Source organism: Chaetodon auriga, chromosome 3 (assembly GCF_051107435.1).
Source record: "Chaetodon auriga isolate fChaAug3 chromosome 3, fChaAug3.hap1, whole genome shotgun sequence".
Taxonomy (NCBI): Eukaryota; Metazoa; Chordata; class Actinopteri; order Chaetodontiformes; family Chaetodontidae; genus Chaetodon; species Chaetodon auriga.
In genome coordinates, this window is record NC_135076.1 from 21,844,194 (window position 1) to 21,909,082 (window position 64,889).

At 43.4% G+C, this 64,889-nt stretch overlaps 2 protein-coding genes across 3 annotated transcripts in view; both read left to right on the top strand.

The window, feature by feature from the left end:
* Nucleotides 1–2,483, top strand: part of org (oogenesis-related gene) — a 4,988-nt gene extending 2,505 nt beyond the window's left edge. The window contains exon 6 of the mRNA XM_076725884.1: nt 2,403–2,483. Coding sequence (XP_076581999.1) covers nt 2,403–2,483 — 81 coding nt within the window. The remainder of the gene's footprint in view (nt 1–2,402) is intronic.
* Nucleotides 2,484–22,752: 20,269 nt separating this feature from the next.
* lingo3a (leucine rich repeat and Ig domain containing 3a) lies at nt 22,753–58,770 on the top strand. 2 transcript variants are annotated; one of them, XM_076726932.1, is made up of 3 exons: nt 22,781–23,291; nt 27,049–27,170; nt 53,775–58,770. In XM_076726932.1, exon 3 carries the CDS (start codon nt 53,836–53,838, stop codon nt 55,666–55,668), a length of 1,833 nt encoding a protein of 610 aa, XP_076583047.1. In that variant the 5' UTR covers nt 22,781–23,291; nt 27,049–27,170; nt 53,775–53,835; the 3' UTR covers nt 55,669–58,770. The 2 variants fall into 2 exon arrangements, with proteins under 2 accessions (XP_076583046.1, XP_076583047.1); XM_076726931.1 differs by lacking the exon at nt 27,049–27,170 and having other exon boundaries at nt 22,753–23,291.
* The last annotated feature ends 6,119 nt before the right edge of the window (nt 58,771–64,889 follow it).

Sequence of the window (64,889 nt, forward strand, 5' to 3'; positions counted from 1 at the left end):
CCAGAGGATGAAGTTAATCCTTTATGATGCTCCTGTCACAGTTTGTGAAGTTAACATAAATTAAAAACTGCCATATAAATTGTTACATTCACCAGAGGATTTCTCTGGCGCCACCTTCAGGCCAAACTAGCTTTATTTGTTCCAGCAGAAAGTAACTTCGGTCATTTTGAGCAAAGACTATGAATCCACTGAACAAATGCTTCACTCTGTTTTTGTGTAGCTGCTCAAGTTCCACCTTTTGTCACTTGTGAGTGACTCATAATGGATGAAACTCTTCATGTATGACCTGCACATTTATGTTTTTTGTGCTATTTCTGACTTCAAGCATGTGACTTGTTTGACCCGAGTTCATCCAAGCAGAAAATGAGTGTTATCACAGCGCTCACCGTCCCAGTGGCTCCCTGCTGCAGGTGAGGGGGAAGCTAATGCTGCTGCTGCCATGTGGCTCTTATGACCGACATGAGGAGAGGATGTCGAGTGTAATTTCATGCTGCCCACACGTACCTCTTCTGTCCATCTGCACACACACGTGGTTTCTGTGCAGTGCTGAGGGTGAGCTGTGTTTAAGGCAGTAGGTGGCAGGTTACTGTAAAGAGCCTCTTGAAAACAGCTGAAGCAGTACTCGTCCTTGTTCGACAATCAGCTCCCACGCCGTAGATGAGACGCTGCCGCTGGCTCCTCCTCTGCTGACATTGATGGTGGAGTGGAGCAGATCGCAGTTAGAAATCAGCTAATGCTGGTCTTTTGTTTCTCTTCGTTTTTTCAGTTGATCTGTTTTAGATGCAAATTGTAGACTGGGGGGGCTGAGTGATGTTGTGTTGAGCGGATATTATCCAGGAAGTCTGAAGGGGAACTCCTGATTTTATGCATGAAGGTCAGTTTACTTGTCATGAGGAGGACACAGCCTGTGAAAACACTTGTATAATGTTTTCTGTGGCTCAGGAGGAGCTTCAACACTTCTCTGAGAATAACCCCAAATACACAATCGTAGTTAGACACATTTAACACAGAAAACCTGCATTTCAGACTTTACACTTTGAAAGACGTGGGTGTCTAAAGGCCAACAACAAGAAGCCGTTGAGTTGCATTATGAACCCACACAAGGGACGAAAGGGACATCTGGGCCTTTGCTGCCTTTTTGTGCAAGTTTGACTTTCTCTTTTAATGTTGTGCATTGAAAGTTTAAGTGCAATACTAAACGACTGGAACACCCCCTTTAAGACAAGTCTTTGGTATCTAACATGTGAAACAACACTCACAGTATGAGCCATATAAATACATGCACAGCATAAAAGTGCAAAATGTTCTTCAAAATAAGAATGCAGCATTTTTAAAATGTGAAAACTGTTATTCAGCCTGTTAAAATCCCGCTGAAATTAAGATCCGATTCTTAAGGAAGACCCGACTGTATGTTAAATAATGCACGATACTGGAGAGCAAAAATGTAAATTAGAATCTAAAAACATGAAACAAGGAAAAAAAACAAACAGGTATCACTCAGTTGAAGCGAGTGCTTTGAGAAGCAGGAGATTGAAGAACGTGTTCCTAACGTGGCCTGAGGCTCCCACACTGTGCTACAACCAAACAGCTCTTTGATAATTGCTGCTTTCTGAATCTTCTATGTTTTGTTTACACTTCAGAGAGGCGTTACGGTAATTTGTCAGGACTTCTATGGCAGCGTTAAGCAAATATCCTGTTACATTCAGTGTTGTGTGTCTGTGGCTGCTGTTCTTGGTTAATTCAATTGTATGTTGTGATAATGAGCGAGAACATTAGCGTCATTAATGTAATGCTTTCTGTCTGAATTGCTGGCGTGTCTGTTGCGAACACTGCTAAATTGCATCCTGTGGTGAAGTGAAAGTAGCTAAAATGATGCCAGGAAACAGAAAGCCTCAGCACCTCTGACAATCAACGTTTAAACGGCTCACATTATGAGCTTGATTAAACTGTTTGTTTGCTGTGGGGCTATCGTGCTGCGTGCTGTCTGTGTTCACTCGTCCGCTCCAGGGAACGAAACGAGCAGCTGCAACCCGCCAAACACAAGGTAAACGTTGTCTGTGGCAGGTGAAAAATTCTGGTCGCCTGCCACCCTGGCAGACAGGCCTGTTATAATATTAATAAATATTGTTAAAAAGCCATTCTGATGATGATATAGTCCATGTTTGTTCTGTCAGAGACCAGAGTTCACAGTGTTAAAACAGATTACAGACAGAAGAAATGTTCAGGGACCTGCCACAGGTAAGAAACTTCATTTCAGCCCCTGAGCGGGCAACCCTGTAGAAATGGGAAGTAGTTCAGTTGTTGACTCCAGGATCCAGCTGCCTTCAATTAATTCCTGAAAACACTTGAAGTTGTTTTGACACGAAACTTTGTGACTTCCTTTTTTTGTCATTTCCTCGCAGATGTTTTTCACCTCCAGACGCTCGGGTGCGAAGGCAGCCGCCGCCTCAGCGAAGCAGGAGATCGCACAGTGGCATGAATAAAATGCTGTGTGTGTGTGTGTGTGTGTGTGTGTGTGTGTGTGTGTGTGTGTGTGTGTGTGTGAGTGTGAGACAGATAATTTCTCACACTGTGGGGATAAAACACCCCATAACAGACATCATTGAATTGAAGGGTGAGGCCTTGGGCTAAGGTTAAGGTTAAGGTTAAGGTTAAGGTTAAGCTCGTAGTGGTTATGGTTGGGGTGAGTCCATGTAATGTCCTCTGAAGTGATGGAAACACCACTCTGTGTGTGTGTGTGTGTGTGTGTGTGTGTGTGTGTGTGTGTGTGTGTGTGTGTGTGTGACTGAGTGAGTGAGTGAGTGAGTGTGCGAGAGCTGGATGCAGAACAGGAACTGGTGGTCTCTGGGGGTTCTCATGGCTGTCTGAACGTTTGAAGGGTAGACTGCTCAGCGGAGGCAGCCATAGAGAGCGTCGACCTCTATCTCTGGTGTTTGTAGCCAGCTGGAGACCGCTTTTAAACCAGGAGCTCTGTCTTTGCCTTTCAACTGCAAGGTGAAAGCAGCGTCTGGAAGGGGCCTATGAATTTCATGCACAGTCCCGGGCGTGCTGTAGAACAAACGCCGCCTCGGCTGGCGCGGCGAGCGTAGTGGTGGTCTTGCTGCTCTGTAACGGATGGCTGCATGCAGAGTGATTTGTGGAGGTGATCGGTTTTAGACGCTTTCATGTTATATCACAGCTTTTCTTTTTATTATTAGATTTTATCTGATTCGTGTAACTGTTGTGTTCCTGCAGCACAGATTGTTCTAAAAGCTCGACACGCTGTAGAGCCACTTTCGGTGACATCGACTTATTGTCACCTTGAATGAATGGCAGCAGGTGCCGGCTGCTCCCCAGGCCCTCGGTCCGACCTGCAGGCTATTATCCGCTGCATTACAATGTGACTTTGTAATGTCAGCCAACAAAAGCGTTCAGACTCGCTCCCCTGCCTCTTACTCTTCCACTGTAACCTCCTTCACCGCCCCTCTGCACCCACCTGAACACGGTCGAGCAGCGAGTTTTGCTCTACCTGCAGCCTAATGACCAGCTGTCCCCGTGGATTTCAAGAGCATCCATCATCTTCAGAGAAGTGGAGCAGGAAAACAGGCATGAAAAATGAAGCAGACAGGTGGAGCCTTCAGTTGCTCGTCCACTGAGGACGGCGAGGCCTCTCAAAAAGTTTCAGAGTAACCTGCACACAAGTCAGATTTCATGTAATCGATGTTGATCTAAGCGCTGTGGAGTGAGTGGAGGACCAACTGCTGGTGGATGAGCAGCTCGTACCTCAGGGCACTGCCTCTCTAAATCACGTCAAGTTTTCAGAACAAGACGGAATCGAGTAAATTTGTTCTGGAGATAATTTGATGCGGCAGCGATTTTCATTTCCTTAATGTTGGTGTTATCCCCTCAAATAGTCTAACACGATAATCTGATGCCCTGAACTGTCACAGGCCAGCTTATCCTCAGAGTCCCCCCGAGCTGCCGGCCAGCGTCACCTCAGCTTCTCATCTGGATGAGTGTGTTTTTCGTCTCACTGGGCTCCTTGATCAATCCAGCGGGATTTAAAGGCTTTGCTGCTGCCTCTGATTGTGATTGTCCTTGTCTGTCCGAAGGTCGATGACACATCTGGCTCACGGCAAAGGGCCCTCAAAGTGTGCGAAGCCGGCCCCTGCTGACACCGGTCCGGTAAGCATTCACGCATTTATGATGCTATTCTGAGACACGGCCCAGAGTCTGGTCCACAGTGAGAGTCCTCAGACAGCTCGTAAACCTTTCTCCACAGCCAAATTCAAGCTGAAATATGTAACATTGGGCACATTGTTGCCCTCTGGTGGTGCTGAGGAGGACTGCCTGCAGTGTCTGTGAATGAGCCATCGCAGAACTCGGATGATGTTTTAGGTTTTAGTAAAGTGTGATCGTGCTGTTACCTGGTTGAACACCTCACATGTCTGATGTGTCAGTCATATGATTTGTAATCAATGAAGTCAAACAGTTTAGTCATCAGGATAGCTCTGCTAGTCTTAACCATGCACTCCCAGCCGTGTTTGATCCTCCACCATAGAGATGCACATTGAGTATTTTTGGTATTTAAGTGCAGATTGGTACTAGAGAATTACTTGAAGCTTATTGGTTAAGCGCTCAACTTTAACTCTTGAAGTGAGTCTTTCATTTAAAACAAACAGATCAAGTCGGCTGACTCGCCTTCTCTTGATCTGTTGGTGTCTTCATCATGAGAACATTTGCTTATATTTCATGAAGTCTCATCAAAATCTTTGTGATTAGATGTGAAATGAAAATGGTTTAAAGATAGAGGTGCTCCATATGTGGTAGGTATACAAATATAAACGCAGTATTAACAGTAACAAAGTACTGATAAATCTATTAAGATAATAAGGTAATTTAATATATGCAGCCTAAATATGCATTCATCTGCCCTGTGAAGCGCTTTGAAATATAAAAATGCACAACATGTCACAAGTAAGAGTGTGGTAAAGTCTCAAAGTCAAAGCCTGAAAAGTATCAAATCTTCTATAAAGGCAAAAAAAAATCCAAGTGTCAGCACCTCAAACCTGTTCTGACAGAAGGTGCAGCTCTTGAATAAAGACACTTTGGCACTTTCCACCTCGTGTTATCTTCAACCGCGGCAGAGGTCGTGCCTGCATACGTGCTCCGAGCTTCTAAATTTACATCCGTCAGCAGGTTTTAATCCCAAACAATCGCTTCACCGCTCCGTTTTGCTGAGTAACATATCGCACTTTCAAGAAGAGGTAAGAGACTTCAGCTGGAAACCAGGTTACACTCAGATGTTCCGGCTTCGTTTCAGAATGATAAAAACAGTTTTTATGTTTGGAGCAGTGAAGCAAGCAGACCCCCCTTCGGCCATATGCGCCATAGTTACGTGCAGTGTCTGCAGTGCGAGTGGCTTCGCTCTCAGTCAACCGTATCAGTGGCCTTTTCTGGCTTCATGAAACCGACACAAGCGGTTTATATTCCCAGAGTGATGGTGGGAAAGCAGCTGTTTGCTCTGACCCTGCCGACAGGGCGTCCACCTGCTCACATGTTATGTAGACAGATGATTTTAACTGTCACTTGTAGCTTGATTTACAAGACTGCCATGATCTGCCCAAACCAGCAATAGCAAGATATGCGTATCTAATAACATGAGCAGCAGTCAGCCGCCATTCAAATGTACTGCTGTTCAGAACAAGATGCATAAATGCAAACTTGAGGCAGCAGTGGAAGACGTATTCAGACGAGCTGGTTATGTAAAAGTCGCAAAATCAAAGGGCAAGAATTCTCATTAGAATAAAAAGTCCAAAGTAACATGAAAATACATTAAGTATCAAAGTCTGTGGAGCCATTATGCAGAGCGGATCCTGTTCTATTCTTTATTTATCACTGATTTGACTCCCGATGCATTAATGTGGCATTTTAATGTTGCAGCTGGTCCAGACACATTCAAAGTACTTATCGTGCTGCTCGGCACTTTAATACATATTCTATAAAGTGGTCCTACATTTTGTATGTAACAGCTTTAAGTCGCTGCACATCCGTAGTCCACCCACACAGGAGTTTTCAGTTACGCTGCCATATCAGAGCTCGTCTCAGGACTGCGTGAGCTTCAGCGAACGGCTTGATTGACATCGTCTTACAATACATTTTGGTGATTTTGTTGTAATCTTTGGGACAACTCTGTTACTGTTCTTCTTCAGCAGAAATAATAGCTGTGACGGTCAGCTGTGCAACTGCGTTACTACGATCCATATTTATGTTTATTGTCAGGCTGTGACCTCTAGTGGCCACAAAGGAGGAAGTCAGGTGACTTGGTATAATGCCTGCGGAGGAGGTGTGGTGGGTGGAGGGGTCAAACAAACACAGGAGAACAGTTCAAAAGTCAACGTTGAATTATCATGAGTTATGTAACAACAACGTTTTTTTAACCCAAGCCATGATTTGAACCTAGACGTTATAGTAATTCTTAAATATATGTTAATTATAGTACACGTGTGTCTGTGTATGAACTAATAAAAAGGTCATCTCATAGACAATCCAACAGTCTGCTCTCCTGGTTCGCTGGAATACTTGAATCTTGAATGCTGCATCAATCCTGTAGTTGACGTTATTGACTGTTATCAAAGCCGCATATGAATTGATCAAGAGAATAATCCGATTATTTCATATTAAAAACAATTATTAGTTGCAGCCAGTGACAGGAGTGAAGCTTACTCATTAATGCATTGGAGGTAATACTAATCTAATGATGTAATAATATGACAGTCAGCAGCCATTTTTCTGTACTGGGTACTTTTGATACTTCCTCCAACACTGCTGAAATGTAAATGTAGAAGTATACAGTAACATGAAATGAAAATACGGAACTACAAATTGTATTTAAGCATAGTACTCGAGTAAATGTACCTCGTTACTTACAAAGGAAATACTTCATACTGTTGATAAGTGGGAGAGCAGCTACAATCAAAAAGGATTCGACATGAAAACCTGTTGTTTTGAGGACTGACTCAAAGGAAAGGCTTCCTTTGGGGGCGTGTGACGCTTCCTGTAGAGTTCAGTCTTACCTCTAAGCCTCCTGGGACCGCCTTGGAGGAACATGCTTCATTCAGGGACGTGGAGAATAATGTTCATCTGCTCTTTCCTCTGATGTTTAAATCAGTTTGACGGCGACCTCTCTTTCTGTAACTCATAAAGTCCAGCGTGTGGACCAGCTGGGTCTTTGATGTGATTTTTGGATTGTGATGTTACAGCCACACTTGTAATGTATTTTACTCTTCATCGCACCGGAATATTTTTAGGCCATCAACAGCTTGAGATGCTCCCAAATCCCCCACTTTCCTGTTCCCCCTGAACACTGTCTGTGGCTGCAAAGAGACTAATACGCTCCAATTACCAGCTGTCCAATTAACCCATATTTTTTTGCTGTTTCTTGTTCTGGTGGTGAAACCATCTCTGCTACACGTTTGTACTGGTGATGCTGGCTGCAGAATGTAGGACAGCTACATAAAAGAATGGGGGGCTGCGATGGTAAAGACTGCTGTTGGGGGGAGGCTGAGCATCCACTGCAGAGGATTTTGCTGGAGCTTCAGCTTTCCCGGCTTATGAAAATAGTGTTTATTTTGCAGTTAGAAAACCGGATGTATCTCGCAGAAATCATACGCACCGTGTCGCTCTGTGTCTCCGAGACGCAGAGGCTGTTTCAGCATGTTGTTCTCTGTGGTTCGCTGTCTGCCGTCGTTTTGTTTGTCATTATGTTTTTCCCCGCAGCTCTCTGTAGTCCTGCGCTTTTTGAGAATGTGCCAGACACAGCTGAGTGACAGTAGTGATAACATGCAGTGTGAATGTTAAGCTTCCTCTTAGTCACGGGGAAACCTTGCACACACACACACACACACACACACACACACACACACACACACACACAGAGTCGTGTTTCCATCATGTCAGAGGACATTAACCGAACCCTCACCTTAAACTTAACCTTAACTCTTCACCTTCAGTTCAATGATTTGCATTATGGGGGACTTGAGTTCTGTCCCCATAAGGAAGGCGAGTCCCCACAATGTGACTGTGTAATCAGATTTATGTCCTTACAATGTGTGTAGTACACACACACACACACACACACACACACACACACACTCACACACACAGCGAGAGATGGAGAGTCAAATCCTAAACCTGCACCTTTGATGTGCCCACTGGCACTAATGAGATTTGTCATCTTTTCTGACAGAATAACTGCAGTGCTTGTTCAGTGTTTGTGTGTTTCTACACACACACACACACACACACACACACACACACACACACAGGTACGTGCTCCCTGGCTGCAGTCTGAGTGACTGTAGCTTGTTGGACGGCTTCCTATCAGTGATTCAGCTCATTTCAAATATGAATTTCCCTCGTGGCTGCAGAGCAAACAATGACACAGGACTTCATTTTCGCGATAGGACGGCCTTGATTTTCAGTCGGATGGATAGATGGTGATGCAGTGACAGAAAGGTGCGGCCGTGTGCACGTTTGTGGCCGCGTGCTATCGATTTACGTGGTATATTAATGTTTCCCTCAGACCTCCCCAGGCTCCTGTTGCTGTGGATGATATCTGTGATTGGTGGGACAAGAGGAAATTAAACCAGCAGGTAACACCTCGTAGCCTCAACAGCACTTCAAGGTTGAGACAAGTCACAGTGCCTTAGACCACAGAAAATAACATTTCCACACTGCACCTGCTTTTGTGACATATTTCTTTGGAAACTTTACTGTCTGGAGACACTGTCAGCGTTTAATAGGTTTTCATTCCGCCTCACCTTGGCTGTCTGACTACTGGTTATTGGCCACAGTGAGTTTATACCGCCGACCCCTCAAAAGGTTTTTCAGCTGTATGATTGATTTAACTGTGAAAGGCCATGAAGGGCAATAGCCCATTTGGCCTCTTCATCGCCTGTGCACCCACACTGATGGAGCTTTAGAAAAAGAGCCTCAGTATTTATTATTTGAAATTGAAATGAGCGCAGACGTGAGGCATGACACTCAATAAGACCAAAGCATCCAGAGTGAGCAAGAGGTGTGTTAGGTGGAGAGTGTGTGCTTTTAAAAACTGGCTCATCCAGAGAGAGAGAGGGAGATGCGGTGGTTGTGGAGTGGCGTCAGAGTAGCTTTGCAGCATTAATAGCAGGAACAGAACCTGGCAACTGTAGATGTGCTGCTTGGCTTCAGCCTCCTTACATAACATAAAAGGCATGAAGAGAGTAGCCAGAGGCATGCGAGCAGGACTGATGAACCGCCGGGCAGGGAGCGCCCCTCTGATACCTGGAGGCACCAACACAGGCTGTTTGACAGGGCTAAAAATAAGGAGATGAGAACAAGGTGCCGAGTGAGTGGAGTGCAATGGGAACACCTTTTTCAGTTTCCATCTCTGTGAAATGTATTTAGGGACCAAGAGTTGCCTTTTGTGTGGCTTTAATAGTAGCTGGAAATAATCTCAACCCAAGTCAGCTCCAGTTGACTCATCAAGAGTTTAGTTTGTCACAACGCCCCGCTGTGTTGCCTCCTATTTTACCTTTAGTGATTGCGTAACTTCTGATTTATAAGGCCGGACTTCCCATCTTTTTCCACTCTGTAATCCCCGCACCCCCCCTCCCTGTACGCTCTCTATCTCTCCCCCTCGCTTCCTGACATTTGTAATGATGTTTATGTGAACTGTGTGCATTGCAGCGCTCAGCTTAACTCAACTGGCCACCCATCCTAATCGGCTCTCCTGGCCTGAACACTAACAAGCTTAAAGCAAAACGGAACAGCGGTCAGCAAGAAAAATGAGCCAGTCACGGATATTTTCGCCCTGCGGTTGACCATCGCTGCTATAACGTGTGTGTGGTATACAAATGAGAAAGCGCTTGTACTCCATTGTGTGTTTGTGTATGCTTTTCTCTATTGCACAAGACATGCTGCGTAGCTATATATACGAATCAGCTGCAGCAGTGTGCTATGTAACTTATGAGTGCGGCATCAGAGGCCAAAGGGAGAACATGATCTCTCAGCTCGCTTAAAGTCATTTCAAAAATCCCATTTCTGAAATGTACAGTACACTTACAGATAACATTTTTTCTTCCACTTCAGCAAAGCCAGAGCATGGAAAATGTCTCCTTTTGTGTCCATCTAATTGGTTTTTATAGTATCTACACTGGTTCATTCGCGTGTATCATCTGCAGTGATTTGGATTCCTCTTGTCGTAGCTGTTAAAACCGGCTGGAAACCACAGAAAAGAGAAACATAACCCCAGAGCTTTCTAATCCACCCACTATCCTCTGCTCTGCCTCGATCTGCATACGATGTGGGAGGCTATTGTGTGAACTCACTGATCTGATGCCACATTAAATATGGGCAACACACACACACACACACACACACACACACACACACACACACATAAGCACTTATCATTTAATAAAGGTGCCAGAACTATAATCAAGTCCCCAAATGGAGTGTGCAGGAAGAGATTGTATTGCATGTTTTTGCACAACGCACAATATGTTGTGACTGCCTGCAGTGTATTGTTCTCTGGGTATGCCCGCATTAAAATGTTTCCTAACAAACAGGAACTAAAAAGCCCTTGTTGTTATTGCACATGTGAGGCAAACGTGGCCAGAAGCTGAAGAAACTCTGGGGACGCTGATGTTCTGTAATGTAGTTTGGGAACCGTGTTTCTGCTAGCTTTTATTTCGATACAGCATGCTCTTCTCAATAAGCTCAGATGGATCTGAAGGGAAGCTCAGGGGAGTCTTTATGAGCAATTGTTGCCTGCAGCAGCGTGAACACTCCACGTTAATGTCCGATTTTGGATGTGCATTTATGCATCACGCTTGACCTCACTGATGCAAATGTGAGCCACAAAAATGCCGAGAGGAAAGACCAAATCTGTGACAAAAATACTGCTTTTCTCCCAAACTTTTCCCCTTTCATAGCAACTCGGATGATTTCTAACTTACTGCTCAATATCGCTATGACCAAGCTCCCATAATCCCCTCTGACACGTTCCACAGGCTGCATATTTTACATCCGACTTGAAGTTATTTTTGTCTTGGCTAAGAGGTTGCACAGAGTGACATCACGTCACATCTGCAGCTGAATTTCTGGAAAAGGAAACGCAGATGCACAAGCCTGAAAAGATGCAGGATTTTCTCCATAATAATAAGTTTTCATCATGATGCACTTTGAATTTCATACGCCGGATCTGTATATTTTTGTTGGCTTATCCGTCCTCCTGCTGGCATTAAGCAGTTTAAAGTCTCTCTCTCTCTTTGGGTGCTTTTTTTGTAGCAAAGGTGGCAATGAGCTGCAGCAGAGCGGGGCTCAGTAATCCTGCCCTCTGTGCCTTCCAGCCACATACTCCTTATTTACTCCTGACAGCTTCAAATTGAAACTGTGATCACATTTTCCACACCGTTCCTCAGCCATGTTCACTTTTAGAGTCGACCAACCTCACACAGTGAAGTGAGTTTTTTTCCTCTCCTCTTGTTTCTCCTCCTGTCTCTCTCTCTCTCTCTCTCTGGATATCTCTCTCTTTGCCCAAGGCCTGCTGCCTTTCGGGATTCATCAATTGCTGACCCTGACATTGTTCTTGTTTTCTATGAGTCTCTCTCTCTGTGGAATGGACAGTCCATTTGTTAAGATGTGAGGGGAAAAAAAGACAAAGTGGATTTGAGATTGGATTAGGAGAACAGAGAAGGGGAAGAGGTGGATTAATCAAGGCCAGTGTGTTTGTCAGGGTGACAGCTACAGACGCTTCTGTCATTACCGTCTGATAAGATGGGAGCAAAGGCGAGTAAATACGGACTGTTTGTCTGAACTCTCCCTCTGAAGAAGTTCTTTTTTGTACTTAAGCGATACAGATTTATCCTAAGATTGCCTCAAGGAAGAGTTGTATGCATTTGTTTAAGAGTTATTGCATAAAAATCTGCAGACGCTGTCTCCGTTCACCCTTTTAAATGTTTAAATGTTAGATTTCCTGGCACGGCTGAACATAATTTAACTTGCAGATATTGTGAGGCTCCGGTGTTGACAGTAAGAGTGGATAATACATTAAATCTATAGACTGGAACAGATGGCTCTGTCTGAACACATGCACAAACACAGTCACGCACAGTTAAAGAGCACCAACATCTAAATCCAAAAATGAACAAAAAAGTAATCAATATCTCCCTCCAACTTGTTTACTTACTCTTAAGTGCACAACAGATTGTCTCAGTACACTCCAGACACACACATTTCAAGCTTAAGCTCACGCACTCCCCAAATGTCACTGTGTCTGTTCACATCCTCGCTCTTAAAAGGAGGACAGAGAGTCCACCTTTAGCCTGCAGCCGGAGCGCATGCACAGGTTGGCCGTGACTGCCAGGCGCTTTGTTTGAGTCCTGGCTTCGTGCCCAGACTTGCTCTGTCGTGATGTTGTGGGCAGCAGATCGAGCGCTTGGCTGCACTTCCTCATTTGCAACCCCAGTGGCACCCAGGCCAGCAAAGAGAGATGAACACGGGAGCATGTGCTAGGGCCCAAATGGACAGCCAGTTATTGTTCGCAATGACTTTATCAGTAACTGACAAAAAAATCCTTAAAATGAGTGTGAAGTGAAGTGTTTCCTAAAGATCAGATGGGGATGCAGTTGAACAGGGGAGGCAGACTCGACAATGACAAAGTCCCAGTCTCATATTTAAACTGGAAATAACGTTGTGAGCTACACGAACGAGAATTCAGCTTCTTCGTTTGCATGATTTTGAGCTGTAAAATATATATTTGCTTGACATATCACTTGACAGCAGGTGAGATGGATACAGAGGCTGTCGGGGGGATGGAAACAGCGAGTGTGATTACAAAGTGTGTGTTTAACTGAAATGGTGGGGGTGTAAATCTCGGTGGATGGCCTGTATGCCCTGTGTATCCACCAGAGCAGATGGTGCAAATAATACATGTTTGAATTCGTGTTGGCAGAGGCCAAACATGTCATTTTCACACAATTTAATAAAAGTAACAGAATTATATGTGGACTTATAGGAGCAGTATACTTGTAGGAAGCAAATTAGACCTTTGGAAAAACATGGATCTATAGCTAGTACTTCATTTGCATGTAATGTAAAGGCTGCTTTCCCCTGCCAGCTTCAATTTTTAACATTCAGTCACTGCAGGTAGCGAGACCCATACACTGCACTGCTAGAAGTCCCATTTAGCAGGTTGTCAAGCTTGTAGCTTTAATAATGGCAGAGGCTCGTGTTGCCGCGGGCAAAATAAATGTTGTGTCATGCATACGCTACAAAATGTGCATGTCAAATAAAGAACGAAGCAATTAACGGTAACTCCCGGTGACTATACCTCATTTAAACCTAATGAGAATTTGTCGTCGTCTCCCCTGTGTGTAAGCAACACGCCGTCCTCTCTCCAGGCAGCCGTGCTTTGTGGATTCAAGAGCTCCAAATCTTTGTGTGATTAAAATGAACCCTCCACCCTTTTGATTTAACGCGATCCTCAGCTTCATGTAGCTCGGAAACAAACATCCAGCTGAGCATTGTTGGGGAGATAAAGCAGATAAAGTATCTTGCTTGTTTACAGTCGTTCATAGCTGTGCAATAATCGGAGACATTTTTAATACGAATAAAGGCCACGGCTGTCTGTTCAGTGTGTGTGTGCGTGTGTGTGTGGGTGTGTGTGTGCGCATGCGGGTCATACGTGCATGTGTGCGTATGCGTGTGAGCCAGAGAGACACAAGGATGATGATGACCTGGAGCCTCCAGTCTGTTAAAGCCCTGGACAAATAGTTTCTGACATGACAGTGACATTGTGCGATTAAATGTAATTTCCTTTGCTCTTTACGCTGTTTCTTCTGTTGCATCCATGATCTTAACGTCCCCGCAGCTCACTGCACCTTGTTTATGCCTCCTCCATTGCAGCCGCTCGCCTCGCTCTCCTCATTTCTGCCAACCTCAGCTCTACTGAGGCATGAATCCATGACTGATTTTCACCTGCACCTTCATTTGCTGCCTCAGCTTGTTTGGGGCTAAAAGCTTCATATGATGGATAATCTCAGCTGTTGTGTATTATCCTTTAGCTGTGGACGCGTGCTGTTTACTATTTCATTTCATTTATGTTTCCATCACCCAGTCCAACCCTTTTTTTTTTCCATCTTTAGAATGATAACAGATATTCAGCTCTGCGTCTCCCTCCTTTCTCAAACACCATAGTTTATCTCTCGCTCTCTCTAACACACACACACACACACACACACACACACACACCTACATTTGGTTTAAAATTAAACATCAATCTAACTTTATGACTGTGTTATAAATAATTGCTGTGATTTAATTAGCTAACCTAGCTGGGGAATTTACTCTCATCTACAGGGTTAGGTTTCATCCCGAAGCCTTGACTTAATTAATGAATTCATACTCCGCCTGAGCCAAAGTCATATACTATGAACAGCATCCACACACACCTCCTACTTTCGCATTGCCAGGCGAAATCAATTATTTAACATTTCATTGAAGCTGCCTGCGTGGCTCCGGATCTGTCGAGCTCAGCTCACTGTCCCGCTGTCAGCTACACAGACTTATGCACTTATGGAGGAAAAAAAAACATTAAGCACTATATTTGTATGTTTGTGTTTAATCAGATGTGTGTCTCTCTTGGTTCCTCTCCCTGCTGTCGCCGTGGGTGTATTTTATGCCCTGTGTGTGTCCCTGACATTGGCAGGAAGCTGCCGGGGTTATTCATGTGACGCAGTGATGTGTGCAGAGTTGGGGAGATATTCCACATCCCTTTTGGGAGGCATTGACCCTCAACACTAAAGGCTTGGGCCGTCTCTCAAGTGCAGCACCAACCTCTCACTCTACTCGGACTGACATTGACCCAGAAACACGCAGTTTGCAGCCAGCTTTATTTCACTTCTGTGTGTTTTTGTGTGTGTGTTTTTGTGTGTGTGTGTGTGTATTTGGGCTGGTCAGATTTCATCCTTGAAGGACATTATTTTTTTCCTTCCCTGCAGGCTTGACTGTAGCTGTGACAAGTGATGTGATGGACAGAAAATCTGAAACAACAGAAAGCGGGTTAGACAGATGCTTACTCAGTGTATTACTACATCTGTCACTAAAAAAGGTGTGTCACTAATTGAGTTTTGGCTCGTCATGGTTCACGAGCTCCAATCAAATGAAGCAGCAGAGAAGCCGCCTCAGAGGTGCGTTGGCACGGCTTCCAGCAGAGATGGAGGTTTCATATGAGGATACAGAGTAAATGCAGGTTTGCAGGGTTGCCAACGCTACATTGCTTTAATATCTGTGGCAGAGGTGAGAAGAAAGTGGTTAGATAATTGAGTTGCATAACATTATTTTAGTGTTCTAAGTGCAGTCTGAAATCAGTTATTTTTTCACTTGAGTAGATTGCTGATAAAGTATTGCATTGAACTGCTTTTGGAGAAGAGAGCAGACCTACGGTTATATTGTTCTACTCTATCTCAGTTATGGAGATATTCCGTTTAAGCTTGCACTGATCGTCTTTTCCATCACAATTAAAACTTTAAGAAAGTTTTTTAATAAAGAAAAGATGGCCTTCACTGAATTGCAGATGTGATCGGTTGATAGGTGTCAAGATTATCACGGCCCGCGAGCCAAACTGGTCAATTTTGAGTGACCACGTGGAAGTGAGTGCTCTTCAGAAGTGCAGTTTGTATTCATAGACTTTGGTTCTTTTTCTGTCGCAGTAATATTCAAGACAAGTGAAACATACATACATACATACATACATACAGAACATAATGTTCTATGACTTTCTCTAATCCCAGTTTGATTGCACACAACAGTCAATTGTTTGTATTCATTGCCCTGTTTGAATGTCAAGTTTTCATTTTTTGTTTCATATATTTGTCACTAAACCTGTTGTGTGTATCTAACTCTGTAAAAATGCATTCAAAAGTTCATCTGAAGCTCATGGATTTAGCCAAATCAAGTCGCCAACATTGCCCTGGCTCACGTTTATTGCCAGTATTTAGTCCTATAAACCTGTAATGTGATCACCAGGCAGTATTTGTTCTCTTGCAAGTTATGAAGGGATTGCTTCAGGGCCAATATGGACATGAGGAATGACTGCAGTGAGAAATAACTCTTGAAGATGTGATTATTAAAAGAACCGCTCCTCTAAGGCCTAATAATCATGCTGGATTCATTCACGGCTTCATAAAACCATTGCAAAACTCATTTTCTGCATTGGCCTGTGATCTTTCTTCTGGTAAATCACAAACACCAACTGTTGATGTGCGCTACTTCCCTCCGAGATCCACTCGGCAAAACTCTGCTTTACAGCAAAGCGCCGGACTTAAGGTCAAAACTCCACAGGGCGCCTTTTAAGATGATGTTCAGACTCTGCAGCTCGGAAAGTGTTTTTCTCTGCCGGTCTGTTTAATCATCTGGCTAATCCCAGCAGAAACAGTAAAGCTGCATACCTTTCTTGTTCTGGCAGCAGTGATTTGCAGAGCGGGCTGACATAATGCAAGAAGTCAGAAGCTGCTCGAGGCCTGCAGCCACCCCAGTCTCTGGTTCCTGTTTATGTAAACACTGTTGTAAGAAAAGAAAGTGTGTAATTGCACACATACACAGTCCCCCAGTTGTCTCTGTATTTACTTGAGCAAATATGGTCTCCAGCCCACATCCAAATGAAACTCTGTGTGTGTGTGTGTGTGTGTGTGTTTAGTCTCCAGAGTTCCTCCAAGCTGTCTCCTCTCTTCCTCCTTGCTGCTTCCCTCAGAGCCCCCTTGGGTGCTGCTTAGCCTCCCCTTTTGGTCTCTCCCGTCTTTATTTACTTCATCCTTCCCTCACTCCCCACAGATCAGTCTTCTGGGCGAAGCGGACGTCTCCTCCTCCTCCTCCTCCCCCTCCTTCCACTCTCTGCTCGCACATTTCTCCTCTCCCTTTGGGTCCTTGGGCTCCCTGTAGACATCCTTCCCCTCCATCCTTTTCCATTTCCCTCTCCTCCACTCTCCACTCTCCGTCCTCGACTCTCCACTAATCCAGTCCCTTGCCTTCTCATACACTCTGTTTTTCTTCCTGCTTCGGCTGAGCTCTGGTGAGTCACCAACCTTTGCCCAAGCCTGCGGGTGTGGGACTGTCCAGCCTACACGCACACAATGATATGTCACGCAAACACTGAAGAACCAGCAGATTACTCATCCTGCCTCTGCCTGGCTACAGCATGGAAATCCTCACTTCAAGTCATCACATCATATTAAGAGGAAAAGTTGAAAAAGCCTGTTCACACACATCACCTACAGAAAGCCGTGTAATTGAGGAGACATCGCAGTGGCGTGGCCTCCCAGATTAAAGTTAAATTTAGCAGAGGCATTGATGAAACATTTGTTTGGAGCCACCAGATCTGATTGCACTGTGTTTCTGGCTTGTACATAAAATTTCTTTCATGTCTCATCAGGCTCTGGCTTGTATTCTGCTGAATCCTGCCTCACGCGTTACACAGGCACCATTGTCTCTTAATTTCTCTGTATGTCAGATTAATCGCACTGCAGATAGCACAGAGGAGAAATCAGCAGCTCACAACACCAGCAGAGACACACGCTTTTTGTGCCTGTTTGCGTGTGTTTGTGTGTGCATTCACGCTTTTGTGGTGTGATGGATGAACTTGCTGCCTGAATATGTCTGCACTGTGAGTGCAGTACATGTGCCACCTCGGAGGCCAAAGCAGGAAGACGAGCTGAGCAGCAACGATTACTCACACAGCCTTCTGCACAGCTGCAATGAAGATCTAACACTCAGCTTAGATGCCTACTCACTCACTCACTCACACACACTCATTCACACACACACACACACGCAGCTTCTGCAAGTAGTGCCGTTGCTCTTCTCACAGCTGCGGCGGGGGCTTGGCTGCCTGTCTGACCAGTCCAACAGCAGCCAAAGGCCAGATGGGCTCAGCACGGCACTCACTGTAAGGCTGCAGGATACACTCCTGAACACACACTGGTTTGCATGTAAAGCAGGTGTGATACACATGGATGCACAAAAATGTAATGCCTCATGCACACACATTTGCTATCTTATGTGCTATAATATAACATCATGTAATGTTATTCCTGTATGTTTATGTTTCTAGTGTGTAAAGCACATTTATTTGTATAGCACATTTTGAAAAGTGCTATACAGATAAACTTTATTATTATTGTTTTATTGTAATATGCAGTCCAAGTATTAACTCAGTGTATTTTTTGTACTACATGTTGTTACCCGCTGAGTGAGAACATGACTCTATAACAGGAGGCCGTTCTATAATCTTTGTTAATCTTTGTGTTGGCTGTCTTGGTCAGTCGGTCCACCACTTTGGTTCAGATGGAAATATCTCAACAACCAGAGGATGGACTGCCATCAGATTTTGTACAGTCCTTCATGGTTCCTCGATGATGAGTCACAACGGCTTTAGTGAGCCACTGATTTTACCTGCAGCTCCACCATAAGGTTGACATTTGTGGTTTGGCTTGTGACCTTTCACTTTAAAATGTCACAAGCCAAAAAGGTTGGGAGCTCCTGCACTAAACACTGGTGTATCTTAATGTTTCCTCCAGCATGACTGACAAAAAAAGAAAAAAAATCCATTGGATCCCAATTACAAAATGATATTCAAGTGTCCATGCTGTTTTCTCTGTTATCCGAATGCTCTCAAACTTAACCCACTCACCCCTTCTGGCAGAATTACTTTTCAAGAAATGTAAAGTAGGCGTGTGCCACATCCCACTGCTGTGCTTCTCTTTGTCCTCCATTCACTAAAATCTGCCCCTTTCTTCGTTTTCATGCATTTTATTTTGAGCGAGTGGGTGTGAATTAACGGGCAAAACTGCTTTGAGTTGCTCAGGGTCATTAGCTTGTTTATTATTTGTATGAGTGGGTGTGACTTGGAGACATGAAACTGGCAGAAGGGTTAGTTGAGTCTTTGCTAATGGCCCTCAGTCAAGGTGAGCTGTGGTCGTGGATGTTTAAAGCTCAGGGTGGTAATGCTGTAGTAAATGTGTGGAGCTCATAGTGTTTGTGTGTCTGAGTGTGTTGATATGGACAGAGTGTTCAAACGGCTTGATGGTCATTTCTGAGGCTGTGAATATCCTGTTAAATGTCTGTTGATAATTGCCTGCTGTTCCCGCTGTTTCTTCTTGCTGATGCACTTTTCCTTCTTATGAGACCCACTTTAAAAGGCTCTTGCAAGTTTTTTTATTTGAGCTGACACATACTGTGCCGCTGATTGGTATTCAGCTTAATATGACTCACTTTCGTCGCGGCCTTTGTGATTTTAATTCACTGTAGTCGATGCCTGAAGTGGTGAGACACCAGTTGCAAACACTACAAGATTAATGTTGTAAGGGGAAGATGTTTTCCGAACAGTACAAACTCCTCTGGACTCAAAAATAAGCATTTTATCAAGACAGCAGTGTCCTCCTGCAAAGATGACGGTTCATATTACCATTCCAGTCATACAGTATATATGTTTTGTCGGCCAGTGTACACAGCAGCACAGCACAGACATTTTTTGTTTTTTCAGAATATTTTTCTCTGCTGTGGACTCAAAGTAGCAAAGATAACAAATTAACAAGCATTACATCCGAACCGTACTTACATAAAGGTACTAAACTGCCTGAGTACCACAGCATATGAATCCCAAGACCATGACTGTGATTTTTTGTTTTTGGTAACTCAGCCTCTCACGCCCACACGCAGAAAGCGAGGGTAAGCAGCACTTTCAATTTGACAAATGACTATAAAGTCCTAGAGTTGATGTACAGCCTTTTCAACCTGCACAGTAGACAGGTACATTGCCCTCATGTTTTATGTATAATGTATTTATCAACACCCACCCCCTCAATACTTCTGCAGAAACACTTCAAAATATTCATCCAGAGAAGCCCCTGGGACCCAGAATGGACTTGATTTCACTGCTGCCCTCAGGTATGAAGCATGGATGTCAGCATGCCGATTATTACGGTGCTGTGGTGTTATTGTAAAGCTGCTACAGAGTTTTTTACCTTAAGCCAGCCAAGGAAATGATTGAGGGAATAATGACATTCATGAAGGTCAATGTGCTACAGGCTGTTGCAGTACAGCAGTTTAGGCTAAAAAACACAACAACCAGTGGCAATATTCAGATTTTGTAATAAAAATTCACCCATGTATTTTCTCCATTTTAGTTTTCTACTCTTGGAGAGTGACAGTGTTTGCGTTCAGAGACCACACATGCTCAGAGACTGCAGCACAGGAGAGCTCCGTTGTGGCGTTTGAGGACAGCAACGCAGACTGCAGATAGGATGAAACGTGGCACAGCCTCCATTTTCACCTGGATATGACACTCCTGCACTGCCTCGGGCTCCGATTTATGCTCTGTTAAAAAGTGGCAGTGAAATGTAAAAGATGTGTGAGGATGCCTGAAGGAAGAGTGCAAGTCTTCCCCTCCTTGTCGGCGTCTGTGCCCATTAAAGAGTAAAATGGGAGTCCTTGCACTTTAGTTAAGAATGAATGGAGTTGGAAAAGTGTCCAGTCTGCTGAAAAGTATAAATATATCTGTACATCTTTTCAGTTCAGACCAACCCACTGTGAAATGGAAATGTGATTATGTTGACTGTGCTAAGATTAATATACTCTATGTTTTCTACATTAATGTTTCACTGAGATAGAGATTTAAAGGGCAAAGGCTTCTACGAAATACAATCCAGCCATCAGCACTTTATAATGGTTTCAACCACCTGGCGCAGCTCACCACCACCCTCTCTCCAGTATCACTGTAGTGAGCAGCTGTTGCTCAGTTGGTAGTAGACTAATGGGCTGGTGATTGGCTGTAAAGTTGGTGGTTTGATTTTCGGTTCCCATTTGTGTCCTGGAGCAAGACACTGAAACCTGAATTGCTCCCCACGAATGAGTATATATAGTGTAGATTCCAAAGGGTCTGACAAATGAATGTAATGTAATGTTGATATCAGTCTGTCCATGTATATTGGGAATATGTGTTTTGGGGAAACTAAACTGGACCAGGCACATTGAGGAGAAAGTGGGTTCACTGATGCGATCTAACAGTGGAGCAACATTGTAGAGTGTGTTTTTAAAAGTAATTTCAATGTTTTGTTAGTGTAACTGAGATGAACAAGACCCTTTTCAAGGCAGACATTTTGACTCAGAGCGGGAAAAGAACAGGTGGAAATAATAACATTGACGAGTCCCAGCAAGCCATGACAGCAAGACAGCATACACAATAATAGCCCTGGAGCTACTACTACTGTCCTACTGTGACATTTCTGTTCCCTGCACCACATGCATGTGTTGTTGTGTTTGCAATCAGTGGAAACATGTTCAGTTTAGCCTCCGAGTGTATCAAAACAAGAACAACAAAGCACCATGTTCCCCATTTGATCTGGAGTTCAAGATAAGATAAAATATGAAGATAAAATAACACATGGTTAATCCCCCATCGGGGAAAATGTGGGTGTTACAGGCAGCAGCAATAGTATCAGGAATTTAAAAAAAGACATTGAAGGGTATGTATGTATATAGAAATTCTATACAAAAAAAAAAAGGGGGGGGGGGGGGGGGGCACAAGATATTGCATGGATGTAAGGGTAAGATGATGAAACAGAATCACACAGTAGTGCAAAAACGGCCCTCAGTGAGGGGCCAAAATGAAAGAAACATATTTAAAAAAAAAGAATGACCGTACTAATACAACTACAGTAAAAACATAACATTAAGATGCACAACAAACTGGATTTCATGTGACAGGAGTTGCTTGTAATCTTTAGCACCTTTCAGCTCATTGTTGCGGTTGAAGGACACACAACTTTACTATTTTGGTTCACAGCAGGCAACTGCTGCCCAACACCAAGCAGCAGACAGTCAGTGCTAGTAACTAGCTGTTGAAGGAAGTGGGGCCTTTAGCTGCTAACTAGCATTTATCCATTATGTTTAAGCTAACTGTCAGTCATTTATCCATAACTTTTACCCATCTCAACCATAAGTACCCAGATTTTTCCCCCAGGAGCCCAAAACAGAGCTAAAAGGAGAGTAAATATTGAGGTCAAAACACAGCTTGACTTGAATGTTAATGGTGCTCCCTCTGTTGAATGTACATGCAACAGCTAGCTAATATTTCACCACTTCAGCTCCATAAGGTGATATTATGTCACTGTTGTGTTTATAGCTTGTTGTGCTGCCCATAAGTGGCCCAATGAATGTATGTTTAAAACCAATAAATTATGGAGTCATTTAATAAAAAATTAAACATCAGTTAGCTTCAGCAACAGCATATGCCAAACATGTTAGCATCTGATTGGCTGAAGAGAGAGGGGGCGGGGATTAGTGAGTGTATATCAAAAATACAAAATACAAAGAGACTTTTGAAAAACACATTTTTAAATTAAACTTGCTATTAAAAAACAAGAATAAATAAATGGAGAGAAAAAGAAAATAAAAATGGTGAAACTAACGTTTCATAATAGTTTTTGTTTAAAAACAAAAAAAAAGCTGAATTATTACCAAATCTGTTAGTGCATGTATATCTATGTTTATTCGTATATTTATTTTACATTTATTTCATACATTTTGTCCACACATGGATTTCCATTTAGGCTGTCCCTGTAGAGTATCGTGAGGAAATGCCCACTGCCTGAACGCTAAAGTGAGCTGAATTTTCAAATAGAGACTCATCTTCCGTTTTCCCCCACAGGACTTGAATGCAGCACTGAGCAGCCCGAGTACGAGAGAGAGAAAGAGAGCGTCAACAGCGCAGATGAGCCCCAATGAACAGCAGCCGGGTCCTCTTTCACACACACACAGTACGCTCCACATCCCACACACACAAATGCCAAGACACTCATACACATGCAATCCAATAACGAGAGCACCATCAGTCCGAGCTGCCTGCCGCTTCCGGTGGCAGCCCTCACCGTTTCTCCGAGACACAAAGCTGGGAGTCCGCTGGGAGAGGAGCTCCTGCTGCCCTTATAGCGCGAAAGACAGGAGAGCGGAGGGACTTCATCTGGGAGGAGGTAGATAATTCAGCAGCAGTGCTGGGGAAGAGACTGAGAGGAGGGAAGGTGAGTGAATGCATTCCAGTCCAGCTGCTGTTGCTGCTGCTGCTGCTGGAGGAGGAAGAGGAGGACGAGGAAGCTCAGTGTCTGGAGAGGCTTGAGGAGCAACATTATCCTGCACAGACACAGGCGGCCAGAAGTGATCAGAGCACCTCCAGGCTTGCAGATGTGGATGGAGCGCTGTGCAAGTTCTAGTCCTGGGTGAGCCAACTTCCCATCACACACACACACACACACACACTCATCTGGTGGTCCATTTGATCTGCTATCTGACACTTTAACACATCAAGCCGTGGTCTGCAAAAAGACCTCATGCACATGGTGTTTGTTTTTTGTGTTCCTTTCCCTTGATGTCTTTCGTCCAGTCTGCTTTTGTCAAGGTTCACCGAAACAGACGACCTGATGAGCGACACCTGTTTATCCCCTTAGCCTCCTCTCACACTGTTATGGTGCAGTCCGGGCTGATCGATTTGCTCTCTAACTCAGATGGACATCGGGTCTCATTATCTCTCACGTTGGCTGTGCCTTTTCTATTGTCATCCTTGAGATGGTGGGCTTGCGTACCCATGCAAGCACAGCCACTCTGTGTTTGTGTGTGTGTGTGTGTGTATGTGTGCATCTTTGGTTACCAGTTCTCAATTAGGTTTTAATGATCTAAACGTGGGGCAGAAAGGGGAAGGCAGCCTTTGATCGATCCCTGCAGTCATCTCAGCGTGAGAGGCTCTGTGCCTGTCGTCGGTGTGACACATCTAAGCCTCTGCCTGTGTTTGCTCAGCCCTCTCCCAGCTCTGTTCCTGCCTTTATTGTGGCTCTGTTCAGTTCTTAGTGCAGTTCCAGAAATGCCCTGTTTTTTATTAGTAAGGTCTGAATACAGTTTTACTTTAATCTTGCTGTTTGTCTGTCAGGAACTGTGGTTTGCCGCTGTCCCGGTAATCCTTGCACACATTACATACATTAGAAACGCATGTAACAAACTGTGAATTGTAGTGTTTCTTGCTGTGCATTTGATGATGGCTTTTTCTTCTTTTCAAGCCATTTAGTGCCTTTATTAGAAAGTTAACAGGAGAGAAATGGCAGGAAGCGAGGGGGAGTGTAATGGGGAGTGACACGCAACAAAGGTCCCTGGCTGGACTCAAACTGGGACATTACAATTCAGCTCATGAGTCACAGGCAGCACTTAATGCATTTGCTCGTGGGACACTCACATATTTTCACTAATGTCACTGCTTTCCTCAACTGGTTGGTCAGTGTTGAGCCAGTCACAGCAATGCAGAAATCCACAGACCTGGTGAATTCTGCGTCTTTTCGCTTTGAAGTGAGGGTAATTAAAATCCTAACTTTTCACCATTGTCATTGTGTTGCCCATTAAATTAAACATTTCAGACTTTTATCACATGAAAGGGTTAGGTGGTGTGGTAGAATAAGTTAAATTCAAACACAAAAAATTGGATGTGTGTACCTCATGGGGACTGGATCTAGATGTATTTCTTGGGCAGATGCAGCTCTGGAGGCAGTCCACTAATTGCAGGGTTTGTCATACGATCCCTGACTCCTTTTGTCCTGCTGAAGTGTCCTACAGCAACTGAATCCCAAATTGTTTGTGATGGCCAGCAGGGCAGCCGTTGTAAATGAAAAGCACACTGTTAATTGCTTTGTCCAACAATGTAGAACAGTGCTATAGACATGCTCATTATCATCAGATGATCAGCGTGGAACTGTATATTTCTTGTCTTTCACCACGTGTCATTCTGGTCTCGTGGATTCCTACCTTGCACTCGAGAGCCACAGTGACTGTTGCTGTCTAAAAATCAAGCAAAAACCCGCATTGAAGTGAATGCAATTATACAACAGCACTTAATGGTACCCAGGGTGCCACTTAGCCTCCCTATTTGGCAGATTTATGTGTCAGTAATGAAATGTCTGCTGACAGGTCTATGTGGCCCTCAGAGTGCATTGTTGAATCAGGCTTGTTAGTCTTGTCCATTACTGCGCCTACACTTACCTCCTCATTTTGATCCTTTCTGTTGCACATAAAGCTGTCAGCCGTGCTCAATAGTGACATTACCTCAGCTTAACACTGCCAATGCCCAGACTCATTGTTTCCAACTCTGGACTGTTTATGGGGGCAGTAAAGCAGAGATGCATCCGGTGTCAGCAAGATGAGGGCATTGCTGCTCTTACGGAGAGGACAGTGCGGAGCGAGGAGGGAGGTAAAGACGGAGGTATTAAGTGGTGGAGGAGAAGGAGAGATTGCCTCTGTGAGAAGCTGTCAGATACCTGCAGGCACGCTGACATGTCAGCTGTCGTGGTTAGGATGTCCAGCTGGAACGATCACGGGCCTGTGTGTGCTGGCCGTCCTCCCGCTCACTGACTACTGTAATGCCATTATGGACGTTCAGATGTGGCTGTAACCTTAATGCAGAGCTTAGAGAGCATCTGGGCCTTACAAGTTATTTATTTACAAACATGATTGCTTCATTTGCGGTGGCGACTGAGGCTGGCTGACCTCGTTGCCTTATAGCATTGCCTTTTTTAGCCTTTGCTTGTCAGACAAGGCGACACAGGCCTCGTCATCAGTCAGTCAGTCATGTTGGAAATGTGTTAATTTGGATTGATTTTGAAGGGGATTTTATCTAAAATTTAAAAATATATTTAAAAGCAAATTTTAGAATATTTTTTTATACAATTGAACTGTCAATGCTTAGGTCAGTTTAATTTTGCTTTCACATTACTACCAGTTTTATGCAGTGCTATCAGTCCATTAGCCTACTTTAAGAACTATGAACCATTTACCCATCAATTTAAACTAATTATTTCAGCCATTTATCTATTGCTTTCAGCTAACTATTTAAGCTAACTGCCTGCCGTTTATCCATTGCTTTTAGCCAGTTATTTTAGCCATTTATCCATTGCTTTTAGCTCTTTAAGCTAACTCTGTCTACCATTTATTCATTGCTTTCAGTTAACTAATTAAGCTAACTGTCTGCCATTTATCTATTACGTTTAGCTAATTATTTCAACCATTTAGTCATTACTTTTAGCTATTTGAACCGTTTATCCATTGCTTACTCATACTTACTAATTATTTCAACCATTTACTCATTGGTTTTAGCTGTTTTAACAATTTATCCATTGCTTTTAGCTGACTGTTGCTCTGCTCGCTTGCTAACTAGTTTTCAACATGTGGTGTTCAGGGATTATAGCAAACTCAAATTGTGGACACATACGTTTTTAATCTCGTCATAATTTCTATTTAAATCCAATTAACTGAGCTCCACGGTCCTGTAGACCCTGTGGTACAAGTATCCCTCATTTGCAGCCACTGCGTTAGAGAACAATCAGCATGACATTAAAATGGGTCTCAATCTGTAAAAGACGCTCAGTATTACTTAGTGAAATTATACTATGGTATGGTTTTCCATGGTTTAAGCAGGTCCTAATGAAAGAGTTTTTTTAATCTGAAATCATGCCATTGACCTATGGAAACTAGGCTGAGGCTCCAGACAATTAATAAGACAGTGCAGTTATGAAGTGCTGCACACTGCAGTTTGTCATCGTAGTGCCATTTATTTAGATGCCTCTAATGGAACTGCTAGTAACCACAGGGCTTTTGTTTTGTTTTTTGAAACCCACAGGATCAAAGCCAAAGCAATACATCAACCCAGTGCAATAAGAGCAATGAAAGTGCTCTGATGTTGAGGAGTCAGTATGTCTTCACAAATGTGTTTTTGCCTTTTGAGGATGATGCAATTTATGCCAGTGCCCTCTCAGAAAATATATTTGTCTATAATTTTAAACTATATTAGCTTACATAAATGCCTTGTCGCAGAGCCTGTTTATATTGCACGGCAGAATACACACACTGCCATAGTGCTTCAGTATCATCCAACACACCAGGATGGCGACACTTTTCTAATCTGATTTCTAATCTGTATTTTTGCTGTTCACTCTTTCTCAGTGTTTGCAGAAGTCCCGGCTAAACAATATTGGCCCATTTAAGCCGATGATAGGTCCTGTGTGCTTTTACTGGATCGGCTCAGGAGGACTGAAGCCACGGCCCAGCTCAGATACAGCGGAGGGGTGAGAAAAAGAGTTTTTGCTCTTTAGGTGCTGCATATTTTATGTTTTCTGAGGTCTCTCGATGAAAGAATGTGTGATGAGATGGCTGTAGCATTACATAACAACTAAAAGGGAAGCCAAGGAATCTCATGAGTGTAGGTAGGCAATGCTTACACACTAAAGAGGAGTTCAGAGGCTGCACTACAGCTTTTTCTTCTTGCATTAAGTCATTTTGTTTGCCCAGTGGTCCTCAGGAGGGAGTGATTTCCAACAATGTGAAGCAGCAGACACCGTACTGTTTAGGTTCATTTAAGCTTATGCCAGCTGATCAACAATTAAGACCTTTGGTGTGGGGGAGCTTATGTTTCAAGTCATGTGACTTTGAGAGAAATCGTGAGCAAAGTGTCTCCAGCACTGAGTTGTGTTATGGGATGAAGTGCAGGGTATTTGAGGAGTTTATACACTTGTCTCTCTCTCCGGCTCATTTCATTTTATGTATTTCCATTGCTGCTGGCAGCTTGAAGTGCTGCGACTGGCCAGCCATAAAACAATATTCTCCAGTATGGATCGACCATCATGACTGAGATTGCGGGAGAAAATGGAGTTCAAGGCTCCTGCCTGCGCTCTCATCAGGAATGCGCCGTCCCTACCAGCATAAGGCATGCTGTAAACAGGAGTCCAAGGATTACACACTGCACTGTTAGTGGTGACACAGGTTGTTGACTGAGTGCTTTTGACTGAAGTGGGCTACAGTTTTTCATGAATAATCTCCCTCAATCAACACAAACACGGCAAGACAGTAAAATACCCATCCTCTCCTTCTGGCAGCTCACAGGAGACTCACGACTGTTGTTGCACAGGTTACCCAGTTATTGTTACACTCATAACTACCCCCCATAAAACAACACACAGTAGGAACTAAAATTTCTCTGAAACAAGGGGACATGAGTAAGTCACTTAAATGTTACACATAAATAATAACACTTAATGCTTAAATTGCTGTAAATGACACTGAAATGATAAATAATGAAGTAATAAAAATAAAATTGAATTTATCACAGTATGTTATACTTGTCAATCGCACAACATAAATGAGAAAGTTAACTAAACAAAAACAAATCTGTCATTATCTATGGCCGGGGGTCCCACATTTTTTCAACTCACAGACCCAAAAGAGAAATTTGGTGTCACCAAGGGACTCTCCTACATTCAAAACAGTGTTGAATAAATGCACTTTTCTGCCTGATCCACACTGTAATAATTTCCGTCACGTCAGCAGTCACGGCTAACACTGACGCTAATGTTACTAGCAACATGCTAGTCATTAGCTAACAGACAAAAGAAACAAACATGTGATTGACTGACTTTTCCGCTGTCCTAACAGTGTCTCATAAAAGTCTCTTCTGACTATGGTCAGGTATAGAACAATTATTGCAATAATAAAAAGAATAATTGATGCCGCTTATTACCAATTTCTGCTTGATGTTAAGTGTTAAAACAAATGCCTCCAATGCTGAAACAGTCCTCAAAAAACACTGTAAAAACATATTCTTGAAAGCCATGTTAATGACTCAACACGGGAAAGGTCCTGCCATGTCACAGCTGTGCATTCCAAGCTTAAGATACAGGCAGGGTTCATGCAGTGGCATTGCGAGCAGTGATCATCTATTGAACAGCAATCTAGAGGCAGAAGATAACCAGTGGGACGGGCGTTTGTACTGCAGTGTCTCCATTACATGCAGCCTGTCAGCTTTGATGAACCCTGCAGCATCCAGCGTTCTCTCCACCAAAGCACGACATAAACATTTACCACAACAACACTTGATCCACAGTGAAGTTGTCCTCAGTCAAAGCATTGCAGCTGCATCAGGAGGATAAAATGATCCATTTGGATAAAACCTTACCTCTCTTCAGTACTTTAAATAGTACAAACAGTTGCCACTGAAGGGCATCTGAGTGTTTAAGAGCTATTTGTCTCCTCCTGAATACTGTTGGGATTTTTTGAGTTTTGCTGCTCTCTGAACGCACTTTGTTTTACAAATGTCCTTTGATCTAGTCTAACTATTATCTGCATGTACATTTTGTCAACAACAAGAAGCCGTTGCCAGTTTCTCTAAATGCTTCAACAGAATATCACTTGTGGATAAAATTGTAAATTTATTGGAGCCTTCAATGCTTTCTCTACTTTGTACAAACCAAGTGATAGATTCCAGAGATATTATTACTTTATGCTTGAATGCGTATCGGCCCTTCCAGCTCTGTTAATAACCGCATTTGTAGCAGCTGAGCCAGGCAGGCATGGCTTACTGTATTTTGAAGTGCTCTGAAGAACCAGCTGTGTCCTGTGGGTTGACTCAAATTACACACATCTTTCATACCATCTCTCCACGGGCCCCGCGCACAAGATAGCTCTTTAATCAGCTCTTTAATTATGTAATTTTGACAAAGATTGGATTAACATATGACATGCAGTGTGCACTTACAACACACACATTCAACATTTTCCATTTTTTTCTGCGCCTCTGCCCTGAAACATCCACAGGCCTTTGTGGCATTTAAGAAAAAAAACAAAAAAAAAAACCATCCTGTGATTGGCACACCTGATCATCTCACCAGCCTCTCCTAATGCCTGATGATCAAAAGTAGCATATTTCTGTCATGATGTCCCCTCAGTCCTGAACCTGCTAATGACTCCGACTCTAATGAGAGTTTTACGTGTGGTTGTGGTCAGATGCACTTAACTCTGTGCAGGGGTATTAAGCACTGGATTAATTAATCATTCTTCAAATGGGTCCTGTCATGCACTACAGTTAACAGTGTGTTCGACTCAGCTGATCTCTGAAGCATTCAGTCGGCCGTTCGCGGGGTGATGATGATGCTTTCAGATCAAGATTAATGCGATTAGTTGTGCACGCAAGCTCTACATGCACGTCCTTGTTTTTGTTTATGCTCTCAAGTATTGTCTGCTTCCCTCACTCTTCCTCCACTCTCATTAAGAAATTGGTCTTTGAACCTCATGAACCTATTTTAAATGTCCCAGTGAGCCGTCGGTATAAATGAAGATTAAAGATTCATGCCTCTTTGCATCTTCATATCAGTCCATGACCCCAACGCTCCTCTCTCTCTCCTCGCTGTGGATCGCACTGTCAGAGCTAAAGCAGACTTTTATCTTCTTTTCAGCCATTGAACATAAATCAGATAATCGGTTGATCACATTATTTTGCTGAAGTGGAAATCAGTAGGACTGCGAACTGCTCAGTGAGGCTGTTCACTCCGTTTGACTTTTTGACTTGTCTTTGACTCTTGTCTTCTTGCTTTTGAAAGCGTGCACGTGTGCTTGGCTGCTTGTGTGCTTCCTGGAAGAAGAGAGGCATGAAACAAGAGGGTGAGAGCTGGGATTTAAACCCTGTCCACCTGTCATTCCAAGTCTGGGAGCTTCTCTATTTAAAGGAGTGCTTCCCCAGTTTGGGAAACATGCTTAATTGTTAGCTGGCGGAGAGTTAGATGAGAAGATCAATACCACTCTGATGTCTGTACGGTAAATATGAAGCTACAGCCAGCAGCTGGTCGATCTCAGAACCCATCAGTTATTGTGGGACAACAATTTAGCCTCTGGGGGCCACGGCCAATATTTCAGGACTTCTGGTGTAGCCAGCAGGTATCTGGATAACAGATATCTTGGTCAAGACTTCCTCTTCCGTGCCCCGGTCATTGTTTGCAGTCTGATTACCATTAGTGCTTTTTGTCCAGACAACATTTTGGCCAATGTCTATATATAGTTATCTGCATATGAATGCAGAAAAAAATGCTAATTAAAAGCTAAAACGATAGCCGATGGGTTTCGAGATTACAATAGTTGCGCCTCTTTTGCTCTTCACGTGGGCTGTTTACCTGCGTGCAGCCAAAGCCTGCTCATACATGATCGGGCAATGCTACTCGGACCACAAATGCAATCCAGAACGCTTTCAATATCAAAATCCTGCCAACATATTCTGCATTCATAGGCAGATTTCTGTTTATAGAAATTAGCAGCTGGCTAGCTTAGCTTCGCGCAAAGACTAGAAACAGGGAAATAGCTGGCCTGGCTCTGTCCAAAAGTAAGAAACTCTGACTCCTTGCACCTAGAAGTGTTATAAGTGTTATGTGTCAGACTATTTCTTCTGTGTTCAGGCTACTTTTATGCAGCGTTTCCTTGTTTTCTCTGTCCTCTGCAACACCAGCTGACCAGCTGACATGAAGCTTCCCAACTAATATTAGCTAACACCTACCTGCTAAATGCATGTAAGAGATAATTTGCATCATCATTTGTGACTTTGATCACCAGAGGGATTTCATTTTATTCCTCCTTAATATACGTCTTAATAATGTGGAGGCCGCGCCGAGGTCAGACATGTCCTGTTGTACTGACTGTGTTCATTAGTGCTTTTTAGCTTGTAGCTTGAAGGTGTTAAGACCATCTGCCCGCTGACAAAAAGTGTAACACATTACTTCATTATGGAGATGTTAATTTGAGCCGGGCTGCTATTTTGAAGTGACCTTTTAGTTTGATGAGATACAGAAGTGTTTTCACTCTGGATATATCACTTTGTAGAATATGTGACAAAATTGAACTTGCCATCTTTGGATACTGATTACAATGAAAGATGATGTTGCTCATGATCTTAATTAGAGCATGCCTCATTAATAACACCAGTCCAGTTTGAATAGGCGGTCAGCGTTTCAGTGATATGATAATAAATGAAATTGAGTAGCGTGTTTTTGGTCGTACGCTGCAGGACTGAAACCATCAGGCCTTTTTGTTTTGCATGCGTGCGTTTGTGCATGTACCATGTGAGAAGCCAGTCAGTGTTTCCATGCAGCCCCAGAGAGGCGACACATTTTTAAGGCAAATGCCTTTTTCCAGCCCGTTGTTTGAAAAGAATAGCAAAGCCTGCAAGAAAAATCTCCCCTGTGCTTTGTTTCTGCATCATTTGAACTAATAAATCTGCAGCTGTATGTGTCCATATGTAACCGTGACAGATGGGTGTGATGAGATTGTGCTTAACAGACTGTGGTTCCTCTTCCTCCCTCGCCTTCTTCCTCTGCCTCTCCTTCTTTTTGGGAATATACGGATTTCGGTTTGCCTGTCAGAAGTGTTGGATCAGAAGTAGTCTGCTGAGGATTTTGGCTTTGAACTGACTCACATCTGTGGCGAGTTTCTGTTCTGTTGTTTGGGGCATTATAGAGGCTATACTCTGCTCGTAAAATGGCTGGAACACTCGGTCCATTTTTATATGTGGAGGCGGGTTTCATGCTGCGTCTGACAAGTGTAGGGTTATGTCAGTATAGATCACGATCTGTGGGTCTATGTGTCTATGAATATCTCTGCATGCCACTGCGCACATGCATATGTACATGTCTCTGTCTATTTACTGCCCTCCTGTCACATTCCCTCAGTCTGACAGGTGTACATCCTGATCTGTGCTGTTTGTCTCACTTTGAGGTGAAGAGGACAAGCCACTTCTGGACATCAGGGGAACGCTATGAATTTATCAAGGGAGCCAGTAAAGACGCAGCGAGACAGCATTGAATAGGGCTGACGCTCCACTTGTCTTCACGAGCCTGTCATTGGTTCTGGATGAATTATTCATGTTTTTTGATTCCTTCTCTTAGAAAAACATTGATCACAGAATCAGGGATCGGCCCGTCTACGACGACAGACGGCCTGTGTGACAGCACGAAGCGAGAGCCCGCCTCATCTCTTTCAAAGACAACCCTGCCTGCTCTCCTCTCCCTCTGTCCCATACAGTGTACACCCCTCGCTTTCTTTCAAAGAATTTTCTTCTTACCCTCCTGCTGCCTCTCGCTTTTGTCTCACGTTGAAGTGTCTCATCAGAGCTACTTTCAGTGGATCTCTCGGCTGTCTCGGTGTGGGGAAGGCGGCGTCTGCGTGTCAAAGTAAACAGTTTCAAAAGAGCCCGTGAATAATTTGTACGTCAGGATGTAGCTGCGGTTGTGTCTGTTTGCATGGACGAGGTTTTTTTTTTTTTTCTGGTGTGGTGCAGTGTGTATTCCTATCTCCATCCAGCATGCTGTTTCATCCCCGTACATCCAATGCTGAGTTCCTGTGTGATGTCAGAACAGATCTATGTTTAATGTGCAGGGAGGGCCCAATTACTCTGCGCCCACAGCTCTACCTAGAGAAGTAAAAGACGACCTTTTGCATGCCAAGACAAAGAGCCATGATGTCGTGACCCGCGTCAGACTTGGTTGGTGAGATGGCGATTCCCTTCAAGGACACTGATTGCTCATCCCCTACTCTGGTATTGTGGACATTTGTTGGTTGCCTTGAGAGCTATTTGAGGCTCCTGTCTTGGTTTCTCCTTTATTTCAGAGACTAAATATTTGACTCTATGAAGAGCACAGGGTGCATGAAGACCCCTCCTCTTTGGTGCCTCTTCATCCCTCTTTTCCTCTTCCTTTAGGGAGAGCAGCTGAGTCACCATCTCCTCCCTCTCTTCATCCTCAATCTGCTCCTTGCTCCTCCTTCCTCCACCTTCCTTCTGTTTTCTCTCACTAAGCCTTCGTCACGGGAGCTGACAACCTGCATCATTTGCCACGGCTCACTTTTAACCCCCCGCAGAGCCTCAGCTGGCGGCGTGTATGTGTGTCAGTTTTTGCGTTTAGCATAATTTATGTGTGCATATTTGTGTTCTTTTTAGTCAGCTTGCGTGTCCCCTATTAGGCTCTCCTATTAGTCAGAGCTGTAGCATGGACAGCAGCAGCAGCAGCAGCAGCAGCACACTCGTTGATGGAATCTCTCTTGAGTTGAGATTTACGCCAGAAAGATAAGAGAGTGTTGCTGTCAACCACCCATCCGAGGACACACACACACACACACACACGGTTACAGTCTATGTTCCTCTGAAGTGCCTCACTTTCGACAAATCCATTTCCAAGGCTCCCTTCGTTCCGTGGCTCTGTCAAAATGTATAATCCCTCATCACCTTCCCTAAGCCATCTCACATCTCTGCTTTCTGTTTTCATCTGTCATTCTTCTTTGCTTCTATTTATAATTTTTTTTTTTTTGTGCGTAGTCCCGTGTTTTCGTGTGTCTAATAAGTGTTTGAAGGCACTCCTGTTTTTCTTGTTTTGTTGACTCTTTTGTTTATTTCATTATTTTTTTGACATGGTCAGCAGCTTCGCGCACGCTCCTCTTCTCTGACACGTTTTCCTCTCTTCAAACAGTTGACTTCTTTTAACAAGCAGCTCATTGTTGCATTAGCTAATCTCTCAGAAGACGTGGCACAGATACGGGATCTACTACTTCTCCTACTTCAGCTCAGAGCTACAAACAGGCGCTGCTTTCCAGACAAACATCGCCTCATTACTTAAACGGCACAAAAAGGAAAATAGGGGAGAAGGAGTATAAGTGTGAATTAACAAATGAACGATTATCTGCACAGATTTCACGCAGCCATTTCTGTGAACGCAGGGCACTGAATGTGATATTGACGTTTGAAGATTAATCAACAATTAGCTGCTGCAAGGTGCCGTGAGACTCTTTCTGTGTCTGTGTGCCGTGAGAGCAGAGTCAGTGCCAGCGTTGTTGCTTGAGATTCCTATAATTGCCTCAGAATTCTTCCTGTAATTAACACTCTAGGATAATTACGCCAGAATCCCAGACCTCGCTATTCTCACATTATTTGGCTCAGTGCGGCGGGAAGGAAAACACGCACATGAGTATGGAGACGCACCCAGTGTGTTGATGGGATTAGATTACTGCTCTTTTCATTGATGTGCAGGCTGTAAATCCTGTACAAAATGGTGTGATTCCACTTCGCTGTTTCCGTTTGTCCCGCTGGTTTGCTTCTTACAAACGTGGTCACATTTTAGCCGAGGCTGTTTTCGACAGTCGGCCGTCCCCAATTCACAGCCCGCTGTCTTGGCTGCGGCGAGATTAAAGCTGAATGGACGAGAGATGGGAAGTGGACCGGGCAGTGTGGCAGTTCCCAAAGGCACAGGATTAGAGGGTGGGACAGTGAAGTAGGCCATACAAACAGGCTCAGCTGAAATATGGACTACAGACCATAACATAGACAGAGCTGGATGGCCCAGTACATTTCATCAGCATGTCATTATGCTGTAATCCCAGGCCAGCCACCGTGCAGGCTGCATGTGTGTCAGACAGGGATAGCTGTTGGTCAGGGACACTTGTGGATATTGCTGTTTTCACTTTGATGCAGAATCACAAGACTTTGATCACAGATGTGGCCTATTTTATCAGAAATTGTCTTTTGGTGCAAGATTGCTTTGTGTTGGATGTGAGGTTCAAAAGTGAAGAGTCTAATTTAACTTTTGTCTGCATTTTAGCTGCGAGGAGGCTAGATGTTCTAAAATCAGGCTGGCAGTCTGCATTTTATTTTCAGGCCTTGATTGATGCTGTTTGTATTCATTATAGCAAAAAGAAGACAGGAGACAGGAGACAGACGTGTCTCCGTATGGAGTTGTGTGGACTTGGTTTGAAGCTTTGTTGCCACGTTTTAATTGTCTTTGAAAGAGGAAAATTGACAAGACCTTTCAGATAGTGCTCCTCAAACTTAATGGCCTTTTCTGAGGAGTGAGAGATGGCAAAATATTCAAAACAGCCTTTTTGTTTTTGCCATTTTTGCCATTTGAATTAGGGTAATTGGATGATCTTCCACAGTGTATTATAATATACAATGTACGATACAGAAATCACCCAAATTGGCTGGAAACTGATAAACTGATGCGCCAGATGGTTTGTTACACAGAACCATCTGGGAAGTCATCCGTGGAAACTGTTTGGAAAGGGGCAGGCACTTTTCAAAAATACTTGGCAGATGATAGGATAAACCATCTGTCTATCACTGTCTAACACAAGCTAACTTCAACCAATCAGATCAGAGAATCATATGACTAAGTAGGAGAGTGAAACTCTTGCTGAAGCCAGTTGGGAGAAGAGCGAAAAACATGTTTTCCATGGAGAAAAGCCTTTGGTGTCATTCTTTGCTCCTCTTTCAATGAAGAAATACTCTCCAGTTCTGATGTAACTGATGCTCTGGCAGCATCTACGCTAACCTCTTTAGGAGCCGCCATTATTGCTTTCGAATGGTAACAACACCCACCCTTAGCTGCCATAGGTCCTTGTAGGATGCTGATTGGTCTAAATGCCAGTGGTTTGACCACAGATGCATAACTTGAAGCCTGGAAAGATGTGTTGTGTGACCTCGTGGGATCTTGTGATCTCGCATCCAGCTGTCTCGCCCTGTAATGAAACCTGAGACTGAGAATCTGAGCCCGTATGTGAAAACAGATGTTAGTTTTGAGCAGGTGAGAGATGGAGGGTGACTACCCTTTCTGCTACTGCAGAAGGAGTTTAATGAGACCAACTACGTGAAATGACATGATACACATTAACAACACAGCACCATGATTCCTCGCCTCACACTGAAAAGGATCAGCCGGTGCAGTTCAGATTCAGATGAAGATGAAGATTAGCGGGGCGAAGGAGAGGTCAGAAATGCCAGCCAGCATCATGTTACAGCAGAGAGGGACAGAAAAAGCCAGCCTCAGATTTCAAATGTATGCAAATGATGGCCTTTAATGCCTTATTTCACATTATGTGACTTCAGCCTCATGACTAAGTGACACAAAATGTCATTAGCACATCTGCAAGGAGCTGACGAAGCACATGTTTCAGTGAGCTCTAACAAGTCAGGAGGTAACATACTGTATCTGTATATTTATCTTCACTTTTCCTGTCTACCAGCCTCCAATCTCCTCCATCTCTACCACAGTGACCCTCTCTCTTATTCCACTTGGTTATTAAAGGAATAGTTCATGCTAATGCCAGCAACTGCTTAGCCTAGCTAGCACAAGGAATGGAAACCATGTAAAACACCCAATTGTGATTTTACAGAGGGGTTTTTGTGCCAGACTAATTCTTGGCTCAAGTGCACTAACTTCCTCGAGGTGACAAGAAGACTCCAGGACGCTACTGGTCCCAGCCAAAAACAGTCTAACACATAACCCCCTAAAACCAGAATGTGTCATTTTTACAGTTCTTTTTTTTTCCAACATATTAAAAAAAACAAGCTATAACGTGCTAATTAGGGAGCTTAGAGCTGCTGGTAGGTAGATTCTGTTGTCTTTGGATTGAACTAGAGTAGTCGTTTCTCCTTGTTTGCAGTTTTTTGTGAAGATACACTAACCAGCTGCTTCTTTTAGCTTCTTATTTAATTTGCTTACATAGGGGAGTTGTCATCCCTCTCAGCTAATTGCAAGTGAATTTGGGTATTTCGCAAAATGTCAAACTGTTTCTTTAAATGTGAAGCCTGACTGATGTACCACATCTCACTTGATCTCCTCCTCCTTGGGCGCCTTCCTCCTGACCTTTAGGTCACTCTGGTGTGATAGCTGTGGGTGGCCACTCTGACGCAGGGCCAGCCAGCAGCCCTGACAACCAAAGTCACCTCCACGGCGTACAGTATGTGTTGTCACCAGACAAGCTGTGCGTGTTGCAGCATCGACATTTCTGTGAACTTGTGTGCTTGTGAACATGTGCTTTGAAGGTGAAAAGCCTCTGCAGACTCTCCTTAGATGTGTCCATTTTTTTTGTGTGTGTAAAGTTTTGAATTCTTTGGCAAACTTGTTAAACCTTCAGGAGTCACTTCTCAGAAAGTTGTCTGTTCCAGTCGAGCTGAGCTTAGTGAGTGCGATCTGTGAGCTGTCTCTCTGTCATCATCAATCGTCTTGAATGACTGTAGCTGTCCTCCAGAACTGTCAGTATCAACCTGCTGAAGGCATCGTGTGTCCCGTGAGTCAGTTACATATTCAGCTTCAGTTTTGTTCACGCTTCAAATCTGATTTGATGTGTGATGATTGAATTCATTTGTTTCTTTGAATGTGTCACAAATGCAGCTACAAAGTGACATTTCTTGGTTATTGTTGCGATAAACTCATACTGTCCAGATGGGTTTACAAGCATAAAATGATTAAGTGGCTATACATCATATTTTTACCATAACTGCAGATCAAATGACTCATGTGTGATGTGAAAGGAGTCTCTCATAGTGACAAACCCACAGATTCATAGTTCTCACTCCCTCCTCCTCCTTCCCCTGAGTTTGACGGAGCCTTTTAGCTTCTGTTAGCTTGTTGCTTTGATTTTCCGGCCTGCAACTTTAATGTTTAGATTCACTGTCACTATTCTCTTGTGCCAGAGAAGCAGCACACAAAAATCCCTAAAATCCCTAAAAACAGCACAGACAAAGGTAGTGACTAGTTACTGAACAAAGGTTAGCATTTAGCATTAGCATTTAGCAGCTAAAGTGCAATATATTTTACTCAGGAGCTGGTAGAGAGCAAAAAGCAGAGCTAAAATGAGAGTGAAATTTGCACTTACATCTATCAGATGGCCAGAAACAAGACTTAAACAGTGATGATATGGAAATAATGTGTTCTCCGCGGCCAAAAAATCTTTTATTGCAGGTTTGAGCTTCACAAAGTTATCCCCATGTTTTCCATTTGGTTTGGTGAATGCACTTGCTAGAGGACTTTGCACTCCGGGTAAAAGCTTAAATGGCTCCAATTGGAGAAAAAGCGGCGTGTCAGTCATAAAAGCCTTTGTTAGCGATGCTTGGACACTGTCTAATTAGGCTTTTGACAGTTCATGTTTGACTGACAGTGGCTCAGTCAGCTAATCTGCTCTTGAGCATTGCGGATGGACAGCTGTAGGATCTAATATGATGTGAAATACGCAGACTGCCAGCGATCTGCTCCGTCTGTCTTCCTGCTTATAACAAGTGCAGATCTCACCTGGGACCTGCGGCAGTACTGAGGCCGATCTGCCCGATTCCATCAGTGCCTTTCAAAGATGTCTCTTCCTGGTTTATTACACGGACAGAACTTTCTCCACCTCACTGCTGTCGAGTGATGAATTATGAATAGATGTGAATCCAGCAGCACCTCCGGTCAGGCCTGAGGATTACTTTCAATTTGCACACCGCTCCCCTCGCTCCCTCGAAGACTCGCACCACTAGTCAGACTTCTTTCTCCAGGGACCTCGAGGGCAGTATTAGATTGCTGCCTGAAACTCTAACCCTGCAAATCATGTAAAAAGTTTGAGGAATTAATCTCCACGGATGCTCAATGCACCACATATACACAATGAAAGCTCCTGTTGCTCCCCCAGTGTCTGACTCCTACACGAGGGCCATCGCCTCTTACGCGTAGATACCATTTCTCACTTTCCTCTGGAAGGATTAAGGAAGGCACAGTGCATGCGTGACCCCTCTCAGATACTCGTTGACTTCAGATAACTGGTTGTAATTGGCCTGGTTGATGAGCAGGCAGCAGGCAGTGAAAGGGAAGCAGAAAGGACAGGGATCCTTTTAATGAAGCCAATGAGAAGGACATGGAGAGCCTGCAGGCTTCAAGAAGGATTAGAGCAGGCTCTGGCAGATTTAGGCTTATGATGCCTAACCTTGAGGGGCTGGAAAAGGGCAAGTGTTGGAGTCAGAATATAGAATGAAAGTTTCCATCTTTTACTGATATGCAATACTGTTTTTATCCTCTGATATAGCTTAATCTTAAGCATGCTCTCTGTCCAGAGATGTTGGTAAACAAAAGGATTTTTCTAAAGGTCAGTGTCCCCATACACTAACCTTTTAATACACAGCTCACACACAGATTGAGAGCAGTGTGTGTCCGTCTTAATATGCGTGCCTGTCTCTCTCTTTCTGTATCTCTGTGCACTCATCCGTTCTCATGTGTAAATTGGAACACAGAAATCTGTGTGTGTGTGTGATGATGTGAAGCGTGTGATGTGTGATGCCGGCCTAATATGTCCCATCTCTGCCTCTCTGGATGTGGCAGGGAGTGTGAGAGCGACGGCGAGTCGAGCCAATTGGCATGGAAAGGGCCTGGGCTGAAGTGATGGCTGGTGACACGGCAGACAGGCCAGCCAGGCAGGAAATAGATGCCAGCAGAGATACTGATCACACTCACCTCCACCTCTTGATGACTTTGTCTTTCTGGCTCTTGTCTCTGTGCCATCTATCCAAGTGAAAACTGCAAAGGGCTATTTTGATGCAGATAAACAGCTGTAGTCATGCATTTGCTGGATAAAATAGTTCAAATTAAGGGTCACAGTCATACTCAGGACCCCTTTGTGTTTAAGGGGGTTAGAGCTGGCTGCTAATACAGTAGCTTGTCATTTAAGCTTGTGAAAATGATTAACCTTTGACGTGAGGTTTTGTTCATGCAAGATGGAAAGCCACCTCTCTGGGGGGTAATACTGTCTGAGAGTGGAGTTTGCCTCTTGATCTATTACTTCTTACTTGCATTTAAATGGAAGAGCTGTGCTGACATTATCCAGTATTTGCTTATGTTGCCATAAGCACGGAGGACAGATGATGAATTGTCATTATTTGTATAAATTTACAGCTGCAGGGTTGTACTGCGTCTAAAGTAATTGTGAAGGAGGGAAAACAGCAGAAGTGTTCTGTTAAATTGCCCCCAGTTGTCTATTTCACCAGCATAATGGAAATAAAAGAGAGTATTATACAGTTATAGTCTGAACAGGTGCCATGCATTGTGAAGCAATCATGGCGGAGGAGTTGACAACCAGCCATTTACTCAAAAGTTATGAGAGTCACACGGTAATGGATGTTTCCAAGTCATTACATTTAGTATTTGATCAGGGTGCTTTCAAGGACACACATCTCGTGGTAAACGGTGCGTGACGCCTTCAGACTGGATTGTGTTAGTCTATCAGCTGATCAGTAATTGCCCGGCACAATAAGGGCAACGTCCTGATAACAAATTCCATTTTATTTCCCTTCTTTTTAAAACCAGCCCCACAAGAGTTGGACAAGGACAAATGAACATTTTGATCAGTTCACTGAGCATAAACAATACGTCTGTTCTACCAGTTCCCCCAATTAGGTCCTCTCTTTCCTGGTGGTCTGTCACTTCTCAACCCTGCTGAAGTTGTGTAAGTAGACTGAGAGGGTGCCTGGGGAGGGGGACTGCTGGTTGACTGACACACTCTGATCACAGGGGTTTAAGGAGAGGATGGCCATTTAATAGGGTAGCTGCCAGCAGCAGCCTGTCCACATGGCAAGCTGACTGAAAGGACAGACGGGTGTCTGACCGGTGCCGTTGAGCCACTGTGACACTCCGTGGTGTCCATAAGTAAAGGACAGCGAAGCCACAAGTGTTCCTGATGACTCCATATTACCATTAGTTTGTATTTGTTTTGTGCCAAAGTGACAGGGCTACCATTTAGAATAAGTGACAGACCCTTTTAAAGTGACTGAGAAATAGTTGTTGTTTAAAAAAGGGACAACATTTTGGCACTTAGTCGCTTGCTTGCTGAGAGTTAGATAACAAGATGGATACCATGTCTGTTGGTTAAATACGAAGCTATAGCCAGGAGATGGTTAGCTTAGCATGAACACTAGAAACAGAGGGAACAGCTAACCTAGCTCTGTACAAGGGGAAGAAAAATGTGCCTATCAGCATGTCCAGAGCTCAATAATGAACACTTTCTATCTTAAATCCATACAGAAATCGAAGTGTTGCCAGGTGTGTTGTTCTAGACAACGTGTGTCAATCTCAAGGTGAAATGACTTTGATTTTTTTCCTATTGATAGCCTGTAGGCTGCTGGCCCATTTCCATACTGTTCACAATGAGCAACACTACAATCCTCAGCAACATTTTGTGTTCTCGACCCACCAGGCTGTTACAGAAGGACATCATAAAGGACGTGTAGCTTTAGATGCCATAGCAGCATGATGGGATTCCACAGGGGTACGTCATTATTCTTTAATTTTATATATATCTGAGATAGTATTTTTGCCACCCCTACAGAATCACTGGGTCTAATCTGGTCACCTCAGTAGGAAAGCTATGGCTGTGGCCCCCCATCCCACGTATTTTGTCCCCTTCGGTGGTTGAGTTTGACGTCTCTGTCCTACATGATCTCTGTGTGTGGTCAGACAGAAAGAGAAGCTTAATTTCACCCTGGATCATCTGTGCAAATTTGACTGCTGGACTGTTTGTTTTTATTCTCCCCAAACAGCTCATGTTGTACAAATGTTAGCTGTAAGCTAGCTAGCAACGCACGCATCAGCCATCTGTTTGGGTGTGTGCCTGAGTGTTTGTATTTAGCTCAGGCTCTGACTGAACTCACCAGAAACTCCACTTCTTTCTGTGTGTTTCAGAGCTAGGCTAATATTTCCCCATCGTTTCCAGTCTTTATGCTAAGGTAAGATAACTATCTCCAGGCTTCCATTGGGTAACCTGCCGAACGTACCCTTTGTACAAACTGGATCCACCCAGGAAGGTTTCTTTTGGACACAACCTCAATCTCCCAAATCCTTTCAGGAAAATTTTCTCTCACATCAAAAGAGAAATGATTGTTCATTTGATGGAAATCATTCAATGCTAAACTACCAAATTTTAAATTTCTATTTAACATGAATAACTAATGAGCGTAATTAGATTTTTTAATCATCATTAGTCCATTCACTGCGAGCTCTCAAGCCTCCTGAGGCCTCGAAATAAATAAGCACAGGATAAATAAGTTGGCCACCCACGTAACAGGCCTAAATTGATGGAGCACAGTGATGAATTAGGGTTATAGAACATTGCTAATGAAAATGTGTTAGGTCGTGTGTCAATACAATAACACAGCTGAGGGCTCTATCAGCCTCGACTGGCATCATTGAGTGTGTATATGTGGCCCGAGGTGAAAGTGTCACCCCGCATTACAGTGACGGCCGGTGGCCCCTCAAAGAGCGGCATCGAACTTAATGTTCTTTTGAGCCACGGATCCCTTCGTGTTAACTCAAACTGACTGTGCTTGGATTGGGTTGGATTGTGTGGGAGTGTTTGCGTGGGAACCCCAATATTAGTTTTAACCTTCAGCTGTGAACATGCCTCAGTACAAATTGATAAAAAAGAAACCATGTCAGACCCTGTGGTGAAAGCAGACCCCCCCGTTCTCTGAGGTTACTCCTATTGGATGATTTCCATGAAGAAACTTTAATAAAATAGAGCGGTATTATAGACTGTCATGTACTTTGAAGTTTTTATTTAAAAGAAGTCCTATAATTTTCTTCTCATTGTTCCCACTTTCACCTCAGCCGTGCACCATGTGAATATATTGATATCTTATACTTCCTCGAATGGGAGCATGTTTGTTGTGGTTACTGTTATTGGAGAAACTGCTCTCCTCCTTCATGAATCTGCCTCCTTATAATTGCTTTCTGTCGATACTGGATAGAAGATCTAACACCTTGTTCTCCACTTCTAAGGGAACCTAAAACCTGAAATTTACTGGTGTAATTTAATGTAAGAAATCCTCTCATAAAATGAGGTTTATCTGAGGATATCCTGCAAATGAAGTGAGATCAAACTTTGCACATCTGATTCAGTTTCACTCAAGCTGATGCAAAACAAAATTGTGGGAACATCTTTTTTTCTGGTGGTGTTTAATCCAGAAGAAATGTGTTCCACAAATGAGTAGATTCAAATGAACGCTCAGAGTAATGAGCAGAGCCGGGGTGTGAAGACGCTGCAGCTTGGAGAAACAGAAGAGTTTACATTTTTCATTAGATTAACAAGCAAATAAGTTCACAATTTCCTCAAAATTGCAGCTTATAAATGGAGCATATATTTTAATGAAGGTTACAAATCCATAGCATGGGCAGGTGGTTTTGATTAGTTTTCAAGTTTTGAACCATAGATGAGAGCTGTAATACCAGGAGAACTGGTCTCATAAGACTTTATTTCAAGTTTTATTTGAATGAGAGAAGCAAAGACAAACACCGCAGACTCTTTATATAATTTGACTGTGAACAAAGTAAGTAACTCAAGAACAGTTCGTCCGTGGATTCCCCCTGAAGACCACTTGATCGCACTAGATTTTGCAGCACCTTTCTGCATAAAACTGTATGTTAATGAAGGAAAGTTTTCGTGTAATGTATATATTAACTTTCTTTAGTGTGATTAATGGCCTCATTAGCACAGCTGCTATTTTTATAATGTCATGCGGATTATTGTGAGACATTTGCCAGCTCACGTGCATCATGTTCGTCTTTTAGCTTTAAAAAGGACAGTTACAAGCTGACTGGAGTTTATTATGTCTAGAACGATGGAGGAAATGCGGCACACAGGTCTGTGTCAGGTTCTGTCACATAAAACTTTATTTTTTAAACCTTGGTTGGAACTTAAACCTCCTGCAAAAGTTTAGCTTTGTGCATCACAGTTTTATGGCAGCGCGTGTGGAAAATGAGTAACTGTACAGTATCATTGTATGGCCCATGTGCTTTATCTCCCATCAGTCATGTATGTCAGTATGAGAGTATCGTGTTTGTCCCTCTATGTCTTTGGATATTGCAGCTGCAGGTAAGGTCAAAGTCTCCATGTCAGTGGGACATGACCATGCAGCATGACGTCTTCAATTATTTAGCTCCTGTTCGTAGAAGCCTTTTCGTCCATAAGCCCTGAAACAGTTCTCTTATTAAAGATTCATGGCACATGGCAAGACACATTCTTAATCACCCCTTTGTGTCCTTTGGTTTCACTGTTACTGCTTTGCATAGGGCAGAAGTGCAATGTAAGAATCTCACTGTAATCCATTATTATAATTAAAATCCCATTTGGCACCCTTAAACTAGTATTTTATATCAATCTGCATGCAGCGCTGTGGTGTAATGGCAATTTCCGACATATCTGATCAGTTCACTGCGTCAGTTTTATTATGCGGGGCCCGAGGACAAAACCACATTAAATAAGTGGACTGTTTGCACACAGTGCCCCTCATCCATCTTCTCAGGCTCCTCCTGTCACCTCAGTGTCCACAGCTGCTGGAAAGACCTCTGAGTGCTCAAATACATACACGTGCATGTACTGCGTGATGTTAATACACACTTCTTCTTCTTCCTGACTGTCCATACTCACATATACACACAGTACAGGTGTTCGTACTCCATGCCAGCAGCCCCAGCTTTCTCTTCTCCACCCACCGACTGGACGTCCTTGCCTGTGGTGGAAGGCACGGCCCTGCCAGTGATAACAATCCATCAGCAGACTGCAAGGTGGAAGTTAACAGGGTCATAAAAGGGAACAAGCAACTCAGTGTCTCTCTCTCTCTCTCTGTCTCAGTCTGCCTCGCTCTCTCATCAGGTGAGCATGAGTGTGTGTAATGGCCTGTGTGAGTACGTGTGTGTTCCCTGGACCATGCACTGCCAGGGGCTTCAGGGTCTCCCTACACGGATTGATGGACGCCGACGGTGGCTTCCCTCAGTGTAAATGAGTAATGTGTTTTCTCTCTGGTGGACACACACACACACACACACACACACACACACACGCAGAGTATGTGCTTATGTAAAGCGCAATGAGTGGGCATGGTAGGAACGAGTGTGAGCACAGCCATTTGAGGAGCTTTTGTGGATGTTATGCTTCGGCCTGTGAGCCTTTTCTGGAGAGCGCTTGGCTACACCTACGCACTCTCAAACACGCTTCCTGCTCATTTGTCAGCTGTGTCCTACACCTGCAGCATGATTAGCGGTCTCATCCTCCTCTCTGTTGCTGTTGATTCTCCCAGGCCTTTTCTTGCTATAGATAATACACATTTAGAAAGCTTCCTTATACAGAGCTGCACAGGGATCGAAAAGCTTGTGAACAATCCTGTACATCATGGTGAATTTTTATATAATGCCTCTCTCCGTGATGTTAAAGAATAAGGCTGGTGATATTCTGTATTTTTCTGATTGTCAGCAAATCCCTTGACAAGAACAAGTGTACTCAGACCCTGATATAGCTTATTCCTTTGCGCCACAGTGCTCCCTAGTCTTCCAAAAACAATTAAAAACACATCAGTGAGCCACACTGTTGCACTGGCTGACATGTTTCTTCATTATGATTAACATGGGCACTGTAGTTTATTTTGAGTCCATTCCACATACGCCGTCCTGCTGCTGTAAAGACTCACTAGAGCACAAAATGTGTATTAATCCACAGCTGAAAAAAGTGCCCAACAACTCCTGTTTGACTAACGTTTGTTTAAAACCACAGTGCTCACAAATGAAAAGAAATGGACTCACTGGGGAATTTGGAAAGTCAGTCTAAGTCTGTTGGTTTTGGTCTTTTCATGGGATGGTATCTTATCCTTTAATATCTCACATCCCACAAAATGTGAGCTAAGACACGTGTAGCTATCATCTCCTGGCTGCAGCCCAGCACTTAAATCTTGTGTCTCTCCAATCCCTCATACACAAACACACACACAATTTTCAGCTTGTTAGAGAAGCTTCATGCATACGTTAATAGGGTGTGTGCGTGTTTAATGTGGAAGATTTAGCCGAGCATCAGCGGTGCCCTCTGTCTGATCCCATCCTAATGTCCTCATGTTGAGACACACGCGGGCCTCACGATCTATTATTTTGAGTAACCAAGAAGGACAGTGTTTTCCTGAGGCCCATTAGCTTAATTTGCTGTCTTTCAAGCCCTAATAGCTTCGGTTTAAACAAAAAAAAAAGGCTGTGGACGAGGTAAGGCTGGAGTAAAGGTAGTGTCAGAAATAAATGATGTAGCCGTTTGGCAGGAAGAGGTGGTGAGAGGAGGGGGTGGAGAGGTGGCAGAACACTGAGCCCCCTTGCCCCTGCAGCTTCACAGCCCACTCCACTGTCTAAATATGGCTCTGTTGCTATCTAACCTGAACTTGGCTTTTTTTAAGCTTAAAAGCCACACTTCTCTCACTCCCTCCATAACTCTGCAGTGTTTGGATGGTAATTGGGCCGAGGTCAGAGAGCACATGAATTCCGGGTCACCCACTCTGTCATCTGTGCTTTACAGACTCTGAGCTCAGGAGGACCCATGCTGACTGTCGCTGTAGAGAGGGGACACCTGACAACCTAATGAGAGCTGGATGACTGTGATCGTTGAATGATTGCTTATCACCTGAGCAATTAAATGATTATGTTTCAACTATAATTAAGAAGACGTCAACGTTATCATCTTTAATTTTGTCACGGACAGATCAGAGATAAAATGATATCGTAAACATTAGTGAATTAAAGGATATAAGAGTCTGCAGCCATGCTAGCAGCTCTGCGAGGCTACACTTAGGAACAGTGGTGCGTCGAGCTAATGCTAACATCAGTATGCTAACATGCTTACAATGACAATGTTAACATGCAAATGTTTACCATGTTCACCTTCTAAGTTTAGCATGTTAGTATGCTAACGTTTGTCATTTAGCAGTGAACACAAAGTGGCTGAGGCTCATGAGTGAAGCAGCTGCTCAGTGCTCAGAGTGTCCTGCTTGAGGTGGGACATGTTCTCCATCAGGGATGATATCTCAGCCATCAGCCTCCTTCCTCTTGAGAGGGCATGCCAGGACAGAGCTGGATAGTGCCTTTATATTGTCAGTCCAGTCCAGGTGAACTTCCAGGTACTTGTCAATGTCTGGATGTTCACTGGTGGAGGGACGGAGTGTTTGCACCTGTGGAAGTCCACCACCAGCTCCTTGGTTTCCCTGCATTGATCTGGAGACACTTACACTGGCACCAATCACAAATCCCTTGCTCAGCTCTCTGTCCTCCCTGTCGTCCTCATCTGTGGCCGACCGATCTTTTGCAGGTGACAGGCTGATTTGTGCTAGAGCAATGAAGAGGGTGAAGAGGAAGTGAGCCAGAACTGTCCCCTGTGGGGCCCCCGTGCTGCAGATTAAATATGATTAAAGATTAAACATGAGGTGAATACAAAGATAGTTGAAGGTTAGGGTCATAAGTCGCACTTTTATGAGCACAGGAACATCCTTTTGGCTCTTCTAACGTTTAATCGAGGCGAGACGGGGCATTCAAGAACAAGCACAGTTCAGCATGAAAAAAGATAGTGGCACTAACAACCAATCAGCACCTTTGCTTGCAACAGCAGCTGCTGTGCACTGTACAAAAGATCATGAAGGCAAAGGCATCGACAACAGCTCCTCTGCCAAACTCTTTCTAATGAAATTTTAATAGCAACATATTCCCAGTTGTTTCCGTCAGGTCCTGACGAGAGACTGCTTACTGTTGATACCGTGGCAATTGCTGCACTTGCCTGCCTTTACCCACAGGTGCACTGAATATTTTAATGTGGCTGTTTTATGTTTCAGCCGTTGACTCATATGCACTTAAGCAACACTTAAGTGTTAATAGGGTGGAGTATCATTAGGATTTTATTGACACTGATATTGATACAGATACTGCTTGCAGATACCAGTACATAGCAATACTCTCATTGATCCATAATTTGATACAAAAAACAGAGACATGACAGGAAAAGATCTGAAAAGAACTACTCTGTATTATATTTTAACTCTTTTGCAGAAATAAGTTACATTTGTTCCAGAGGTTCCAACAATGGTTGCACTGTTTGTTTACCAGTCAGGAACTCTGTACCCATTCTCAATACCCATCTCCAGGTATGATGCTGTTGGAGCTCTTCAGTAATCTTATAATAGTCCATGTTATTTCAGTGTTCCTGAATATGGAAATCTGTCTGAGGGTTTCTGCACCGAGGCTTTTATTAAACTAGAAACATACAACTTTGTAAGTATTTGAATGCTTCAGGCTACATGAACGTATTTCTTGTTGCAAACGTGTCACCTAAAATTTGTATCGCAATGCAAGTGTGAGCTGCAGTTTCAAGCATCACAAGAGCAGCCAACAACAGTGTGAAGCCATCTTCTTTGAACTGTGCTGGCGCTCTGTCTGTCACTGTCATGGCAGCAGAGTTTGACTCTTTCTCTCTGTTGCACATAGTGGAGGACTCGGGCGTTTTACCTCCATGGGGACACATACGTTGAGTATGTAAAACCGTGCCATTACTTTCTCACAGCTAACAGATCAAACCTACACTTTGATGACACCGGTCTTCGAAAATGTAACTGTGAAGCTACGTTTAGAGAGGTGTCTGATACAGCCATGAAGAGAGACTGTGTTTGCTGAAAGGCCTTTTCCACGGCAAGCATTTGGACATGTCACAGTGTTAAAAGCACAGGTGTGAAAGATAAATTAATGATGGGCGAACTCCATTTAGCTGCTTCATGTTCAGGGTCGTGGTATTGTGGCTGCTGGCCAATGACTTACTTGTACACTTGAACATAGCGGAGCTGTTCATAGTGATATCGGTAACAAAACGCCTGCTTTGAAAAGATCTATTAGCCTCCTAGCTCAATACGATCTGGTTCTGGTGTACTTTTAAGAAAAATAACTGTTTAACTTTCATGTGCTTGAAGGCCACAACGAACTCTGTTGATATTGGCAGTGTCTCTTTAAGCCCTTTGGCCTTACAAAGTCATTACGTAAATGATGTTACAGTCTGTTGACAGCTGAAATGCCCAAATATATAAAGCTGGTGTGGCTAACAGCCTAACAGTCTGAACAGAAACCAAAAAAATAGACTTTTCATTTCAGTTCAACCCCTTGTGTCTAAATATTGAGGCATTTCGAGAACAGAACATCACTTCGGGTGGTGAAGTTTTTTTCTACTAGAAAGTACTGGATGAGTAAATGTTGCCTGGCAACCAAAATTATGGGATAAAGAAAGCTGACCTCTTGCCTAATGCTATTGGATGTGTGCGCAGTATATACTGACAGTGATTTCATATATAATTCATCTGTTTGACAATGACAGACAAGAGCCTTTTTTCACAGTATTTGGCAGCAGGGAGCAGGAAACAGGACCTAAATGCAGACAGTAAGAGACAGCAGGTAAGGCCCAGAAACAAAAGAAAACAGGTACAGCCACGAAAATAATGCATCACATACTCCAGCAGCTTATTAACTGTGTGTGACATGCATGAAAATACCCCCCTAGTTATTTACTGAAAAGCTAATGAGCAAATGAGCAGGCAGGCGGCTGATTAGAGAGAGGTTCAGGTGAGGTCAGCGCAGCTTCTAGTGGACAGGTGTGTTTCAGCCAGGCATGGGAGGTAAGAGACAAGGATATCAGAGGGGGGGTTTTGCAGTTTATTTCAGAGATGCATATTGATTCTGCAAGACATAGCTGGTGTAGCTCTGTCTGGTGAACATCCTCTGCCTTCACTTTTTACATAACTGAACTTTATTGAGCATAACTCTGTCGGGATCATGTCTTTCAGATATTTTTAACCCTGCTCGACTCGTTTATCCAAGCAAGCCTGTCCTTTTATATCACTGCTGTTTAAATTGTTAGGCGGTTTCTTCGCTGCTCACCAGCAAATGAAACTTGAGACCAGACTGAAAGTGTTTGTCAGCGTCTCTGCTGAAGGAGAAACGGCTCCTTCCCCTCAGCAGCGCCTCTGCTCTGCCTTCTGTCACCTGCATCAGCTGAAGGTCAGCAGGGAAGAGCGCACAGAATTGTGCTCCTGCTGCGTAATCAAAGACTACAGACGTTATTTTTGACCGCAGCTTACTACCAGGTAACAGTAGCCTCTTGGACAGCAGGTCTGTGTGGAGCTGTTCATGGGGCAGGGGGTGGGTTCAGGGGGTGGGGGGTCATGCTGTATACACTGGAGTGCACACAGCTCCATCCACCTGCTGTTGACCTCTGGTGTATTAGCTGGCCGGGGCCTCTGGGGTTATTACTGAGCGACTGCTACCAGATATGGGTTTCGGAAAACCGGCCATGTGACAGACATTTTTAAATGTGGGGTGGAGGAAGTTTGTGGGTTTCTGTTTCAGTCATTGCCCACCTGCTGTTATGGGAAAAAATGTCTTAAGCTTTTGCAGAAGCAGGTGAGCTGCTGCAGTTTTCTAAGAAAGACTGTGCAGCTCTAAGACATGCTGACGTGGACAGAATGTCAGAACACCTACAGGCTTAACGTAAGTCAACTTGTGTGTCAAAGTGGATGCTTGAAGTCCTTGAAACCATGCAGACGGTGCTGTCTTTCAAAATAAAATCCACTTATCGTCTTGTTGTTTTTTCAAATTTACTCCAGGCTGTTATTAGACCATTGATTAAAATGTCCTTGCTAATATTAAATATTTCACATCTCACCATCAGCTGTCACTGCATCTTAAAGTGCATGTCAATGCAGTTTTATGACACTGTTTATGAACATCATGGAGTTAAATCCTAATATTTACAGTCTTGCATCACAGTTCAGTTTTTTTCTAATTTCCATTCAGAGTTTTCATAACTGAAAGTTCAGCAGCACGCTGAGCATAACGCTCCCAAATCTCCAACCAAACTCTCAACACTTCAGCTGCATTGTGTACAGCTCAACACATAAATCACATGCATGAATTGCTTCACTTTAAAAAAAAAAACAACACATAGAATGAACAAAAAAACAGTGATCTAAAGTTAATGTAAAAAAAGATGGAGAACAAAACCCACTTGATCATAATAGTAAAAATAAACAGACTAAAGAGAATGAGATGGAAAATAAAACTTAATGAAGAATAACAATAATCAAATAAGGTTAAAAATAGTACATACAACACAGTACATATAAAGCATAAATAAAATATCACATTTTAAATGAAGTGCAGCAGTGCATGAGAGCGAGGCGAGTAGAGTTTCAGGCATGTATCAGGAAAGTCATCGCTAGTTGAAGGCTAAAGTGAAAGATAAGTTTTCAGAGTTGCCTGCCTTAATATCTATATAGCTTTAGGGCGTTATTGACAAAACCTCGATCTTCTTTCGGCTGTTGCTGGGAACCTCCAATAAGCCAGATGATCGTAGTGTACTTGAAGGCAAAGAAAGAACATTGATGTGGGCACCGGGTACTGGTGATACTTAAAAAAATATATAGGGATATATGGGCAATGCCTCAGCAGCCATGTTTTTTCCATTAATAAAGCCAGACCCAAAATGCAAGGACTGCCTTCGGGTGCAGAAAGAGCTCTTGCCTTTGCTGGTGGGCCTTGTTCGACCACAGTGAATGACAGAATTTGTGTGCTGACTGTGAAAGGCTGCCTGTCAGGCTGCTCTGTCTGACACATGTATGTGTGGGGTGTTGGCAGCCTGCGTTTCTGTCCACCGCTGCCTTTTTTTTATACTTCTAATGGGCTTGTAGAAACCGGAAATTTTCAACAATCCTCTGCTCGTTTTAAACCCGTCTGCTATCGGAGTTCCACTCACATATTCAGACAGTTAATTTCATTCAGTGGCAGGTTGGCTAATAGGAATATTCATCTCTGAGCCAGGTTGAATGGTAAATTAGAACATGTGTAGAGGTGAGGGACATTAAAGGGGTTATTAAATCATCTGTAACAGTAGCAGGTGGGAATTTAAAAGCCTTTAACGCATTAGTCCTCCTCCGCCTCCTATCTTGTGACTTCCTTTTGATTGTGGTGGTTTGATGCATGGCTACGTGTGTGAGAGTCTGGTTGGTAAAGACAGCAACGATGTCTTGGAGATTTTGATCTTTCTCTAACTTTGTCAAACATTAGCAAACAATACCCACCTTCATAGAAGTGTCTATATTTACTTGCTTGCCTTCACGTTTCATATCATTTTAGCGACATAACCAGCACATATTCTAGGTCGGGACCTCCTGATGTGTCAGCCCATAAGAGTCACAGGAGTCATGGCTGTTCAATATGTTTTAACAGCCTCCCCATTCAGTTATTATGATGTCATGGAATATGTTTTCTGGAGTCGCTTTCCATTCCGCCAGTTGGTATTTCACAATGGTTTTATAAAGGGATTAGCATTCTGCTGCCAACATCCACCAGCAGACGGAGGGGTGGCAGAGGGGGGGAACTGTGCATGTGTGCGTTTGTCTGTGTGTGTCATATGAAACCCATAGGCGGGTCAGGCTAGGCAAGCTCGTCTCATGATAAGCGTCATGCCTCAGAGACTTATGCAGACGATGTGATGGACTGAGTTATTGTGATGCACTGAGTCGTGGCCTCCTGCTATGGCGAGTGACCTTGTCAGGCGTTTACTCCAAGACACTGTATACTGGATATGCAGAGCTATATGTCTATTGATTGGGTACTTCATATTTTATTCAGCCTGTTTACACGCTTGTTTTTTCTTCCACAGAGCAGTATGTTTGACTGTTCTGCTTCACACTGTATAAAGGGACCATTTTTGCACTGCTGTTTGATGTTGAAGGCTTTTAGGGGCGACAATTGTTTTCCCTTTTCACGCATTTTAAGATGTCTCACATGAAGTCTCATGAATACAACAGATTATCAATTTCCCTGTTTCCCTGCTCTCATTTACAAAGCATGAAATAGCCAAAGAGCGAAGCAACCATCAGATATAAAACTGACTCGTGGCTATTAGGGAAATTTTTGTTGTGTGTTCTGGCGATTTTAGGATTTTAAAACCAGGCTGCTCACAAGGCACAGTCTGCCATTGTAAATCGAGCTGTTTCAACTGAATACAGACCCAGTCTTTGGAGGATTATCTTGGAGCTCTAGCTTTAATTTTACTGCTGTGCCGGGTCAATTAGAGTTTGTAATTGTAATTCCACCCATTTAGAGTGTTTGATCGCTGCTGTTGAAGGGAAATTGAGTTTAATTAATTTGTCTCACTGTCTCTTTGTCTCTCGCTCTCATTCTCTCTGGACTCCAATCCGCCCCCCCTCTTTCCTATTCCTTCCATTCTTTCTGTTTCCTCAGGTGTCTGGCCCAGTGATTCAACCCCAGACAGGAGCAGGAGGAAGCAGTAGAAAGGGGGGCCATGGGGATGAGCCCGGACCAGGATGTCACCTGGCTCCTGCCTTTCCTGCTCTTGCTACTGATGATCTCGGTGTCACCCACCCAAGGTCAAACATGTCCCCAGCGTTGTGAGTGCATTGCTAAGATCAAAACTGTGTCCTGTTATGGTAAACGCCTGTCCACGCTGCCAGATGGCATCCCACAGGACACCAAGATCCTGGACCTGAGCGGGAATAAACTTCGCTGGGTAGAGCACGGTGACCTGCTTCCATATCAGCGTCTCGAAAAGCTGGACCTGAGTGAGAACATGATCAGTGTCCTGGAACCGAATGCTTTTTCTAGTCTGCAGAGCCTGCAGTCGCTTTCACTGAGGGGTAACCAGTTGAAACTGGTCCCCATGGGGGCTTTCTCCCGTCTTTCCAACCTAACTTCTTTGGACCTCAGCGGGAATAAGATCGTGATTCTTTTGGACTTTACGTTCCAAGACCTGAAAAGTCTAAAAAACCTGGAAGTTGGAGACAATGATTTGGTTTATATTTCCAACAAGGCCTTTCTGGGTCTAGTGGGGCTGAGGGAGCTGACCATTGAGAGGTGCAACTTGACGTCTGTGTCCAGCCAGTCTTTGTCTTACCTGCATAACTTGGTGACTCTGCGGCTCCGCTACCTCAGTATCTCCGCCTTAGAGGACCAGAACTTCCGTAAGCTGGGAAACCTGAGGGGCCTCGAGATTGATCACTGGCCCTTTTTAGAGCACATTTCCCCTCACAGCCTGCAGGGTCTGAACTTATCTTGGCTGTCCATTACGCACACCAACATCACCTCTGTGCCCACCTCTGCCCTGCGCAGTCTGGCTCACCTCACCAGCCTGAACCTCTCCTACAACCCTATCTCTGTGTTGGAGTCCTGGGCGCTGCGGGACCTTGTTAGGCTGAAGGAGCTGCATCTGGTCAACACAAACCTGGTGGTGGTGCAGCCATATGCGCTGGGTGGTCTGAGGCAAATCCGCCTTCTTAACCTCTCCACTAACAGCCTGGTGACCCTGGAAGAGGGAGCCTTTCAGTCTGTCAACACTCTGGAGACACTGCGTTTGGATGGAAACCCTCTGGCCTGCGACTGCCGCTTGCTGTGGATCCTTCAGCGCAGGAAGACCCTCAATTTTGACGGCGCCTCCCCAGTGTGTATGACGCCCGTCGAAGTCCAGGGACGGGCCCTGAACGCTTTCTCCGACTCGGCTCTCTTTGATCACTTTACTTGCCAGAAGCCCAAAATCCGCAACAGGAAACTGCAGCAGATATCTGCCCGGGAGGGGCAGGTTGTGTCATTCATTTGCAGAGCAGAAGGTGAGCCAACACCGGTGATATTCTGGATCTCTCCGCAACGCCGCCGCATCACCACAAAGAGCAGCGGCCGCCTAACTGTGTTACCAGAGGGCACTTTAGAAATACGGTACGCCCAGGTAACAGATAGTGGAACTTACATCTGCATAGCCAGCAACGCTGGTGGAAATGACACCTATTTCGCCACACTCACAGTTAGTGGGCTGCCACTAGATGCAGCCCTTCTGGCCAACCGCACTTACTATGCTGGGGACCTTAATGACACAAATCTGAATGACACTAGAGTCTTCTTGAAGTTTACTCTGGACCTCAAGACCATCCTCATATCCACAGCTATGGGTTGTATCATGTTCCTGGGGGTAGTTCTCTTCTGTTTCATTCTGCTGTTTGTGTGGAGTCGAGGGAGAGGGCAGCACAAGAACAATTTCTCGGTGGAATACTCCTTCAGAAAGGTGGATGGACCGGCTGCCAGTGGAGGACAGGGTGGGGCACGCAAGTTCAACATGAAAATGATTTGATTATTCAGATGTGTTTCTCTCATTGGTATTCTTTCCCTGGTACTGCTTGCAAGCAGTCTCAAGCGAGGACATAAAAGGGAGGAGACGCTGAAATGGATGTTTGCGCTTGCGAAACATAAAATACAGTTATTTATAGGACATTTTATTGAGAGGTTTTGTTATTGAAACTGCTGTAGATATGAGAAAACGGGACATCTGTACGGGTTTGATAAATTTCTATTGCTTTGTTGTGTGTTTGCATTATTGTGCAGAGTTGGATTACAGTTAAAGATGTCTCAAAATGTTGAATACACTGTTAAAAGACCAAGCAACAAAAGCACTCAGAGTCCCACAAGTCTTTAACCTCTCAAAACTCTTGCCAACTCCATCCTCCTTCCCCACATTGAACTCTGTTCTCTTCATCTGTAAAGGACTTCAGCTCTCCGCTCCGTCTGAGGTGATCCAAGCTCTCTAGCTCCAAACTCATGAATACATTATAACAGGGTGGTGCTCAATGAATGCCAAGGACTTGCCAATATGTATTTGAATTGTTCCAGCTATATACTGCATATTTAGACTCATTTACAGTCAGGATTTTAGAACACTATTATGACAAAAAAATGTAGAAGCTCTGCTTTTTTGCTGTTGGTAGATTTGTACAGAACACACCAGACACCAAGAGACGACTCTCTGCAACACTGCCAATTTGACTGTAAAGCATCATGTCATATCAATGTCAATGCAATGCTGTAGTAGGTAGTTACCTCTCATTGGATACCACTAAATGCTGCTCAAAGCTGTTTTAAACAAAAATGGGACTCTCCAGGTGAAGCTACAATTTAAGGACCCAATGCACATTTGTGTGGCAGCAAATGAGTACATGCAAGATGTGCACCTGTTTGGTAGGTTTTCCATTGTTGTCTATTCAGTGCAAACTGTACAAGACTCTTACCCTCGTCATCTGAAAACAGTTGTATGTAAAAGATGAACGCATGTACAGAGCTGCCTTCTTACTTTGAATAATGTGTATTATTTGTAAATTGAACATTTGTTGGGGTGCATACATCCCTAAGTTGAACAGATCATACTGTATAGGTAGGATACACACTGTATAAGATGTATTATATTTTGTAATCACTGACATTGAAATTCTTGTGGTTGTTTATAGTACTGTTGAGTAAGTTTTTCTGTTCTTCTGTAAAAAGTCTCTTTTCAAATCAGTCCAGAGCTCTCTCAGTTATCACCTTATCATCAGATCACACAGCTCACACAGCAAATCATGAAGGGCGTGTACATCAGGTTTCAGTTCACTTTGTCTATTTTTGGTTACGAGTGACAGTGGGGAGGCTTGGCTGACCAGCGGGCGAAGGAGTTAAGTGGTTTCTCATCAGGACCTCAGTGTGCTTGAGACACGCAGGGAAAAATGCAAATGTGATAAAAAACCTTGCAGACTGGAACAAAGGTCATAATGAAACTGAGTCAGAGAGCAGAAGGAGTCGAGGTATTCTAGAAAGAAACTGACACTGATCGAAATCTGAAGAGCTGTGTAAAAGTGGTTATGAAGGTGATTTCAGTATGAGTCATTCAGCTTTAAGATAATCAAGAAATTATCAAGTATTTCTGTATTCCCTCAAACTAAAAGCTAAACTGTCTATGAAAATGTTGATGAATACAGTTTTTACTACAAAGGATGTAATAAAATGTTTGGTAGCACTTTATGTTAGCCACACCTTTTCACCATTAATTAGCTGCTTTTTGGCATAATTCATATTAGTAGCATATTGACTCTTAATTAGTCATTATAAAGCACTTATTAATGCTGGGGATAGTCTTGTTGGCATCATAATGAATGTACAAGAACTTCCTTACTGACTGTCAATAAGCAGCAATTAGGAGATTATTGAGGGAAAACTGAGTGAAAGGTCTAGTAGCTGTAGGTCCTTCAGAATAAGGCATTAATAAGTGCTTTAAATAACTAATAAAGCACCACAATGCAACTAATATGGTTAATAGTGAATATCTGAACCTTAATATAAAGTAACCCAAACTTTTTAGCAGTCGTGTCAGTTTTGGGGCCTTGTACAGCATCTGTGGAAGTTTTAATACTACATAAAAAGCAGAAACTGTGGCCATTATTCCAGTTTCTCTCATAACTACAGACCTAATTTGTCGAGTGTGAGAAAAACAGGTAAAATGCTTATTCTACTCTACCCTGGAGGTTTATCTCTGGATCTGTGGTTTTAGCCTTGAGAGCCAACGCCACCAAATTAGAAATTAGCTCTTCCTGTCCAGCTTCAACTCGTGTAGGTCTGACAGTGTCACTCTGCTGCCCTCTGTTGGCTGTAGATGATGCTGAACTGTATTAACTAGAGTAAGACCTCCCCGACCTCCAGACTTGATAATAAGCAATTTATTCCATTTCCCCAAAGGTAAATGAAGTTGTTGAGGTGATGTCGATGAGGCTGACCTGGATTTGGTAGTATTGGACTTCAAATGAATTATTTAATGACACTAATTTAACTCTCAGAGAAACCCCCGCCTCTCCTCTGCAGGTGAAAACAAACAGGAACATTTCTCATGTTCCCCCATTAAGTGTTTGTGTTCATCCACACATTCATTGAACAACAGATTTTACAGACTAGATTTATATCTCTCGACATGAAATTGTTAATAATGAGCTCTGCATATGTTACTGGACTGACTCATTTAAGCTTCTCTGCATTTTAGAAATGTAAATGATTGATGGCATTTTTCATTGTCCTTTACTGAATTCTTCCTGTAAATATGGAAACCATTGTGTCTGGAAATTGTGCTAGACTGTTTTGTATTGTATTGTTTTATAAAAATGAAGCACACTGTTTATAAAGCATGCTATATTATCTGCTATGATGATGTCTTGTCCCCTGTCCCATTTTTTAAAGCAGTCATCTGGTCACTCACCCCTCATGGTGGCGGTCTGAGAAGTCAACTGGGAGTCTACAATAAACCTGTGACCCCGTCACTGTGAAATTTTGTGTTTAACATTATGTTTTGGTCTACTTACTACTACCTTACATCACGTAAGGATATACATACTTACAGTTCACTGTATAAGGAGTGTCTTCGGTAATTTTTTTTTGCATTAATCAAAACACAAGTTCTGAAAATAACATTTTATGAGCGGATAAAACAGCTTTGCATTCACACTTTGATGTGTTTGTCGTTGGTTCTCTTCAGCTATAATGACTCCATTCATTGCCATCAGTTTAATTCACACTGAACTCAGCCCCATTTTTATTTAGTGGGTAAGTGAATTCATACTGCTCTGGTCTGACTGGTATAAACTGCATGCACCTCCAGCAGGAAGTAGAGAGCCACAGGAAGATGCTCAGCACCCGTAAATTGATCAAAATCTCCTCCAATTTTACAATCTTTAAAGTCTGCTGAATGATGTGTTTTACTTATTGTTACTTGGATGTTTGACGTTCGCTGTGCAGAGTTTGACTCTAGAAAGCTGTTTTCACATTCATCTGCTGCAGAGGGAAAGTTTCTCACCGTTAGTCTGAGTCAAAGATGTTGACCTACAAGCATTGCAACTCATTTCTAAGCCGACTTGTGCTCTAATGTGCAGCTAACTTGAAACTTTTCAGTGATTCAGTGAAATTGGGGACACCGTAGTTCAGTAGTTCATCTTTAACATTAATTTGCATTGATTTTTCAATGAGTGAGAAGTAGATTTTTTTTGTGTGTGTGTGTGAGAAAATCACATTAGACATTTTGTATTGATTTGCAGCGACCCTCTGCTCTCATGAGACACGTGGAACCAAATCACACCAATAAAATGTGTCCTGAAAGCGTCACAGAACCCCCTCACTGTGGGGGTCAAGCATTCACACCTGAACCATTTTCTTGGTGTTCACCAGGTTTGCGCCTCACCCACTTGTCAAGAATATGGTCAAAAATGACTCACCTGATAGCAACACTTTTTTTTTCTCCGCAGACCAGCTCAAGTGGTTTTGGCACCTCTGATCTCTCATAATGAGTAAGATCTCTGTCTGCTCGATCCACAAGCATTTTAACTCTAATTATGGTTCTCCACTCATTCATCCAGGTTTGTCCTATCATTTTTTACCCCTCTGTATGCTGATAGCAAAAGATTAGAGCTCCTCATGTGTGCTGATTATGCCTAAAACATTTTAAAATGGGGCCAAATATCTGAACAAGAATTTCCTGCCAGCTGCCATGAATAGCTAATAGAGACTAAGATGGAGAGTCGGTTTCAAGAGTGCCTCCAGTGTTGCTTCACTTACCGCATTCTCGCAGCAGGTGTTGCATAAGGAGGATTGTTATAGTTCATTGTCTGTGCATTCATCAAAACACAAATTACAAGAATGAGTTGCATTGCATGAGAGCTAAAAATAGCTTTGAATTCGCACTTTGGTGTGCTGTTAGTCATATAGTAATGTGCACTGAGCCTGTGGAGAGTGGAAAATTCAACCCTTCGCATCCAGACGTTTAGCAAAATCCTGCTGAAAATGGAGTTCGATTTGGAAATCATTGCATTTATTATAAATCTCTGTGAGTGATTTGCTCTCAGTTTGTAAGTAGACCTCAAAGTAATACACCTGAAACTCCCTCCCACTTTGTGCAGAGTTGACTGTGGCCATACGTTGCGGTGGTGATTAACATGCCATCAACATTTCAGAGGAGCCGCTGAAAGATGTGTCACCAGCCGAGGATTGGACACCAACACCGGGCTGTGAAATGAATCATTAACCATTCAGATGGGTTTTATTCATCTGATAATTAGTTTCGTTCACTTGCACGAAGAGCACAGTGCTCCCCTCAAATATCTCTTTCATTTGGCTGAGAGGGGAAATGATATCAGACTGCACTTTAACACACAGAGCTCTGATGCTGCTTCACCAAAGCTATTTCCAGCTGTAACGTGGGAACACAGATGAGTGTTTGTAATGATGTAATGCTGTGTGTGTGTGTGTGTGTGTGTGTGTGTGTGTGTGTGTGTGTGTGTGTGTGTGTGTGTGTGTGGAGAAGGTTTGTGTGTGTGGGCAGTAATCACACATTTTATGTTACCATGGTAAACATGGTGGTCTTAAGTGGTTAACAGTTACTGAACAAACCTACAAGGAACATGTGCATGTCGTCTCATCAGGACATGATCTGTTGGCAGATCAGGTCAAACTTTACAAACCAGTTTTTTCCTCAGTGTTTTGTTAGGAAATCTACGTTAGTGACACTGTAAAAGGCAATTTTTTTTGTCATCAGCTGAACAGAGGCAGCCAGGTTTCCCTAATTCTTGTTATTCGTCAGGATCAAAATGACTTAAGACCAGCCAGAGTTAAGCTCTGGTTTCTGAACTGTGTGAGTAATTTGTTTCAGCCCACAGAGTTCAGTCGTGGCTGGTGACGTGCAGCTGCCACACAGCATGTTGTTGACATTTCTGAAACAAAACCCACCAACAAAACCGATTTGATGATCACAAATATTGATGATAAATTCATCTTTACTGCAGCCTGTTGATAATTGTCTCATACACAGCCTAGGATATGTAGTCTAAAAGATTGTTATTATTACTTTGTGATAAGTTACTTATTTTGAATGATCTTTGCTCTGGGAGAAGTGGAGGGTTTAACTTTTACCCCAAAGACTGGTATTTTCCATCATCAGCTCCACAGATTGCTCTTGGTTAAACTGACTAACTACTACCAACAAAATCCTGCACGCTCTTCTCCTCCAACTGAGAGCTGAGCAGGACTGATGGTGGGCTCACCACCCACATGCTGTTTTAGATGTTACGGGCATGCTAGGTGACGGCAAATATTTGGGTAGGAAAAGACTACTCATCAGCCAGCTGACTGAAACTAATGAGACACATACTTATACAACAGATTTTGTAAGACGAGCCTATCCCAGCTGTCAACGGGCGAGAGGCGGGGTACACCCTGAACCGGTCGCCAGTCGATTGCAGGGTAACATATAGAGACAGACAACCATTCACGCTCACAATTTTTAGAGTCACCAATTAATGAGCAGGTTTTTGGTCTGTGGGAAGAAGCCGGAGTGCCCAGAGAGAACCCACGCATGCACGGGAAGAACATGCAAACTTCACACAGAGAGGCCCTGCCCGTCCCGGGGATCGAACCGGCGTGTGCTGTGAGGCACGCGCACTACCTGCTGCGCCAGACATGCCATTGTTATTGCCATGGACATAACGTTTTATCCAGATAAAAGCAGCCGTAGACAAATAAACTGAGAGAGGGGAGAAATGAAGGAGTGGTCTACTCTGCCTGATTCCATTAAACTGTGCAAGTGCCCTAATATGAACACACAAAACCTGTTGACATGCAAAAGCACACTTATGATCATTTGGAGGTGTAATGTTCATGTCTGTCAGTGGGTCAGGAGTATTTTTAACAGTAACAACAGTGGATTGGTGTCATGGCTTCATCATAAATCTGAGGGCTAATGCTGGGAGACATGAGAGTCTGTCTGAACTTCGGTATTTGGTAAAGACTGAAGAGGGAATTCAATTGTGTTTTTTTGTGTTTTATCAATATGGTGATTTTATTATTACATACGTTGTCTTTATTGTTACATACGTTGTCTAAGGTTGAGTTTGGAAACTGGCAAATAAGACATTCATGTAAGCATCTTTATTGTAGAAACAGATCAAACATAATACACACTGCATGTAGGTTGACATTAGTTTGACCTGACCTGAAGTTTTGAACTGAGCTCAGAGTGAGATTTTGGCGGCAGCGGCCGGGGGGGAGGGCGCTCTGATCTGATAAATGACACATAAATTCGTACAAATAGAAATATTTATTCAATTCGGCATTTCTTAATGCAGATGTGTGTGTGCGCGCTCGCGTGTGCGCTGTGTCTGCGTCTAACCCCGGCCCCTCCTGCTCAGTGCGTACACACGGGCGGGCCCCTGCAGAGCCCCCAAGCCCTGCAAGACCCTCAAGTCTCACGCATTGGTCCCGCAGGGCTCACGCACAGGGCATTCAACCCGTTCACACGCCCTGCACACACAACCCGTTCTCAAACCCTGCAGGGCCCTCTAGACCTGCAGGGCTCTCAAGTCTCACGCGTTGGGCGTGAGACACACGCATTTCAACCTGTTCACACGCTCACACGCCACACCTTGTATTTCTCACGCAGAGAAATGACCAGGAAACGCCCACCAAGTTGCGCCGCTATTTTTATGACAATAGAACAGGTAGAGGAATTAATGATGTGTGGGTCGCTAACGAACCGGCTCTTAGAGCCGGCTTTTTAGAGTGAACGATGGGAGAAGTCACCGGGATGGGAGCCAGAGCGAGAACCGCTTTGTTTTTTTTTCTCTCGACCTTTTTTCTGTTCAAGCCGCACGTGATTGGTCAACGACAGGATGTGCGGTGGCTTCTGTGTGTACGCACTGAGCAGGAGAGGGAGGGGCGGGGCTTACACAGCGCACAAATACACACACCCACCCCCTAAACTTGACCAAACTTGAGAGCCCTGTAGCTATAGGTACAGTTTTTTTTTTTGTTTTTTTTAAACTAAGTGCCTCAGGCCGACTGTTTAAGATATTACATGATACTGTTATGAAAGACTGATTTGTGTAAGAGGCAGGGATATTTTAATTTAGTATGGAGCCTGCCAGACACAGAGAAGACGATGCATAATGACCCACAGGTCGCTGGTTTGATTGTCGCTGGCAGTACTTCCGGTTGCGCCGTACTCGTTGGAGCGAAAGACACCGCGAGGACTTAAGTGCTTGTCGCGTACTTCCGCCTCCTGGTGGACGGTTAGAGCACAGTTATGGAGAAGTTGACCTCGGCTGGACCGGTAACTGTCTAGAGAACCTCTTTGTTGACAGGTGAGTACAGTTTCTGGGTGAAACCAGGACACCCTGATAATATAAGTAGGACTCAGCGGTTTATAGCCGGTCGGTTCTTTCATTTACGGAGAAAACAGACACAAACGTACAGGTAGTTGACTTGCATGGTTTTGTCTTTTCAAACATTCACAGTAATGGACCATTATGACCTGTGTGGCCACTTCGTCTCCTTCACACTTGTAAGTATATCTCACTCATTGTTATTATTACAATAACATACTTTTTCACACACTTACACACCTACACAATAGTTGACGAGCTTTTGTTGCTAGCTTGCTAACCTGCTTCATTTTTAGCAAGCTAGCAGCACTGTGAAGTACTTTATGCTAGCTTCTGTTGAACCTACAAAACAAGATGAATTTGCTGTCATTTCACTGGAAACCATATGGGAGAGAGGGTTAAGGGCGATAGGACAAGTATACTGAATGTAATACCTTAATAGAAATCATTTGAAAAGTTTGAATTAAATCAGTCATTTGAGGACACATTTCTCCACTGAACTGCTAGCTAGCTGTTAATACTCATGGTGTTTCTGTAGTTACCTGCCCAGACTAACAACAAGCTGTAATTTCATTTTCTACTGATAATATAACATAATTATCAATAATAAGAAAAAGAATTGCATAATTTAAGGGCACAATATGGTATCTCTAAGGAACAATTTATTAATTGTGGGCTCCAACAACCAATTCTTCTGCATAGTTTATATGAAAAGAGGCTCCTTAAACCTGCTGAGTTCTGTGTCCTCCCTTTGTTAGTAGCCAAATTGTTTTTCCAGTGCCTTAAATTGCTCGATGCAAGTGTGGCATGTATCATAAAAATTTAACTGTATCTCAAGTAGCACGGTAGGATCTAACTAGGGCCACAGCCACCCATTATTTTTCATTGTCAGTTAATTATCCATTATTTTCTTGGTTGATCAATGAGTTTTTTGTTCTATAATGTTCCAGAAAATGGTAAAAAAAAAAAAAAAAAAAAATGTCCATCAGTGTTTACCAAAGATTACACCCTCAAATGTCTTGTTTTGTCCACAACCCAAATAAAAAATCAAAATATTCAGTTGACAGTAATAGAGGAGTAAAGAATGAGCAAATATTCAGATTTAAGGGGCTGGAATCAGAGAATTTTGACTTTTTTCTGTGAAAAAAACATATAAAAGGATTCATGGATTCTCAAAATAGTTGCCAATTAAGTTAATAGTTGACAACTAATTGATTAATTGCTGCAGCTCTTCTTCTAACTACCAGCTATTGGCCTCATTGGCATCATAGTCATAACCACAGCAGCTGATAAGTTATTGCATCATAAGTTACTCTGTACTCACTCTTATTCCTGAGTTGGTTTTGTCTGTTTGTTT

Coding starts and splice junctions, on each gene's coding strand:
- lingo3a (XM_076726931.1), top strand. CDS start 53,836: ATGGGGATGAGCCCGGACCAGGATGTCACCTGGCTCCTGCCTTTCCTG.